Source organism: Polyergus mexicanus, unplaced genomic scaffold (assembly GCF_030449975.1).
Source record: "Polyergus mexicanus isolate NDT 795.1 unplaced genomic scaffold, iyPolMexi1.0 SCAF_5, whole genome shotgun sequence".
NCBI classification, from domain to species: Eukaryota; Metazoa; Arthropoda; class Insecta; order Hymenoptera; family Formicidae; genus Polyergus; species Polyergus mexicanus.
Genome location: NW_027223325.1, coordinates 6,539,782 through 6,611,870, shown reverse-complemented (window position 1 = coordinate 6,611,870; position 72,089 = coordinate 6,539,782). Strand labels below are relative to the sequence as shown.

At 41.9% G+C, this 72,089-nt stretch overlaps 7 protein-coding genes across 7 annotated transcripts; 3 read left to right on the top strand and 4 right to left on the bottom strand.

Annotated features, from left to right (window-relative positions):
* Positions 1-11,746: 11,746 nt before the first annotated feature.
* LOC138933585 (uncharacterized protein F54H12.2-like) lies at positions 11,747-13,087 on the bottom strand. The gene has a single exon (XM_070296406.1). The coding sequence runs from the start codon at positions 13,085-13,087 to the stop codon at positions 11,747-11,749; it is 1,341 nt and encodes a 446-aa protein (XP_070152507.1).
* Positions 13,088-43,867: 30,780 nt separating this feature from the next.
* Positions 43,868-44,410, top strand: LOC138933584 (uncharacterized). Its single transcript, XM_070296405.1, has one exon. It carries the CDS (start codon positions 43,868-43,870, stop codon positions 44,408-44,410), a length of 543 nt encoding a protein of 180 aa, XP_070152506.1.
* Positions 44,411-44,503: 93 nt separating this feature from the next.
* Positions 44,504-45,364, top strand: LOC138933583 (uncharacterized). Its single transcript, XM_070296403.1, has 2 exons — positions 44,504-44,731; positions 44,828-45,364. Exons 1-2 carry the CDS (start codon positions 44,504-44,506, stop codon positions 45,362-45,364), a joined length of 765 nt encoding a protein of 254 aa, XP_070152504.1.
* Positions 45,365-48,687: 3,323 nt separating this feature from the next.
* Positions 48,688-51,256, bottom strand: LOC138933582 (stromelysin-2-like). Its single transcript, XM_070296402.1, has 3 exons — positions 49,902-51,256; positions 48,907-49,291; positions 48,688-48,711 (listed from the first exon to the last, which is right to left on the bottom strand). The coding sequence occupies exons 1-3, from the start codon at positions 51,254-51,256 to the stop codon at positions 48,688-48,690; spliced, it is 1,764 nt and encodes a 587-aa protein (XP_070152503.1).
* An 8,438-nt stretch (positions 51,257-59,694) lies between these two features.
* Positions 59,695-60,630, top strand: LOC138933581 (tropomyosin-like). Its single transcript, XM_070296401.1, has one exon. It carries the CDS (start codon positions 59,695-59,697, stop codon positions 60,628-60,630), a length of 936 nt encoding a protein of 311 aa, XP_070152502.1.
* A 2,194-nt stretch (positions 60,631-62,824) lies between these two features.
* On the bottom strand, positions 62,825-65,014 carry LOC138933579 (uncharacterized). Its single transcript, XM_070296400.1, has 2 exons — positions 63,798-65,014; positions 62,825-63,482 (listed from the first exon to the last, which is right to left on the bottom strand). Exons 1-2 carry the CDS (start codon positions 65,012-65,014, stop codon positions 62,825-62,827), a joined length of 1,875 nt encoding a protein of 624 aa, XP_070152501.1.
* A 158-nt stretch (positions 65,015-65,172) lies between these two features.
* Positions 65,173-66,575, bottom strand: LOC138933578 (uncharacterized). Its single transcript, XM_070296398.1, has one exon. It carries the CDS (start codon positions 66,573-66,575, stop codon positions 65,469-65,471), a length of 1,107 nt encoding a protein of 368 aa, XP_070152499.1. The 3' UTR covers positions 65,173-65,468.
* Positions 66,576-72,089: the final 5,514 nt, after the last annotated feature.

Below are 72,089 nucleotides of genomic sequence, written 5' to 3'. Positions count from 1 at the left end.
GTGGCCTTCCGCAGGGGCCTGACTTCCAGCCACTTCGTGAACCTATCTTGCATTGTGAGGAGCCACATGTGCCCTTGGTTGGAGCGGGGCAGTGGTCCCACTAGGTCAATCGAGACTTGTTGCCACGGTGCGTCGACCGGAGCGGTGTGCATCATGCCGGCGGGTCGCTGTTGTGATGCCTTATGGGCCAGGCAGGTTCCGCAGGAGCGTACGTATCGGGCGATTTCCCGGAGCATCCCGGCCAATAATATTGCTGGGCGATGCGTGTCATGGTCTTGGCGGTCCCTAGGTGTCCGGCTGCGGGATCGTCGTGCCAACGTCGGAGCAGGGCGGCGCGTTCGGGTGTCGGGACGCATAGCTTCCACTGTGCGTCGGCGGGTACTTCCCGGAAATCCAAGTCGTGGAGTATATGCCGGTATAGGAGCCCGTCGCGTATCTGATAGTCGGTCGATCGGTCGGTCGGGTCTGGACGTCTTTCTTGACCCGGCGATACCATGCGCATGGCGGTGTTCGCCGTGTTGCGGCGACCTCGGGTTGACGGGAGAGCGCATCGGCCACCTGGTTCTGGGTGCCTCGTCGATACCTTATCTCGAAGTCATATTGTTGAAGCTCGATCATCCAACGCGCCAGTCGGCCTGACGGGGCCTCTAGGCGTTGGAGCCATCGCAGGGACTGGTGGTCGGTAAGTACGGTGAATCGGTATCCCTCCAGATAGTCCCGCATCCTCCGGATCCCCCAGACGACGGCGAGGCACTCTAGTTCGGTCGCGCTGTAATTCCGCTCGGCCTGATTCAACGTCCGGCTGGCGTATGCGATGACCCGCTCCCCTTCGGCTAGCTGTTGCGTCAGGACGGCGCCCAGTCCGTGCGTACTGGCGTCGGTCTGCAGGGTAAACGGCGCTTTGAAGTCTGGGCACGCGAGTACTGGGGCGGATGTCAGGGCACCTTTGAGGCGTTGGAAGGCCTCGTGCTCGGTGGCGGTCCAAGTCCAGCGGGCGTTCTTACGCGTCAGACGCGTTAACGGGGCGGCCAGCGCGGAGAAGTCCGCGATAAAGCGTCGGTACCATGACGCCAATCCCAGAAATTGCCGGACCTGCCGGAGACTGGTTGGTGTTGGCCAGTCGGCGATTAGCGCTCACCTTGGCGGGATCGGTGCGGATACCGTGGCGGTCGATGACGTGGCCCAAATATCGTAGGCTGTCTCGACAGAAGTGGCACTTGTCCACATTAAGCTGGAGCTGAGCGGAGCGTAGGCGGCGGAAGACCTCGGCCAGGTGTTCCAGGTGCTTCTCGAAAGTTGGGCTGGCCACGACGATGTCGTCCAGGTACACTAGTACGTTGGGTTCTAGCTCTGGCCCCAGGAGGGAGTCTAGGAGGCGCTGGAACGTGGCGGGGGCCGAGTGTAGCCCGAACGGCATGGTTCGGAACTGCATGAGTCCCTTCCCCGGTACGGTGAACGCGGTGATTGGCCGGCTCTCAGGGGCCAGCGGGACCTGCCAGTACCCGTTCTTCAAGTCCAGGGTGCTAAGGTATTTGGCGCCTCGTAGCTTATCAAGCGTGGCCGTGATGTGCGGCAGTGGGTAGGCGTCCTTTTGCGTCACTTCGTTAACTTTGCGAAAGTCGACGCAGAACCGATAGGTGCCGTCTTTTTTTCGTACCAGCACCACTGGGGAACTCCAGGCGCTTCGCGAAGGTTCGATTACGCCTGCTTCTTCCATGTTACGTACCTCGCGGTCGATCACGGCCTGCATGGCTGGATTACGCGGCCGATAGCGCTGTTTGATTGGCTGATCGGTTGTCAAGTGTATCCGATGGACAATACGGTCGGTCGGTCCGCGCACGGTGTTGAAAGCTGACAGTTCCTGGTTCAGGAATTCCCGTAGTCGGCGGTCCTCGTTGGTGGTTCGTGGCGTTAGCCCGGCCGAGACTTCTCCTACGGTGGGCACTGCCGGGATATTGGCGCTCGGAGGTACTGGTAGGGCTACTCCTAGTTTGGCCCACAGGTCAATGCCGATCAGGATTGGTCCGCTGAGGTTCGGCATGACCTGAAATCGGTGCGTCACGATTCGGTCGTTCGTGGTGATGGGTAGTTCCACGGTTTGCTCGATTGGTACTTCGGTGCCGTCGGCCAAGTGAATTTGCTGGGTTACTCTCCGAGGCGGGTGGCCGCAGTATCGGGCTCGTTTCGCGGTGGCAGGACTCACAAACGAGACCTCGGAGCGGAATCGAGTAGGGCCCATAGGTGCCGGTTGAGCAGCTGGATCTTTAAGTGCGGCCTCGGTGTGAACCTTATGGGGTTCGGTCGGGTCGGGCGGTGGCCGCTGGTTCCCCGCCCCGGGGCCGTTTCCCGCCGGTGGATGACAATCGCGGGCAAGTACCCCGTCCCGGCCGCAGCGGGAGCAGAACTTGCGTGGCGGCCGCTTGCAATCGAGCCGCGTGTGGCCTCGTTGTTTGCAGCGCCAGCAGCATTCTTCTCGGCTGTAGGCGGCGGCGGCGATCGGTGGGCTTGGCATGCTAAGGGTCGGTGGTTGTTCCTCTTTTTGCGGCGCAGGACCTTCTCGTGCTCGGTCGCCCGGGCGCTTAGCTCGGCGATACTGGTGGCTTCTGCCGGCCGAATGTATAGCTGGTAGCTGGAGTGTAAGTTGTTATATACCAAGCGGGCCTTCTCCCGTGGCGTGTAGCCCCCAGCTCGTCTCATCATTGTTAGCAGGTCCGTGGCGTATTGGTCGAAAGACTCCCCCGATCTTTGCCTCCGGGCCTGTGCGTCTTGCCGTAGCTGGTCCTGGTAGTCCGGTGGGAGATACTTTAGCTTAAAGGCGGTGCAAAAGGCGTTCCACGTGGTCCAGTCCTCGTAGTTGTTTCGGTACCACAACAACGGGTTTCCTCGCAACATTTCTGGTAGCCCCAAGAGAAACAATTCGTCGTCGTAGCGGTAGGATCGTTTCAGTTCCTCTAACCGCTCGAGGAACGCGAACGGGTCTTTCCCGTCAAAGCAGAGGCCCCATTTGCGGATTCGGTCTAGCACCGCGGTGGGGTCGGTTAGTGTCGGTTCGGTACGGTCAGGGATCGGTTCGGCTCGGCCTGGCGAGGCCTCTCCTCCGTTCGGCATGTCGGCGGTATCGTGTTCGGGGAACAGGTCTGGGTTCTGGGTTACGAATTGTCGTAGTCGGTGTCGTAGAATATCGATATTACCGGTACTATCGCGGCCGTGATTGACTAGAAGAGTCACGAGTTGGGCTTTCGTAAGCGCGTATATCCAGGAGATCTTCATCGGAGTGTGTACGCAAGCTGGAGTCTCTACTGGGCAGGTCCCTGTTCGGGCGCCATTGTAACGCGGTCACCTCGCTCGACGCTCGGATCGGCTCGCAGTGGTATCAACGCAGAGTACTCTTACGACCAACAATAGAAGTAGAAAAGATAGTTTATTTAAATAACGATATGTACAAAGTAGCGTGCAGGGCCAGGCGATGTTGGTCAGCGTGCGGTCGGCAGAAAGCTGGTGTCAGGTGCGGGGGTGCAAGGCGGTACGCTGACGAGAAACGGCAAGGCGGTACGCGGCAAGAAACGCGGCTTAATCGCGATGGTGCGGCTTTATTTACAGACGAACTTAAGATTACGGCGCGGTTATAACTAGCAGGCTCTTAGGTCTAGCAGGCTTATTTCTAGCGGACTTATTATTAACAGGCTTTTACTATGATGCGGTTAGAAACTAACGGACTTATGGCTAACGGTCTTAGGGCTACGACGCGATACTTACAGGTGGCTTATTACTACGGTTAGGCTAGGTAGGTGGGTATTGCCGACAGGCCCGAGTGTCACGTCGGGGTCCGGCCTTGGCAACGGAAACCGGCGAAACCCGGTAGGGCTGAGCGAAACCTCAGCCCGGGTAGGTGCTAGGAGCCGGCGAAACCCGACAGGGCTAAGAAGAAACCTTAGCCCGAGAGCGGTGACAGGAGCCGGCGAAACCCGACAGGGCTAAGAGAAACCTTAGCCCGAGGAGCGGTGACAGGAGCCGGCGAAACCCGACAGGGCTAAGAGAAACCTTAGCCGAGGAGCGTGTGACAGGAGCCGGCGAAACCCGACAGGGCTAAGAGAAACCTTAGCCCGAGGAGGTAGTAGGTACTGGTCAGGTCGGTGTCGGGAGCTGGATGTCGGGATAGGATCTGTCCCGATGCCTCGGCGGCCGGGCTTATATACCCGGCGGGGCCTCCCACTATACCGTCGGCCCGGGAGTTGGGGTCGATCCCGCGTGGGGAACCGTGAGCGAGATACGGCGTGTCGAGAGCGAGGAGCGCATGCCCGGCGAGATAGCGCGCCTAGTGTGAGGGGGATAGGTACGTGTGGCATGCGTGCGAGCGAGAGAGCGTGCGCAGTGGTGGTGCGAGCGGGATAGGTAGAGTAGGGTAGAGTAAGCGAGGCAGATATGTTCTGGTATGTACATAGGTATATTTCGCCGTTAGTAACGGCCTTGCCGTTACAAATTAAAAATTTTTGTAACATTTGATTCAAAGTTATATAAATCCAATGATTGCCAAAGCATGTAAGAAGGCTTTGAATAAATATTACAAAAATTTTTAAATTATTGCAGATAGCACTGAGTTAAAAAAATATATTATTAGAATATACATAGCTCGCATATATATGTGCATGTACATTGTTTTAGAAAAAGATTATTATTTATATTGTAAAGCATGATTATTGCAAATATATTTGTTGTAATAATCAAAACATGTTTATTCTTAATAATTTAAGGAATATATGTAAAAAAACATGTTTTCTCGGAATTTAATTTATATTTTGTCTTAACTAATTGTTTATTATTGCATTGACATCATTGCAGAGGATATTCAGAGAAGCAAATTGGGAACCCCGCCGTAGAGGCTGCGTGACGATGGACTGTATCAATATTTTATCACGCGTTGCCATATTGGATGAAGAGTTACTGGAAGCAACAGTAGTTAAATGTTTACTCAGCATACCGAAGGCAGCGTACAATGGTGTCTCGTAAAACTGTCTATTATACTGGTTAGTAACAAATGTGTATATGTGCACACGTAACGCAAGCGACGCACACGTGCACGTGCACACGCACACACTCACATATACATACATATGTACATATGTACATATATGTGTGTATGTGTATATGTATATATATATATATATATATATATATATATATGTAACAATTAAATAAAAAATTATTAAGAAAAAGCTCAAATGATAAAAATCAATAAGTATAAGGGAAAAAGGCCAATTTGAGCCTAGACGCGGTTTGATGCGTAATAAAAATCAATATTTATTTTTATTAAAATTCGATGTTGCTAAGTATGATAACAAACGTTCGGCCCACTTATCAATGCAAATCTCAAACATAAAATCACGTAAGGCGGAACAACAAAACGCGAATGCACGGTCGACTTAAAGTTAACGATACGCCTTACAAAATCATCCGATGGATCTCCGATGTTGAGGTGATATTTCTACATGGATCGAACTCATTCCATAGCCCCTTGATTTTGTTATTGGACAAAATGGTGGAGGCAGGCATGAGCGGTCGACGCCAAAGACCACATATCCATCGTACCGTATTTCATTGATAATAATTGCAATCGCAAAAAGCGGAGGATGTATGTTCGATGTAAGCATATGGTGCTGGAGAAGTAAAAATGCAGGGTAGATAGAGCAATGAATTAAAATAGTATTGCGGCTGCACGGATAAAAAACATGAATATGAAAACGGCACGACAATGAAAAAAGGACAAAAAAGAAAATGATATATTCAGACAAAAAAGAATAAAGTTAATACAACCAGAAAAACTTACAATTAAGTAAAATTGTTGTCCATATGGAGTAAAAAGCGAGAAGTTGAAATAATCAAAAATTTAAAAAAATCCATGCGGTTGATACCAAAAAACAAACTAGTTTGTCGAGCGGTATGATGTCTAATGAATAAACAAACAACAAGGGAGAAAGACAAGACTAAGTGAAAACACAAGAGACAAAAAATTTAGTCGAAAAAAATTAAGAGATATGCGAAAAAAGTTGAAAACAAAAACATGAAAAAGAACGAAGGAAAAAACATTAGGAACATTTTTTAATAATAGGGAGATAAGAGTGGTCCAAAAATCTCGTGTTGTCTTGAAGGTTTATGCTGTTATTTTGTTGTTTGATGTGTAGCATTTCGGAAATAAGCCTTTTAATGTAGGAAGGTTCCTCGTCTAATATGAATGTCATCCCAGTTAAATTCATGTCCGGTGAGTCGACGCTCTGTGATCACGGAGTGACAAAACGAGTCTCGGTTCATGTTGAGATGGCCATCGCTCGGTCACGTTTTCTTATCCTAGAGCAATCCTATCTAATTGCTAGAGGTACGTTCCGAAACATCACTCATATGCATACGAGCGTCGTTCTATTTTTGTCCAATTTTTAGTAAATATTAAAGATAAAACGATGCTTGTGTGTATACGAGTGATGTTTTCGAACGCAGCCCAGGAGCGAAGGAGTCACCGATTCCATTCTTACCGCTTTAGAATTCCCCTACCATCGCAATTTTCTGCAGCTCACAATCTCGATATGCAGCCTATGTTGCCAGAACGAGGTCCCGGTTCACACACACACAATCAGAGAACCCCATACATGTATTGCGCAGAACGCTCTGCGGGACTTCGATCTGGCATCGCAGTTCGTGACCCGCAAAGGACAGTTAGACCGGCCTGTGGATGCCGTGAAAAATGCGTATCAACCGACTCTTCTGAAATAACCTCCGCGTGGTTGCCTTAAAGTTAGCGTTCCCTCCATGTTGATGATCGATGTGTTTCTTATGTATTTCACGAGTTCCACCGACTAATCTTTCGCAAGGCAGGAGTGCTAAGCGGAATACAACTGTATCCACGCGTCTCTGTGCGTTTATGTGCGTCTTGATCGCTATTGCTTTAAGTCGTTTGGTCCGTGTACTTCGGAGGCTCGTCTTCCACTCTGTATTCTTATCCCTCTGTGTATCCTTGTGCACTCTCGTGACAAAGTGGTTTGCGTTGCCCGATCGAAACGGCGAGCCAGTGAGACTGGGAGCTACGACAACAGTGGAGGTACTGCAAACAAGTATGACAAAGAGAGACGTACCGGCGATGGGTGACGTCGCAAGAATTAAAAAGGTTCCTTCGAAATTGCATGAGCCTTGGCGGTGATAGCTCCAACGGGCAGAATCTCCACTGCAAGCTGAAGCTTACTCGCTTTAAAAGTGACGGTCCGGCCTCCAATGGCTATTGACGCCTGGCTGATGTGAGTGGCAATAGAAGATTTAGCTTGCTTGGCAGTGAATAACTACACTTGTATAAAAGCCGCTGGCGTTGACCGGATCTCTGTTTTTTGGAGGTATTTTCCCTAGAATACTTCCCGTATGACCAGTGATGCCAAAACAAAGACGGCTTACCCACTCCGACAGTGAAGGGGATAACACATACAAGTGCGAATATGTATACTCTATGCTTTCGCTAGCTTCGGAGAGTAAAGAAAAATAGACCTATATGTATATATATATATATATATAAAACGGAAAACGTGTATATATATACACGTTTTCCGTTTTTTTCTCACTTCTACCGAGTTGATAACGAAGGTGACGTTGATCGCTTATTATTACGCATGACAATAATAGTATAGGGGCCACTATAGCGAGACACAACAAACCCCCATTCCTCGGCCACTGGCGCCGACCCCCTGCTGTGACGGTCTGGGGCCCTCCCCCAGGGGACTCGTGGACGTCTACGAGACAATTTTTATTATTTAAAAAAAGGGGGAGGGGATGCGTGGACGTCTACGAGACAATTTTTATTTTTTTATTTTAAATTTTTTTATTTTAAATTTTTTATTTTTTTTATTTTTTTCCGGACTAGTGGAAATTCTCGGGGTTCGAACCTGGGTCCTCCACATTTCCAGACAGGGTCCTAGTATGCTGGGCTAGCTGAAATCTTATTAGAATAAGGATTAGATGTAGTATTTGTAGAGAGTAGTCCTCCGGCATAGGGGACCCTACGCCCTGATTGGCTTCCCTATAGTTGCCGGCAGTTTGATTGGATGAGGAGCATGTTTCTGAGTGAGAGGGAAAAACGCGGCAAAATAACACGTGTGTAAGAATCGGCAAGATGGCGGCCACCGAGAATGGAGACGTCACGAGAATAGAAGGGGTCGTAAAAAGCAAGTCTGTGCAGGTAGCGATTACGATGGTTTTAGAGCTTTATGACGTCACTTAGACGAGGAGAGAAAGGATAGGAAAATAGTAAATGTTTTTATATAAGCGATTCAAAATAAAAAATTTTTATTAAATATTATACTTATGTTTAAATGTAAATAATAATTTCGCAATGTATAAAATTTCTTATGTGACGGAAAATATGCAAATTCGCTGCTATATACATCGATAAAAACGAGAGCCGAGAAAAATTAACGTTCTATTATGTATCCGTATGGTAACGAACAATGACTATCAATAAACCTACGTTTTAGTAATACAGGCTCACATACTTTAGTTTCGTGACCGGGTAGCTGAGACTGTTTGATACGGTGTCTTAGGACAGAGTCTATGACGTCACGGAGACGCAGGGAAGAAAGGAAGGGAAGAAAAATATTTTCGTCTGGTTCTTTAAAATAAAAAACATCTTTATTTATATAGCAAGGGAATATGATATAATATACAGGGAAAAATATTTACATAGTGCTTAATATTTATTTACAGATTATTTTACCGCTACGGAAAGTACACGAAATTATATTACATAATACAACGATAAAAGAGAGAAAATTAAAAAATTAATGAGAAAATAGTATGTGATTAATTTTGGTAGGAAGAGTCGGCTTCCAGGTCTGGGAGTTCATCGCTGAAATCCTGAATAGCCTTCTCGAAATTATCATCCTCGGAAGACTGTGGAGAAAGCGAACGGGGGTGGGAAAACGGTGGATCGGGAGAAGGACGCTCAGGAGAATATACAGAAGAGTAGCTGGGTTCAAATGAGTCGTCTTCATCGTCCGAGTCTATAAACAAAAAATAAAATTATATATATATATATATATATATATATATATATATATATGTATGTATGTATAAAATTTTCGCGTGTCGCCAAAAAAGTAATATTTACCCGATAACGTAATGACTTCGACGGAGTGCCTAGGGTGTCTTCGCGAAGATCCTGCTACAGGCTCTTCTGCAGGAAGCATTGATTCGGCTCCTATATTCGAAATGGCGAGCATACCTATTTTTAACAAAAATAAAAATTTTATTAAAATAAAAATTAAAAATTTACTACATTTTTTGTAATTGTTATTATTATAAGTGAAATATATTTACCTAACGCACGTTGTTGATGGTAATGCATTAGAAGATGGGTTATATAGCCGCCGATATCTTTATCCTCCTTTTTTTCCGTAGCTAGTCGGTATGTTATAATTCCACCTGCTATATTTAATAGGCGGACATCACCACCAAAATGTCCCAAGCAAAACACTATCGCCAATGCATCACTCGAACAGCTGTTGGCGGCCTTTTTAAATAAGCGATAATTGTTTTCGCTGTCTTTCTCCGATATGCGGTCGAGATATTTTTTGATATCAAATCGCGGTAGAGCAACAGCACACAATAATGCGATTTTTCTTAAAATATCAGCGACACACATTTTCGCACACTAGGACTTCACTTAACTTAACGCACAAAAAATTTCAAGAGGTGAAAAACTAATGTTGGATTTTTCATGGGAAATCAGAATTTATACATAATCCCCCCAGTGTTTTCCAAAAGTACAATAAAGTGGGGGAAAAAGTTTCCTTATTCTAACACTGCCCATTTTTAGTTATTTTCATTTTATGGTTGACTAATTCCTTTAGTTTCTATAGGGTTTCGCATTTGCCGCGCCGAAAGAAATTACGTTACCAATGAAAGAATAATAAAAAACAGGCGCTAAAAAGTTCAAGCGTTTGGAGCATTATACTGTAAAAGGAAAGAGGGGAGATGAAAAAAATTTAACAATTTAAGTAAAAAAACATCCTACGTTTATTGATATTAATTTTACATAAATCAATATTCTTATTATATATAATTAAGATATTACAGAGGAGTACATCGTCTATATCGTATTACAGTTCGAATTACATGATTAAACAAGGCAGCGCATAGCGTACAATGTTTCACTTTCTTTTTTCGCGAAGAAAAATTTTACGAAATAAGTGTACGATTAAGCGATCGTTATGTTCACAATCTTCGGTAAAAAGACTAAGAAACCGATTAAGATCATAACCGTTGTACATATAATATAAAAATACGCAACTATATTGTCCACATGTTTGAGAAAAAATTCCTTGTAATTGTTGAATATTCCAACGATGAATAACGGAGTTTCGACGAAGTCGGAGGAGAAATCCGGGGTGCAAGGGTGGTATTCCGTAGCTGTCGAAGTATGTGCCAGTACCATGCTCGTCGAGGAAGAAGGCGACCCAATGTTCTCCAGGTCGATTGTGGTCATCCGTATTAGCGATGATGGCTGTCGACCTCGTCCACACCCTCGGGACTCTGTCGGCTGGATAAACTCCCGCATGCCTGGCATTGATGTGACGTAATGCTTGTAGAATTTCGCGAGAGTTCATTATTTTGACAAGGAGGCGAACGAACGAGCGGTATTATATATTCAATAATTTCAGTATTTACCTCTTTCGGTATTGTGTTTTTGGCCGTGTTGGTCTGTAACGTTGAGATTTTATTGTCAGCTTGTACGGAATTAGTAGTTGCTTTAAACTCGTCACTAGCCATCAACGCCGATAATTTAGATTTTTCAAATTTCTCTTCTTCTTTTTCTATTGATCGTTCGGATTTTTGCAGATTTTTTTTCTCTATTTCATTTCTATCGCGCGAAATCTCATACGCGCTACTGATTTCCTCGTCATCGTCCTCGTCGTCGTCATCGTCGTCGTCACAGGCGTTTAAACTCCAATTATCCGGAGAACCACAAGTAGCTTGAGTACTAACGTTCGTATTGCCGTAGACGATATTATTTCGCTCGATCAACCAATATTTTAATTTATATACGTTGCGTAATGCGCAATGAAAGATTCCAAATTTTCGAAATCCGTGGTAACCACAATATCGTCCGCGCACTTCTCCCTCTGACAGATTTTTGAATGCGGGAGAAATATCTTCCAAATTATATATATTTCTGGAGAGTAGATTCCGCAAGTAGGTTTCTTTTTCGGCACCTCTGACGTAAATGTATCGTGCCTGTCTTGTTATTTCACGTAGTTGCGATGTAAAATATTTCGGATTAGCTTCACCGTCGAACCATTCAATACCGTGATAATTTCGTGTAAGCCAGTTATTTTCATGTCTTACATTTCTTGGTAAATCGCCAAATGAATGCGGGGGCATCATAATCCAATGTCCGACGAATGGAGCATCAAGCGCGATAATAGCAACTTCCTTGGGGATAAACTTCGCATTGGCATCGCGGAAACCTTGTATGTCGATGACTATATCCATTTTGTGAAGACTGGAGCGCACTCGACAGCGCGGTTATAATAGTTTGAACTGCTCGCGAAGCGTCGACGTTCGTGTCTCGAATGAAACTGAATTCTTTTCTGTTATATTGTATATTTTTTGATATTTTATGCTGCTGGCAGTTTGATCGAATGTGGAGGGGAGAAAAAGGAGGGAAATTTTCCGAGAATTACGTTGTAACGGTCAAATACCTGAGCGCGATAAATATCTAACCGTCAAAATCGACGATGATTTGACGAGACGAATCGATTTCAATTACATTATCGAATTCGGCGTAAATAATACAATTAACGGTCTCAGTGAAAGCTTTCTCGAATCGCACTTCTAATCGCAAACTACCATGTCTTACGAGATTCCAATGCCCTGCGTAATTAGCAGACAGATCGGGCGTGAGATCAAAAGCGAATAACGTATATCCCTTGAAATAATCGTCTCTACTTATAGAATTTCCTTCGTTCAAAAAATGGATGCCCGTTCCCGCGAAGAGAGTTTGATAAGCTTCGACGTAAAGCGGTTCCTCAGGTGAGAAAACCGGTTGTAACGGTCTACTAGGAATTTGCATACCGTCGACGTATAGCGAGAAGAAATTTATTCCGTAATTTTTGAAATTAAACAGATTTAATTTTCTATCCCCATTAAACGCTTTATTATTAACAAAGCCGACTATTATCCTTTTCGGAAGTTGACCCAGTATTACATTATCTAACGATTCACCCACAACACCACTGTGAATCGTAAATGTTTCAACTTCGACTCTCGTGAGCGGATATTTGGCCATAACTTTACTCAACATTCTAGCATGCGCGAGTAATAATCCTGTGCTTATTTTCGCCCTTCTCACGAGTAAGCTCGCATCCAGTATATGAATTTTCGACGATGAACCGTTACTGTCCATAAGATAGAACGAATCTTTCGAACGAACGAGCCTCAAGCGTACTTCTACACCGTTAATTAAAAATTTGTCTTGATTGAAAACGTCGCAATGGAGATGTCCTACAAGATCTAGCGCGCGCCCGCCGCGAATGTAACGCGCGCGTCTCACGAGAGCGGAATTTGGCGATTTTGATTCCATCGGTTCGTCCATTTGACCGGGTGTATCCGCGTCCCATAGACAGGAGGTTAGATGGGAAGTTTTTGCGGGTGAAGAATAATTTAATAACGCCTCGATGTACGCGCGGTACGCGTAAGCGTTGTTTGGAGGCGACACGAGCTTTTGGTTGAAATACACGTCGATCTGATTGAACATGGAATGAAGTAAATGATTTACGGGGCCTATAGTGGCCGCGGCGGTTGCGCCCGCAGTATGTCCCGTGGAATCGCCCGGTGTTTCTACGCGTACGCGGAGACTTAACATGGTGTGCGTGAGATCTAAATATTCTTCTCCGTGACCCGGAATGACGAATTCTATCGGAGAATCGTCCGAGAGCGAAGTCACGGGTTTGTAATGAATCCATTGCGAACTCTCGATACTAGTTTGTGTGGGTGGTAAAGAAAAGAGATCGAGTTCGCTCTTTAAACACTCGCTCGAATGCGTGTGAAGAAAGGACATGCTTATTTACCGCAAATTTTTTGTCGTCGCTGTAATTCTCACTGTTAGATGTGTTTAGAATATATACCGTTTAAGAAAATATGTCGATACGGTGCGCTTTCTAGCAGTTTTACGCCGTTTCGTGGATGTTTTAAGTCTTTTCACCGTTGTGCGCTTTTTTCTTTTCTTATTTTTTGATGTTTTTGTATTTGCTCTTTTTTTCCCTCGCGTCTGGCGCTTTGACGAACTTTTCTTACGCGCCTGGCGCCGTCTACGTAATGTCGCGGATTTAGCGATGCGCGTGTTGAGCCCGCCGAAAGGAAACTGAGCTACATGCATTTTTGCATCCGACTTATAACCCGAACCCTTCATCAGACTACTTATTTTTTCTTTAGCTTTTCTCTTAAAATTGTCACGCGATTCTTCAAATCGGTGTTTGGCCGCTACTTTAAACGGCATATTGTTTTCAACATCTTCGATTATATTAGCACCGGCACGTAAAGCTTCTTTCCCCACAGCCCGTACGCCTCTAGTTAAATAAGGTAGTACACGTCTGAACAATCCTCCGAGAAAACTGCCAATACTGTGACCTCGTTGATTGGGCGATCCGACGAAAACTCGCGGAATTCCACCGCCGTTTTGTAACTCGTCGTAATACGTCGAATAATAATCCATTAACGTTTAATTTTTTAGCGTGGTCTCTAATTATTATTATGTTATCTACTCGATACGCCTGAAGTGCAATGTCACTGTCAGCGTTCCAAATTCGAATGGTATACTCTGTCCTAGTTGATCTCTTATATCTATCTCGATTGTGTGAAAAGACGTTTGACGCAGGGCAATGTATTGAGTGTGTGAGAAATGCTTTATTTGAGTAGACGCGAACGCGTAATCATTTCCAACATCAAGTGCGACTATTCACAAAAGAGGAGATTGCACATCGCCGGTAATATAGGGTTCGCAAATATCGCAATAGACAAAGAGCTTGTCGGGAATACCTCGCAACAAACTAGCTGGTTCGGCGGCTATTATTACTCGTTCGCGCGGAAATACATAAAATGGTGATGTATAAATTTCAACATAAATCCAGGCAGGTAAAACGCCCGATGTACCGGTATTATTTTCAATTTTATTATGTTTCTCATCGCCATTCTGTATATCGAAGTTGGTTTCGCTAAAAAGCCATAACGGTAAACGATCCACAGCATTAACATTGAACTTATTGTGCGTATCGAAGCCGAGTATTCGACAAAGTTTTTCCTAAAAGTTTACATAATGAATCATATCGCATTTCGCAATATCGCAGGAAAGTTTCATAATAATTTTGCGTCCGATAATAGCGCTAAATTGCCAAAGGATATGCGAACCCGCGGATTTTGCTGAATAATTCACAGCTTCTATAAGATCGGGTATATTCAAGTAAATGCCCGAAGGTATTTCAGATTTCCTAGCGTTGATTTTCTTTTTTTGGGAACCTATCGTGTATTCTTGAATATTTATAAATCTTATGATTCCTTCTCCAGGGCGTATATGAAGAAAGCTAGTTGGAAATTGAATCTCCGTGAGCGCTACTTCCCAACGTCCTTGCAAGTCTATACGTTGAGGCAATTCAGTAGTGAAACATGTGGTTTTATTCTCCGGAAAAAAACGAATACTGCTATTACTAGGGAGAATCATGTAAAATCCTTCCTCTCTCATTTTTGATTCAAAGATTTTAAACTCGAAGCGGGTATCCAAGAATCGAATTTTGAAGGATATCCTTGCCAACTAACTAATAATTGTTTATTGTTACCACGCCCCCTACTTTTTATCACACGTTCGACGATAAATTCTTCTTCTCGCAAGTTTTTAACAACAGATGCTAATTCTTGTTCATAAAAAATTCCGTCTATAACTTCGCCCGCTAAATCGCTTAATTCGTATACGTGCGGTTTTCTCCATTCGAGAACACGGTGAATTCGAAATATTTCTTCGCTCCACTTTGCCTCGTATCCTTTCTCAAAGGCTACTTTTGCTCTACTGACACCCACGAAATCGCCCACGTTATATTTAGCCTTTTGCCCGCGATTCTTTTTCTTCGCCCCATCGCCGTTGTCGTTCCAACGACGATTCATATTTTCACGCGCGCTTCGCGCATTTTCCCTCGTGACGACTGCAGGTTGCATTTTGATGGTGGAATGTCGAGTATGATTGTAAGCGCGAACGATATCCTGCAAAACATCGATGTAGCGTCGCATATTTTTGTGCGTAAAATATCGCCACATCCGTTCCTTGAGCGTTCTATTAAAGCGTTCCACTATAGCTGCTTTAATATCAGGATTACGTGCTACACGAAATCGAATATCTTTTTCTTTTAAGAAATTTTGTACTTGCTGAGCAATAAATTCTTTACCTTTGTCGGTCTGCAGGTATACGGGTAGGCGCTCTTTGTTTCTCGAGAATATGCGTTGAAAGGCTTTTACCACGCAGGCAGCTGTTTTGTCGCTTAAAGGCTCTACCCAAACGAATTTACTAAGTACATCGATAACCGTTAATAGATATGAATAACCGTCATTATGACTCTTGAGATTACGAATATCGATCAAATCGAGTGGCCTTCACTTGGACACAGTACAATTGGACACGGTGCAAATGGACACGTTACAAATGGACACGAGATTGTGCACACGGTTCAATTGGACACAGTGCATTTGGACACAGTAATTTTGGATACAGTAGCTTTTGGACACATAAGAAAATACGCATCGTTTACTTGGACACCGCTCAATTGGACACTGTTCATTTGGACACCGTTCGTTTGGACACAGAAAGATGCGCACCGTTCATTTGGACACCGTTCGTTTGGACACCGTTATTTGCCCACCGTTCGTTTGGACACCGTTCATTTGCCCACCGTTCGTTTGGACACCGTTCATTTGCCCACTGTTCGTTTGGACACCCTTCATTTGCCCACCGTTCGTTTGGACACCGTTCATTTGCCCACCGTTCGTTTGGACACCGTTCATTTGTACACAGAAACATGCGCACTGTTTGTTTGAATATGTAACAGATGGAGAGAAATAAAAATCATTTTGGGAAAATATAATCAGTATTCTTATAACACTTTATACTGGTAAATCTATGTAAAATATGAAATCGTGAAAAGGAGATACATTTGAAGGTTATAATATCTGTCAAAATAAAATATATTCATACTTATATATCTCTGATACTGATGTCATTAATTTTACATTGCTTTTAGCACTTTGTTTAGCCTTTCGCATATTTGGATGTCATGCATGGATACAGTGGGTTCCGCCCCCCCTGCGGGGGGGCTCCACTTCCGGAAGATATAACCTAACCCAAACCTATTTCTTATTTAAAACAAAAATTTGGTGTGGATTACGTCGTATAACTTAAATCAAATTTTGGTGTCCAAACGAACAGTGGGCAAATGAACGGTGTCCAAACGAACGGTGGGCAAATGAACGGTGTCCAAACGAACAGTGGGCAAATGAACGGTGTCCAAACGAACGGTGGGCAAATGAACGGTGTCCAAACGAACGGTGGGCAAATAACGGTGTCCAAACGAACGGTGTCCAAATGAACGGTGCGCATCTTTCTGTGTCCAAACGAACGGTGTCCAAATGAACAGTGTCCAATTGAGCGGTGTCCAAGTAAACGATGCGTATTTTCTTATGTGTCCAAAAGCTACTGTATCCAAAATTACTGTGTCCAAATGCACTGTGTCCAATTGAACCGTGTGCAAAATCTCGTGTCCATTTGTAACGTGTCCATTTGCACCGTGTCCAATTATACTGTGTCCAAGTGCACCACTCCCGATCAAATCAGCCTCCCATAAGTCATCGATATTTGTCACGTTATAATGTAAGCGTGGAAATTTTCGACGTACCGGACGATGTAACGTGTATGCGTCTTGCGATTTAAGCCAATCGATGACCTCGTTACGTGTGAAATTCGGTTTAGCGGCTCGCGATAAATTGGCCGTCGCCGAATAGCCGGCATAGTGCGAGGGATTGTAATACAATTTTTCGAGTTCCATCATTCGAGTTTGCTCCAGTCGAGCAATCCTTTTCTTTTCTTTGTCGGAGAATCTGCGTAGCTCGTTAATGTTTTGTCGCCTTCGTCCTCGTCGGCGGATACAAATAGCGTATCTCCTTCGGTTTCGCTCGTTTCGTCTACCTTACGGCTGTACGACTTTGAACGCTTGGTCGAAGTTTTCGGAGTGGAACTTCCGCGCGGAACCGCGTTTCTAATACGATGAGATCGGGCGAACGTATATAATAAATGATTATTTCCTATGAGATTGGAAGGAGTGCCTATGTCGTGCAGTAATCGAGCAAACTGAATTCTTCCGGTTGCTTTAAATGTTTTTCTCTCGCGTATCGCGTCGTTTATAAGTTCCGCGATATTCGAACCCGTTACGACGGCGCCGTTTATAGTTACGAGTCCTCGTCTATCCCAGCTAATCTTAGATGTCGGAATATCAATCAAGTATTTTAATATCGCACGCGCTTTGTCACGATAAGATTTCGGTACACTACTGAGTATTTTTTTGATCATTTCAGCCGATTGCGCGCGTTTTTTCCCGAAACTACTACTACTACTACTAGCGCTCCCGTCACCGCGGTCGCTGCTAATTAAAGCTGACGTTTCCATAAATTCGTTATCGTCGACATCCAAATTCGTGTCTTCGTTCTGCTCGTCATTAATGTCCTCGTCGTTATCCTGCTCATCCTCGCGTAAGCGTTTTTTAGCTTCCCGAGCAAAGTGAAGATAGCGTTGGAGTACTTCCTTATACAATTTCCATCTTTTGTCCTCGTCGACAGGAGTCGTGAGGTTGAGAATACGCCACATCTCCGCATCGAGTCGCGATAAAGCTGTTCCCGGTGTTCGTACTGAATTATTATTATTATTTACATTTTCCGCATTTGATATTCCAGTATTTTTCTTCGACGAGTTATCAGTCATCGCAATAGATGTCATTTCCGGTTGCTGTTGCATTCGCTGCATTCTCTCAAGATTTTCGGTAGATATCAAAACCATTTTCTTAGCTCTCTCCATTGTTCAAAATACAGCTGATAACACTTTCCTTTTTTATTATCTTTCCTAGAATGTATGGGCTGTATAGGATTGTATTTTTCTTTTTCATTCACTGATAATCCGAGATAATATAGCCCCTAGTATAGGTCCGATAAGATAGGGTAAAAATCCACCTCGTTGTACTAACAATTTTCTTTTAGTCTTCCAATTATCTTGTTTTGCCGCAACACGCCGTAGGGCCGTTTCATGTTTGGCTAATCGCTTTTTATCGCTACAACGAAGCGGTACGTTACCTTTTAACGTATTGAAAATGCACTCTTGAATGCACTTTATGAGTTTATTGTCGGCGGCGCGTAAGAATGCTGTTCTTTGATTTTTTTTCAAATGACACAAAGTTTTTAAAAGACATATGTTTCTCTCTCCGATAGACCGTCTAGCATGCTTTATTGCACTATTCGATGACGTCAGCTTTTTATCGGGATCTTCTTTTTTCACCATTACGCTGTAATTACACGACTGACAAGGTGCGAACAAGAATTTTACCCTTTATACGCCCCCACTTCTATTGTTCGATCTGCGCGGAATGTAAGCGTAATGCAGCGTATCGTTGGGAAAGATACACGTACGAAAGCGATATTCGTCTGGAATCGATTGTTTCAAATCGAGCAATAAATACCCGTGAGGTCTCGATGTAGCGTCATAGTAGGCTTCTTCCATAAATTTTGGATCGTCGGAATATACCTGGCGCGCTAGATGACGTATTTGAGTGCGATCGCGTGGATTTTTGAAAACTACTATGTAATTCGCGTTGAGAGATATGTCACGCTGTCCGCGACCTTGATGAAAGAGATTTTGCGAGATGAGTATAACACTGAGATTTTTATGATGACTTCCTTTGGTAAACAGATCTACGATAGCGTCGCACGACGAAGATTCCCTCATAAGATCGTCGATTATTATTAATTTTGGCGAAAGCGCATCGTTGGAATAATCTTCCGGACGCGGTAACCCCTCGCGAAATTCGATGATATTTTTCTTCGATTTTATCATAGCATTATTATCGTAACCGGTTTTTTGTGTTCTTTTTTCTTCTTCTTCTTCTTTTTCACTCGCGTCGCATTGTAAACGTTGATACGCATCTTGCCACTCGGCGTAATAAAATAAAATTCTCTCGAATCGAACATCCGACATGACGGATAAATGACGAAGAAACGTTTTCACGAAAATTGTTTTTCCACATCCCGTAGGCCCGCAGACGATCGACGTCCAAGGATGTTTCCACCGTACATCCATTTTGCGAAATGAACGATTTGGCGTTTACGCGCGCTCTCATAAATAAAAAAGTAATCAAGAATATTTAATAACAATAACAAAAATACGTGCATCGAATATGTTTAATATGTAGATATATGTTGAGAGTAATAAGCTTATCCGCGCTCCGGAAGGCCCACCGCGGCGGCCGCATGCTCGCGCTAGCGTTTTCCCGAGCGCGTATAAGCGAAAAGCACCGCGGGCGATTAGCTGATAAGTAGCCGCGGGAACGATACTAATAAGCGTATTCGCGGGGACGCGCTCGCGTCAGCGTTTTTTGAGCACCGTTGCTTACGAGCTTATAAGCGGTGCTCTGTGGACACTTATGTTAGAAATAAGTTGCTCGTTTAGCGTTCAACTAACATTTGATATTATTTTTAATAGAATGTTCTATGCGCAAAGTAAAGAAGTAAAGGAAATATTAGAGAGGGGTAAAGGAAAAATATAGTCTGTGATTTTTAAGGTGGGAAAAATTTCATATTTATTGATAATAATTTTTTATTTTTTATTTTTATAAAATTAACAATTACGATTTAAAATTATACGTACAATTTCATTAAAGCCGAGCGAAAGTAATTCTTCAAATACAATATTGAAATATACATCTAAAAAGATTAAATCTCTTATTTGCGTTTGTACATTGCGTTCAATTTCTTGAAAATTATCACTAATCATCAGTTTTATAATTTCACGATTTATGTAAGCCGATGGGAGTTTTAATTCTATCTCGTTCATTAAGTAATTGGCGCAGGTGTTGACGGCGTCGGTGATGGAAACTACCTGTGACAATCGAGCATCCACACATCTTGTAATATTTTCCATGCCGAGAAAAGTTGCTTTCTGCATCACAATAGCGACACTGTGCGTTTTTCGTTTCTTCAAGGGTGGCTGCGCTTGCTCCTCCGTCTCTCCATTACTCGCGGATTGTTCCACATTTTCCTTGTAAGTCACTATCACAGCCCTCGTCCCGTAAGCGGTGGTGAAGCCGATGGAAATATTGTTGATGATAATCGGACTTGGTTTGGTTTTTTGATTCTCACTCAAGTACAGTCCTATCTGTTCCATGTTGAGTTGAAATTGTTGCCAGGTGACGGTATCGAGACAAATTCCGTCCGCATAATTACCCGTTAATTTAACAATTGGTGCGAAATAACTTTCGTTTGTTGCTTGCAATCCCACATGTAGCTTTTTAGTACACGATAAATTAAGGTCATACGTTGTCGATAGTAATAAGTATCGCTGTTCGTTTCTTCTATCGTTGTCGAACTAGTTGTCCGATTTGCTAATATCACAAACGTGTGTAGATTTAACAAAATCGGTTAGATTTTTTTGATCACTGGAAACTTCTTTCGTGGCAGCCATTGTTATCACTTTTTGAATAAAACTGAGAGAACACCAGGCACAACAATGCCGAATTCTTGTACCGTAGCCGAAATGAAGACGTCGCACGGACAAACTCGAATGAAGGATTTACATCTTCTCGCGCTGCTTATATATCGAAATATAAAGAAAAGTGGGAGGAAAAGTTTGTATAGACAACTAAATAACAGGAAAAATCGTGATTTTTCATGTTTAATCTTGTTCAACTGGCTAAAAATTACGCGAAAAAACATCTAGAATCATCTAGAAATTAGATTCGTTACAAGAGAAAAATTTTTCTCTAAACTTTTTTTTCTCTAAATACATTTACAATATGTTATAAAGCGTAAATAAAAGCTTAGCAGACATATAATAAATTTTTATAGCTTATATTGTAAAGAGAAAAATGTTATAAAGGACGAATTTCTAATTGACATAATCCTAACCCTTCTACGAAAATTTTAAAAGATTTTCACAACAAAGTCTTTACTTTGAAACCTCTATAATAAAAACACCTAAGCAATAAAACTAAGTAAATAATGTAATAACGTAATAAAAAATAAAATATTTTTTTGTCTACTTTTTTCTTAAAAGAAATAAAAAAAACCGGGGATTTTTTTTGTCGGCGTTCTTTTGTTTTCTTTAAACTAATCTAACTACCTAGAAAGGAAAAATTTTTAATCTTTCAACGACGTTCCTTTTTGGAAAAAAGTGGGGATATGCATTTAAATAAATTCTCCGCGTCGAAGTAAAAAAGGTAATTTCGAGTTCGACATCATCCGAAGTAACGCGAGTCGTTCCACGGAAAATAGCGATATCGTGTATTTCGTGAGTAAGTGACAAAAATGGCTGGACTTAAAGTGGTATTAGGAAAGTGCATAATTATAGGCTCAAATTTGTCGCCTACGTTAAATAGTGAACGTTATTTATCAGCGTTATTGGACGAATCATCGGAAATAAATTACTCAGTTTTTCGGGCATTTGCGTGTGCTAGTTCGAATACTATACTCGCTGTGCTATATAGGCTAGGTTATTTCGGCAATTATGCCGAGTTGTTACATATCGCGGGTGAGATAATAGAAATGCGCGAGGCATTTGACCATGAGGAGGAGGATGCAGACGGTCTTATAGCCTTCCTGCTACCAAACCATCGAGGAAACCGCTTAAACGGTAAGGAAAATGTTTATATTTATATTGTAGAAATGTAATGTAATCGAATACGCTAGACAGTGTTTAATCAAAATTTTCAAAATCATAATTTGTAGATCGAAACACGACTGCGACTGATGAGCGAGAGACTCCCTCTCAGCTTCGAAAACGTCTGGCTGAAGAAGAGCTCGAAACAGGGCCTTCGAGTAAGTTTCGCATAAAAATAAAATAAAAATATTAATCTTTATACAAATTCTATATTCAATATTGATAAAATATTAAATTTTAGGAAGAGCACGTTCCGATGAAAACGACAGCGAAGCTGATATCATGGCATCACCAGGTGAGATACAAAATTTTGAAAAGAATAAAAATAACGTAGATGTAATTTTTATTTTATTTATAATTAAATTTTTTTTTGTTTCGACAGTGCAGAGAGGCGGTGGTGGCCAAAATGAAGAAGTGACTCCTGAAGAACGAGTAACACAACTCTGTAATAACGAGGAAGTAACTGATGAGAATGAGAATGAAGAGGAAGTCGTCAGCGAAGAACGCTGTAATCCCTCGTCGGAGACAGAAGATGGTGAAGAGGAGCCGGGGGTGGAAGAGGAGCAACAACGTTATGGGGTCGGCAATATTAATTTTAATTACGTAGATTTATTGACGGAAAATATGCGGCAATTTAGGAGGTTCGGCATAATCGGGAGAGAAGCGAGTTTCGCGATACGACCGATACGCGAAGGTTCGAATATTTATCACGCATTAGAAAATGCGTTTCGTGAAATTCACGCGTATGCGTTAAATTTATGCGAACCGGGAGATTATGTGGGAATGTCTTTCCGTTCGGCGAATTTATCTCAGGGCCCTGCTGGATTATCCTTTCGTCCGGCTAGAGACATGTCGTATGAGGATATCTGGAAACTCGTGAGTTCAGTAGCGCAGAGTGCTAGGGGGCTCGATATCGCGGAACACTTTAACATTCGTGTTTTTAATGTCCTTCGGGTCACGGACGTGTTAAATTAACAAACGAAGACGTTGTGAAGCGCTCAATAGTAACAATAAATAATTCCGACAATTTATGTTTTCCGCGCGCTCTCGTAGTAGCGCGAATTTATTGCGAACGCGGTAACTTACGTACGGGTGAGTTACATGAAAAATGGAATAATATAAGACACATGCATTCCCCGCTTCAACGTGAGTTCGCATTACAATTAAATAGGAACGCTGGTGTTACGATAACTGAAGAGGGATGTGGAATTCCGGAAATCGAGCGCTTTCAACGATATCTCGCAGTTGATAATATCGCAATTGTAGTTTATAATTTCAGTACTTTCGGGCGCGGTAAGAAACCGATGTACGACGGTATCGCGCTACTTGCTTCTCTCGACCGTGAACCCTCGTTACGCTTCAATATAATGTATTATGAGCGTTTACGACATTATAACCCTATTGTAAATTTAAATGCCGCCGCGGGTTGTAGGAATTATTGCGAGCCGTGTAATATAGTGTTATAGCCCGAACAGGCTATACACGAATTATTAAATATATTATTCTAAATACATATTATTTTATATGATTGCTCAACGTGTAACGCGAATACAGATCACGTTACGAGCGTTGACCGAACAAGCGCTGACAACGCGAGCCACGCGCTAAGCCCGAGCGACCGTGCAATCATTTCATTGCGAAAACGCGGAAATCAAGGCAAGCGGAAGAAGGACATTGCGAAAATGCAACGTAGAAGTCCTACTTAAAAGCGAAATAAAAAGGAACAAAGAAATTGCGAAAGTGCAAGCAAAGAAGTCCTACTTAGAACTTCTTAGCTTGCATCCGGATATTGCCAAAATCAAGCGACACGACACACAGCCTTGTCGCTAAACGACCCCCTCCCGGGAAGCCAAGGGGAGTTAATAAAAAGGCCCACCGCTAACGAACGGCGGGCAGTCTTGATCATTAATTAATATTACGCGGGTAGTCACAATAACTACTAAACGGGCAATCTTTATTCCTTTACGCGAGTAATATCTCTAACAACCGCGAGTGTCAAAACGAATATCAATAATTATTATAATATTAAATAGCCACGCAGTCGGCAGAAATATACACGAAGAAGCGAGAGGCGAGTCTCGAGACCGAAACTCGACTCTAGACACGCGCACGTTAAGATAACCATTATCGTGATACGCGAAGTGAGCGAAAGTGCGGGAACATTGTAAATAAACCAAACCACAAATAAATCTGATATTAATCTATTTATTTAATGTGGAAAGTGTCCGAATTATTTAAATAAAGTTCTCAGGCGGAGCCCGAATTCCCAAATTCCTTCCGGCAAACGATCCCAACTACCGTGCCTCTCCGGAGGCACAACAATAGCTTATCGGAACGATAAAACGGGCCATCGCTGTCCAAATAAATGCCCACGATGTTTCACTGTGCCGTCGTGTAAGCAGTCCGAAAGTATAAAATGCAACACGTGTAATCGGGCATTTTTCGGTAAGAAGTGTTTCGAGCGTCATCGCAGCGTAAAATCGTACGACGGTAAATCATCTGAAAGTATCTGCAATGTCGTGCGATTTTGCGACGGATGCGGTCGCATCGTTAAATTTGGTGCGAGACACGAATGCGGTGTTTCTTACTGCAAATTATGCCGTTCACCAAAGCCTGAGAATCATTTGTGCTACATGCAACCTCTTCGACGTGATAATGGTTCCTCTACCGCACCGTCGTCTTCATCATCGGCAATGGCTCCAGCGATGACAGTTATGCGAAGCACAGAAGAGAGCACAGAATTTGACGGTAAAGTGGCAAACGATCGTGCATGTACGAGCAAAAAAGAGCGTGTTGCATTCGTATTTTACGATTTTGAAACGCGACAAGACGAGTCACTCGAAGGTACGTCGAACGTAAAGAAACACGTTCCCACTCTTTGCGTGGCGCAACAAATTTGCGAAGCAAACAGGTTTGAAAACTGTTTTGAAAACAGGTGCTTTCCCGATCGGTCATCCTGATATTTATGTCGGCGAGGAATGTTCCGCATTAATCGGGAGGGCACCAAATTATAATTTTAATACGATCGAAGGTCTCATACGGTGCAAAGTACTTCCACCGCGTGATTTATTTCATCCTGTACTCCCATATCGCGCGCAGGGAAAATTGCTTTTTGCATTATGTCGCAGTTGCTGTGAAACATTGTCACAATCGGACTGTACGCACAACAATGTTAAGGAACGCGAATTCGAGGGTACGTGGGTGTCCTGCGAATTACGCAAGGCCGTCGAAAAGGGCTACCACGTGACGGCTGTAAGTGACATTTGGCAATATAAAGTTAGTCAATTCGATCATACGACCCGTCAAGGTGGATTGTTCGCCGAGTATATAAATACATTTTTGCAACTTAAACAAGAAGCCAGCGGGTGGCCGAGCGAATGCGGGGAAAACGACGACGATGCTAAAGAAAGATATCTGCGGGAGTATGAGAAAACCGAAGGTATCGTTCTTGATAAACGTAACGTCGCGCGGAATCCCGGTTTATGTTCTGTCGCGAAACTGTGCTTAAATTCTTTTTGGGGCAAATTTGGTCAGCGCTCCAATTTACCTAATACCGAGGTCGTGAGAACGCCGCAACGTTTTATAGCCTTGCTGACAAGTGCCGAGCATGAAATAACCGACATATTACCCGTAAACGATGAGGTAATATATGTTTCATGGCGATTGCGACAAGAAGCTGTTGTTTCCTCCCCGCTGACTAATGTCGTGATAGCGGCGTATACGACGGCACAAGCTCGTTTAACGTTATATTCTTATTTAGAGCGATTAGATCGTCACGTTTTGTATTATGATACGGATTCATGTATTTACGAGAGCAGCGGTGACCCGAACGAGTATAAACCGCGTACGGGAAATTTTCTAGGCGATATGACCGATGAACTCGAGAGCTACGGGAGCGGCAGCTATATCGAGGCGTTCGTGTCCGGTGGTCCGAAATTTTATGCATATGTTGTACGCGCACCAGACGGTCGAACGCACGAGTCATGTAAAGTTAAAGGCATAACCCTAAATTACGAAAATTCGCGGTTAGTCAATTTTAATAGTATTAGGAATTTATTGCTAAATAAAGAGAGAGTACGAGAAAATGAAGAGAACGAAAAAGAATTGGCTGGAACTTCGATAAATCTACGTTTTAGAGCAATTTGTCGCACCGCGTTTCATGAGATCGTAACACGGGACGAAACTAAAGTATGTGAGCCTGTATTACTAAAACGTAGATTTATTGATAGTCATTGTTCGTTACCATACGGATATATAATAGAACGTTAATTTTTCTCGGCTCTCGTTTTTATCGATGTATATAGCAGCGAATTTGCATATTTTCCGTCACATAAGAAATTTTGTACATTGCGAAATTATTATTTACTGTGGGGTGTGTAGAGGCGTGTTCGCCTTCAGAAGATGGCGCGAGGGATAGGTCGAGCGTACAGAGGTGAAGTCAATCACGAGACTTCTTTTCTAATTGTCAATGATAAAATGTATTTATAGTATATTTACAGTTATTTGGTTTGTGGTGGCCCTGAAAAGGGCCGTTTACGGGTTAACGCGGTGTGCGTTCCCGCCAAGTGATACGCGGCTCGGCTTTGGTTACGTGGAGGGAACCGATGCGCAGTAGCTCGGGCGAGGATGGAAGAGTTGGTGTAGTCCTGGGGTGCGTATAGCCAGGCTCTTGCCGGTCCGTCCCTGTCTGCGTAGCCGCCTCCTGGGTGTTGGTCTCCCAGTCACTGTCCGCTACTTCCCGTGAGGGGTACTGAGTACCGCGATGGATTCGTATTGCCGGTTGCGACTGTGTCCAACTGTCTCGATGGTGAAGTGGAGAGGCCGCTAGCGGTGATAGTAGCGGTGGCGGCAGGCCCCACGGCGTCGATGGTGATGTGTATCGCCGTACCCTGATGTCCCACTGACTCAGGAAAAAGCGTGGCGGTCGGGTGAATTCCACAGGCGCCAGCTCTATCGGGTGTAGCGTCCACTCCCTGAAGCTCGTACACGTATGGTTGCCTGTAAGTCCTGGTGTCTTTTCTCCTCCACTGAAGGGCTGCCGACTAGTCCCGGGTGAAGTGGGAGGCAGCTGTGGTCGAGGAAGACTCAGGTCCTGTGGTAATACAGGAGGCAGCGTAGGCTGTCGATAATTCAAAAGAATTCGTGAGCTCGAACTGACTAACGGGCAGGAGGTCCTCTCCGCAGTCAGAGCGGGCTGCGAATTGAAGGCTTCTCGCCGTGCGCCGTCTTATAAGCCCCACTCACTGGATTTCACTTGCTGGCGCCGACTCCCGCTCGTGGCCGCCTCACGGTAAGCCTTCGTGGCTCGCGCGGTGCTCGCGCGCGGGTTTCACGTGCTCCGCGCGTGAGAATTCGTCCGCGCGTCTACCGGGTAGTTCGTGCGTAATTGTGGTGGTTTCTCGAGCCGCCACATTTACATTTAAACATAAGTATAATATTTAATAAAAATTTTTTATTTTAAATCGCTTATATAAAAACATTTACTATTTTCCTATCCTTTCTCTCCTCGTCTAAGTGACGTCATAAAGCTCTAAAACCATCGCAATCGCTACCTGCACAGACTTGCTTTTTACGACCCCTTCTATTCTCGTGACGTCTCCATTCTCGGTGGCCACCATCTTGCCGATTCTTACACACGTGTTATTTTACCGCGTTTTTCCCTCTCACTCAGAAACATGCTCCTCATCCAATCAAACTGCCGGCAACTATAGGGAAGCCAATCAGGGCGTAGGGTCCCCTATGCCAGAGGACTACTCTCTACAAATACTACATCTAATCCTTATTCTAATAAGATTTCAGCTAGCCCAGCATACTAGGACCCTGTCTGGAAATGTGGAGGATCCAGGTTCGAACCCCGAGAATTTCCACTCGTCCGGAAAAAAATAAAAAAAATAAAAAATTTAAAAGGAAAAAATTTAAAATAAAAAAATAAAAAATTGTCTCGTAGACGTCCACGCATCGGCTCCCCCTTTTTTTTAAATAATAAAAATTGTCTCGTAGACGTCCACGAGTCACCTCTTTTTTTCCATAGACACCCTTAGGGGGGAGGGCCCCAGATCGTCACAGCAGGGGGTCGGCGCCAATGGCCGAGGAGTGAGGGTTTGTTGTGTCTCGTTATAGTGGCCCCTATACTACTGACAATATTAAATACTTTTCGGACTTATAGCCTTTTATACATTATACCTATATATACTATACACATATATGTATCTAACAATGTGAATGTTACAGGATGAAATTTATGCAAATGATATATATTTAAAAAGTAAATCATATTTATATTGATAAAATATTTTAATATTTAAATAATATAGTATGTACTAGGATTTTTTTATTTATGACTTTTACCATCCGTTAATACAAATATATAAATAAACATATAATTATATTAGGTGTACAACTTTGCTTCCGCCGTTTTCCTATAGATGGCTTTAGCGGTAAGTAGTGATCGAAATAAATAGATCATAGACGTCATGCAATAAACTTGGGCATCTGTCAACATAACTTCATAGAAACATTAGTCGATTTGTGTCTGCATCATAAAGTTCTTCTCGATTGAAAATGTCAGTTTATGAGCCAAATTCTCGTCATTTGCGGGAGGTTTTAATTTTCTGCTTCAATATGAAGAAATCTGCGGCTGAGGCTCATCGAATGCTCTCAAATACTTATGGTGAAGCCGCTATTAGTGAAAGAACGTGTCGTGAGTGGTTTCAACGCTTCATGAACGGTGATTTTCACGTCGAAGACCGGCATAGCGATGGAAGAGAGAAGGTTTTCGAAGATGCAGAATTGGAGGCATTACTTAATGAAGACTCGAGTCAAAGTCAAAAAGAATTGGCACGATCATTGGGAGTGGACAATACTTTCAATCATAAATGTATAACCAGTTTTTTACAATAAAGCCTCGAATTTTGGAAAAAAAACCGGCGGAAGCAAAGTTGTACATCTAATAGATTATATATCGTAAATAACTTTCGTTATAATAAAAAATTGTATTTTGCAATATATAAAAAAAAATACTACGTATACATATATACAAGGTGGAGCATTTATATTGGGACACCTAAATATCTAAAAAATAAAGCAAGATAAAAAGAAATGTTTCAGACAAAAGTTCGGTTCTAAGAGGAGTCATAAGATGGTGCCATTAGTTTGACCTTGGGTGGAAGCGTTTCGGAAATTTTAATGTCAATTTTGTTTTTTTGAATGGAAACACCCCAATTTTTTATATAAATCAATTCTTTGCAATATTCTGCATAAAAAAATTATAGGGGTACAATACCCAACAGTTTAATAGTTTACGAGATATTTTATACTTTATTTTGTTACTTCACTTCGACATAATTTTACATAAACTATAAAAAATCTCATTAAATTATTTATTTTGCAATAATGTTATCTTAATATTTTAAGCTCATAAAATGAGAGACATCAATTGATGTGAAAAAAATAAAACAAGATTGATATTAAAATCTCCGAAGCGTCTCCACCCAAGATCAAACTAATGGCACCATCTTATGCCCCCTTTAGAACCGAACAACTTTTGTCTGAAATATTTCCTTCTGTGGCGGAAATCCACCACTGAGTATAAGCGCATGCCGTATAAGGTGCGCGAAATACTCACGAGAGATAAAGATCCACGCGCTAATCACGTGCCGCGCGCACAACAAGGACCACGCGCTAAGCACGGGCCGCGCGCAGGACGAAGGACCACGCGTTAATCACGTGCCACGCGCAGGAAGAAGAACACGCGATAAGCACGTGCACAACAGCTCAGGTAGTCAAATACTTAACCGCAAGGCGGCGACTTGAGAAGACCAAAATCTCGCTATTAGAATACCATCAACAACGGTATATAAGGTAGCGAAACGACAAGGCAGGCAGTCTGCTCACGCTTTCGAGAACGCAAGCATCAGATACGTGAGCACGACTCTTTTGACATCCGGCTACAGCGGCTGAAACAAAAAGGATACATCAACGATATCCTTAATCGATTTGGCATGTTCGAGTGCAAGCCCGTTTCAACGCTGTTGGAGTCGGAACTCAGATTGGTCAAGCAAGAAACCGGAACCAATGATTGTCAACATAAGGCTCTCTATCGTGAGCTGATTGGGGCACTAATGTACTTGTCGGTGGGGATGAAGGACATAACTCACGCGGTCAGTTATCTGAGTCAATTCAACGACTGCTATACGGAAGTTCACTGAAGGGCTGCCAAACGGTATTACGGTATCTCAAAAAAACTGGTAATGCCGGTCTTGTATATTCATGAGAATTCATTCCAGCGATCCTCCAACTATGTTCACGGACACCGATTGGGCTAATTGTAGTCTGGACTGTAAATCCTATATTGGATACACCTTCATAATGAGTAATGGAGCCGTCAGCTGGGAGTCTAAGAAGCAACAAACGGGAACCCTATCATCAGAGGCGGAATACATGGCCTTATCGAAGACGACTAAGGAGGCCATGCATATGGGAAGATTGCTTGGAGAACTCGGGGTGGAGGTGAATGGAATCGTCTTTAAGAATGACAACATCGGTGCCCAGAAGCTGGCGACGAATCCCATTTATCACGCTCGCTCGAAAGACATCATTATTAGGCATCATTTCGTGCGTTGGCCGTTAAGGAGAAGTTAGTGCTCATCCAGCACGTGCCCTCCGATGAAATGGCGGATATTCTTACTAAGGGATTACCGAGCGGAAAACAAAAGAATTACGTTCGATTTTTTGGACTCAAATCCATCCGTTAAATGAGACTCACTCCTCATTGCGTTTCGAGGGGGAATGTTAGCGTTGTTTACCGCAGACCGTGCGACCCGCGATGAACGTTCACTTACGCCCTATTGATAGCGCTGTGATACACGAGATGGCGCGACCTACATCCCAAAGCTTTCAGGGCACGATCATCTATACCTTTCTTTTACTTCTCGTCCGAACCGGCGTATATGCTGCACGAGACTTCCGTTTGTTCTCTTGGCGAGTCAACATCGTGGCTTAGTGCTAATCGCTAATTTTGCTATTTATGTGTCCGACGGGCCGTTTTGCTGGCTCGAGTGTGATACATCTTGTCGATCGCGATCCGTTTTTGTATGTGAGACGCGCGTTGCATTGTGCATTGGACCTTCCTGGATCTGAAACATCTTGAGTCGCCACGTAAGTGTGGCTACGGCCATATTGGCCGTTGGACGAAAACTGCGTACTGCGTATTATATACTCATGCACATAAGTATAACACACAAGAACTATAACACATAGAAATAATGGAGGCAGAAATTGGGGAAAACCTTGGAAACGCTAGTCAAATCTCTTCTCAGTTTATTGGAACGAGCAATGAAGATGTTGCTGAGAAAGTTTGCGATATTATATACCGCAATCGCAAGAGGAGCCAGTCTTCTGCATTCAGAAGCCCTCTCCCTCCTAAAAAATCCCTTTTAGATTCTTTTAACGTTCGAGATCCTCGCTTACAAAATAGGTATGATCTCAATGTCAAACCACCGTTCATCCATATTGAAAAAACTCCTCTAGAATCTCCTCCCTTTTTACAGGCACAGAATTCCGAGGCAATAGAAACAAATAACAACATAAAATCAGGTAAAGATAACCTTGATAATGTCATATCCAATAATAACCAGCGACCCAGCATTGCTTCTTATGGTATAATTGCTTTTGATAAACGTATAAATAAATATATTGACAATTTCTTGTCCGCACATTCGATTTAAAAACAGTTGGTAAAAATAAATTCTCAGTAACGGTCACTGATGGAAAAACTGCTAATAAATTCTGCGACATTTTCAATGATAAATCTAATTCCATCTTCCCTAAAGAGGCATGGACAGTGTGACCAGAAACAGGTCCCGCGGCTCACGGCTCAGCAATGGAGGGGATAACGCACACAAGCGCGAACCGCGTACATGTGCGCTGTTGTGCCTCCGGAGACGCACGGTAGTTGGGATCGTTTGCCGGAAGGAATTTGGGAATTCGGGCTCCGCCTGAGAACTTTATTTAAATAATTCGGACACTTTCCACATTAAATAAATAGATTAATATCAGATTTATTTGTGGTTTGGTTTATTTACAATGTTCCCGCACTTTCGCTCATGTCGCGTATCACGATAACGGTTATCTTAACGTGCGCGTGTCTAGAGTCGAGTTTCGGTCTCGAGACTCGCTTCTCGCTTCTTCGTGTATATTTCTGCCGACTGCGTGGCTATTCAATATTATAATAATTATTGATATTCGTTTTGACACTCGCGTTTGTTAGAGATATTACTCGCGTAAAGGAATAAAGATTGCCCGTTTGGTAGTTATTGTGACTACCCGCGTAATATTAATTAATGATCAAGACTGCCCGCCGTTCGTTAGCGGTGGGCCTTTTTATTAACTCCCTTTGGCTACCCGGGAGGGGGTCGTTTAGCGACAAGGCTGTGTGTCGTGTCGCTTGATTTTGGCAATATCCGGATGCAAGCTAAGAAGTTCTAAGTAGGACTTCTTTGCCCTGATTTCCGCGTTTTCGCAATGAACTGATTGCACGGTCGCTCGGGCTTAGCGCGTGGCTCGCGTTGTCAGCGCTTTGTTCGGTCAACGCTCGTAACGTGAACTGTATTCGCGTTACACGTTGAGCAATCATATAAAATAATATGTATTTAGAATAGTATATTTAATAATTCGTGTATAGCCTGTTCGGGCTATAACAGCGCTCTGCGCTTCGGTTAGTTTCGGAGAGTAGAGAAGAACAGACATATGTTTTCCGTCTTCTTCTCACTTTCTACCGAGCTGGCAACGAAGGCAATGTTGATCGCTTGGCTTATTACATACGACAGCGTTAAATGCTTTTCCGACTCGTGAACTTTTTATTATGTATATATATGTATATATATACATAGTTATATAAAACATTTTTTCGTTATGCTATATTAAGTTTTATTATTTATTATGATATGGTAAAAGTGATATATTTACGTGTAAGGACATATGCGATTTCTTATTTCTTTACTTTAATAATTACTTTATTAATTATTTACATAAATATATATTTGTGTAAAATTATAAATATTACAATAATATAAGAACAAAGAGTGAATGGACTTAAACACCACCTATGAGGTTCCACTAATGGCGCGTTAGATTTTTTTATTATGTGGATCTTCGCCTGGAGCCCTATTGTACCACATTTTATTGATATCTCTTGTAGACATAATATTTTTTTACATATTTACTTTATTATGTCTTTTGCAAACATAATGTCTATTACAGACATGAAAATTTTTAGACGCGCCTTTTACAAATATGGTGTCTTTTGGAGACATAATATCTATTACCGACATGATATTTTTACAAGAAAATAAGTAAAGCAACTATTTTTATTATATTATATTATATGAATAATAATGGCCATAAAATATAAGTCATTATCTTCTGAACATTATTATTGCATATCGGTAGATGTTGAGGGACCAGCAATATCACAACATCTGCAGCTTATAATGTAAGACTGCTTTTTTGTTTTTTAGGAGGAGTGTTATATAATTTGTCCGACGACATGAAAGATAAATGCTTCTCATCAATCTCCATGTTTAGAATGGTTTCTTTTTTTGCTTTCAATGCTGATTTTAAAACACAAATAGCATTTATAGAGGATGCCGAAAGTTTATTTCGTTTTTTTTGTTTTTAAATCTGTTAAAACAGAAAACATTCTTTCTGGATCGGCATTCGAATTTGGAAGTGATCTAACAGCATTCAAAAGACGTTTGAGATTGGGATATTTATCAATATTAGTGGAATACTGACTTTGTAAAATTTGTTTCCACATATCATCAAAGCTTAATTTTAATAGCTTTTCCTTTTCTGTTATTGTAAAATCTAGATGTGAAGTAAGCCATTCTTTCTTCAAACCGTTTTCGTCAAACCCGCCAAGAGTTTCAGCGATAAAAGAAACATCATTGAATGATGTTTCTCTATCAATATCTAATAATACTAGGTTATGTTCGAAAACTTTTAATTTTGATAAAAATTTATCATTAATTGGTAATCTTTTATAAATTTCCTCGGCGGCAGTTACATAAAATTGCAAAACAATTCTTTCGAACATTTGCAACTATATCTGCATGTCCTTCCTTCATTAATTCATCGAGGTAGTCTTCACATTCAGATCCTAAAGAAACTTCTTCTAACAATTTTTGATTCTCCTTTTCATCAAATTTAATATTATCACATAAATTATTCAAATGCTCTGACTTTAAAAAATGTTTGCAAACTGTGGTTAAAAGTTCTACTGACTTTGGCTGCAATAAATGTATTCTATTTTCCACAGCTTGGAAAAATGCATTAAATGAATTAAAAAAATTTAAAATATGCTGTAAAAATAAGAAATAGGCTTTTATATCTAGATTTTGCATCATAGATAATAAATATGTTCCAGACTTTGTTCTTTCGCTTATAGTAATTTCATTCAGAAATAACTTGATAGTATCCCAAGACTCAAGAAGTCTTTCAACACATGAATGATGAGAAAGCCACCGTGTATCAGACAACTTTAAAATTTTTAGGTTTGTTTGCTGAAAACATTCACAGAACTCTTGATAAATTGCCGAACGTTTTGGACTACCGTTAATAAAATTCACGATTTTTTTTTTAAATTCCTCGCAATAATCCGGTACTTTAGCGCATGCGGCATGCGCAACTAATGCAGTGGAATGACAAGGACATGGAAGTGTAATTAAATTTTTACACATCTCTTTCAGCTTTTTTTTTAAATGAAAGATGTTTTCCCGTCATTACGGATGCATTGTCACATGATAAAGCAACAATATTTAAAAATGGAATATTCAATTTCCACATTTCAGCTTTAAAAGCATTAAACAATTTTTCTGCGCTGCAGTCTCTCGCATCAATATTAATTAATTTTACTAATTGCGAGCGAATGTTTAATGTTTTCGAATCAACATGCCGAACAAGAAACGTCATCCATTTTTCATTTGAAATATCAGATGTTTCATCAATAAAAATTGAAAATTTAGTGTTTTGAATGCTGTTAACTATATGATCCGTCTCAATCGGACATAACACATTTGAAATTATACTTGTACATTTTGTTTGGCCCATACTCATATTTTTCAAAACATTAAAATCTTTTCCTATTTCTTGAAAAAGAGTAAGAATATCTTTTGCCGTTCGATGCAAAATATTTTTATCAGCAATTAACGCGGCATATCGAATTTCTGCTTATTTCTTTCGCTCTTCAAATGACAAAAGTGATTCGTTCACATTCATATCTTCACTGGATTTGTTTGTTTCATTTTCTTTACATTTTATAATATGTTGCTTGGATTCTGCGTGACGATAGATTTGAGACAAACCACCAATAACAGATATATTACAAAACGCGCAGAAAAATGAATTAACGTCATCTGATACTTCGCGTAGCCATGGCTTAAACAAATCGATCTCTAACCATTGTTGTTTAAAACGTTTTCGTATTATTGTATTTGAACTTATATTGTTATTATTTAATAATGATGCATTTTCTTTATGACACGCAGAATCCGCATGTCTTATAACGTGCGATAAACCGCACGAAAAATTTTTATTACATATAATACAATGGAAAAGGCTATCGTCAAATGATACTTTGCGTATCCAAAATTTAAATCGATCATCACTAAGCCAAGCTTCTGAAAAGCTTCGCTTAGGTTTCTTTTTTAATGTATCACACATTTCTATATAGAATTGTCAACAACAAAGACTCTAAGAATGAAATATATATATATATAGATATAATGAATAAATATAATGAATAAATACAATGAATAAATATAATGAATAAATATAATGAATAAATACAATGAAGAATGTAATATAAATATATAAATATAACAGATAAAAATATAAATAAATTTGAGACTTACAATTGGAATAGTTCCATAAATTTTATCATCCGCGAATCTTGTCCGTAAAAAATATCACATAAGGTATAAGATAAAGTAGATATGTAAAATATATTATGTCTATAAAGGACATGAATAAACTTTCTGAACATTAAGATTTCATATAAGAGCACTGTTTTGAGAAAATTATTAAAACGAAAGGTAGCAGCGTAAAGAATTCCAGATAAGTTTGAATTGATATAATCTATTGAAATGAAATTTGAATTGATATAATTTATTGATTCTGTGCCCGCGTACTACTTATCTAGTCAACGTTTCGGCGAGAAAAGAGACGAGAGCCTATTCTACATGTTTAAAAACAACGAAATTGTTCCGAGACAATAACAAGAAAAAAATACTTTGTCAGCTGATTTGGGCATATCGAGACGAGCGGACACGACAGGCTGTGCGTTTATTTGTAAACACAAGCAAAAATCTGCTCGAGAAAAACAATGAACATATTGGACAATATTTCAGGTAAATATCATTAATAATAATATCGGTAGTCTAAAGGAAAAATTTATTTTAATTGATGAAAGATTTATTTTTTGAATTTTATCATCCATGTATTTTGTCCGTAAAAGATATCACATAAGATATAAGATAAAGTAGATATGTAAAATATATTATTTCTATATAAGACATGAATAAAATGTGGTACAATAGGGCTCCAGGCAAAGATCCATGTAATAAAAAAATCTAACGCGCCATTAGTGGAACCTCATGGGTGGTATGGAAGTCCATTCACTCTTTGTTCTTATATTATTGTAATATTTATAATCTTACACAAACACATATTTGTGTAAATAATTAATAAAGTAATTATTAAAGTAATATAAAGTAATTAAAAAATTGCATATGTCCTTATATGTAAATATATTACTTTTACTATATCACAATAAAACTTATAAACTATAGCCAATGCTATACTAATATAGCAAATAAAAAAACAAAAAAAAATATTTTATATATATATACATATATGCATAATAAAAAGTTCACGAGTCAGAAAAACATTTAACGCTATCGTATGTAATAAGCCAAGCAATCAACATTGCTTTTGGCTACGTTCCAATATTCAGTGCCAGTACTGAAAATCTATAGTCCACGTCATGTGCACTATAGATTTTCAGTACTGGCAGTGAATATCGGAACGCAACCATCGTTGCCAGTTCGGTAGAAAGTGAGAAGAAGACGGAAATATATGTCTGTTCTTCTTTACTCTCCGAAACTAACCGAAGCGCAGAGCGCACATGTACGCGGTTCGCGCTTGTGTGCGTTATCCCCTCCATTGCTGAGCCGTGAGCCGCGGGACCTGTTTCTGGTCACACTGGTGTAACCTAATATGTATATTTACCAAAACTTTTTTGGGGTTGAACTTTAAGATAGCAGAAAATCGAATTTCAGTAAATATTCGGATTAACTTATACCTCACGAATCATTTTAATTTTTACGTATATTGTAAAAAATATATTTCTAAGTAATAGATGGTTTGAATTTTGTGGCGGTCTTGTCTGATTTCAGAAATATGCGATTTTGAAGTATTGTAAAAATAATATTCTAAGAAAATGGGATTTAGCCTCAATGATCTTGATATAGTTCAACTTTATTATAAAATAAATGCGTGGGCGGGAGAAAAGCTCTGCCTCTCCCCTTGCAACCCCACCTTAAAAAAGTATAACTTAATCCAACTTATATCCGTGAAGTGATTATTATTTTAGGTAAATATGCATAAAAGATTACACCTCACTGATTTTATCGCCACTTAAATATTGTAGGGAAGGTTCTTCTGAATAATTCACCGCAAGAAAAAGTGGAGGAAAGTATTTGTTTAAAAGATATGACAAATTAAAGTTTGTGTATGGTGTAATAATTTGTTATTTTTTTTATTGAAAAAGGTTTACAACTTTAACGCGTGGGCGGAGGAAGGGCGGAAACCCTCCCCCTGCATCCCCATCCCGAAAAAATCTAATCTAATCCAACCCATGTCCCAGGGATGAATTATTTTTTAAAATAAGGTAAATATGCATAAAAGGTTACATCTCACCGATTTTGATAACCGAACCGTTTCGATCTCTCCGTCATGCGAATGAACGATGCTAGTTTGCCGAACAGAAGATGTGGGAACATCGTTGCCGAACAAAAAGATAACCCGTAGGATAACGTGCCGGGTAGGAATTGTAGGATTTTAAGAAATCCGCATGTGCTGTGATGGAAATCTGTATATAACACTGTAACTACAGAGCCGTTACTAAAACCTCGCGGACATGCACCACCGTCCGTAACGAGGCTGGCACTTAGCGCCATCTTAATTCATGCCCCAAACGCAATTTCCCCCGTGCCGCCGTTGCAATGGCATTCTCACTACGCGATGCGGGAGAGCGTGGAAAAACCCCCGGCCGGATATATAAACCGGCTCGGCACAGCACACAATACCAATCCTAGTCCCGATCAGTGATCCAAGTTTTGCGTTTTGTGCCCGCTGTCAACGCGTGTGGAGGGGATACGTACACAAACGTAAACCGTATACATGTAATGAGCAGAGAGTTCTGCGCATTGCATATAGACGGTAGCATCTCCCGAACCCTGATACCGACGAGCCGATCCGTGGCATCGGAAAAGGCGTACCGTTACAAAGGCGTTACCGTTACGGAAATCGAAAATTGGGCGCCAAATAAAATCTCTCTCAATTCGCGAAGTGTGATAAGATTATTCCGAACACGAAATATATCGAATCCCGCCAAGGGCTGGCTATTCGCCTAATGATAGAGGGGCAGAACAAGTGTTGTATTAACGCGATTAGTAAACAAGAGGCGACAAACACAGGAGCAACAAATACAAACTGAAACTAAAGACGTGAAATGGAGTAAAGAAAATAAGTTTATTATAATGGACGGAGCCGAGGCTCTTCAAGAGTAATAATAATAATGATGACCGCGCAGTTATTTGGCTGCGGTAAAGATGCGAGTGCGAGACTGGGTATTAGACACAAGATGCGAAACCCCGAAAGACGTATACTAATGTCGACTCGTTATGTCGGCCGCACTCTTCTCTTGGCGTTAAATACGCCTCGCACCGCGGAGATTATACGTTTCAACTTTAATTCGGGCGATTCGGGCGATTGCCCATTCCGAATCTCGATATCAGCCATTTAAAGGCGGCCATTATCATGGCTCTCCTATACCACTTATACTGAACGGAAAGAGAGAATCCGCGTTTCGATTAGTTGTGTGGCGGTTCGAGAAACCACCACAATAACGCGCGAACTACCCGGTAGACGCGCGAACGAATTCTCACGCGCGGAGCACGTGAAACCCGCGCGCGAGCACCGCGCGAGCCACGAAGACTTGCCGTGAGGCGGCCACGAGCGGGAGTCGGCGCCAGCAAGTGAAATCCAGTGAGTGGGGTTTATAAGACGGCGTACGGCGAGAAGATTTTGATTCGCGGCTCGCTCTGACTGCGGAAAGGACCTCCTGCCCGATAGTCAGTCCGAACTTACGAAGTCTTTTGGGTATAGCGACAGCCTACGCTGCCTCCGGTATTACCGCAGGACCTGAGCCTTCCTCGACCGCAGCTGCCTCCCACTTCACCCGGGACTAGACGGCAGCCAACCTGTGAGGAAGAAAGGACTCTAGGATCTACAGGCGACCGAGTGTGCACGGACTACCGAGAGTGGAGACTACATCGGATAGAGCTGACGCCGGTGCAATACACCCGACCTCCACGTTTCTTCCTAAGCCAGTGGGACGTCCGGGTACGACGCTACACGTCACCCTCAACGCCGTGGGGCCTGCCGCCATTGCTCTTATCACCGCTTGCAGCCTCGCCGATCCTACATCGAGATTGCGGAACTCAATCGCAGCCGGCCACACGAGTGCACAGGGGTACGCAGTACCAGCCCCTGACGCAGGCTGACAACTCCTCACAATCGGACAGCGAATCGGGAAGCCAGCATACGTGACACGGCCACGCAGACGGAGGCAGCTTGCGAGGAACGCTGCTACACGCCACCCGGGATTCCACCAGCGCTTCGGCACGCTCTCGTGCCCGCGCTCTCATACATTGGTTCCCTCCAAATAACCCGAACTGAGCCACGTATCACTTGGCAGGAACGCCCTCAGCGTTAGCTCGTAAACGGCCCTTTTCAGGGCCATCTAAACTTAGTAACTTAAGAACTGTAAATATACTGTAAATATATTTTTATCGTTGACACTTAGAAAAGAAGTCCCGTGATTGACTGCACCTCTGTACGCTCGACCTATCCCTCGCGCCATCTTCCAAAGACGAACACGCCTCTATATACCCACAGTTGTATTTAAGAGTGAAATATGCATACATTAATGTTTGCGTACATTAGGGTAAGTTGAAGTAAGCCGGCCAAGGTATCCTATTAGCGGCACGTAGACGGTATCATTACGTAGTCAGTTATAAGCTTCATGTGTCCTGTCTTTATATAAGTCCGTGCCCACTATTATTACTTAACTATTATTACGCAATTTATTACTAACATGCAGTTCGCGAAACACGCACATTTGAAAGACATATACAACGCTCAACGCACGGAATCCGTACGATAATCGCGAGAGAAGCTCTTACCGAACGCGCACACAATTTCTAGACGCGACGATTAACAAACAAAGAAAAAAAGACATACTTTACGCGATCGACACTCACACTAAACCGACAGACATACGATACGAACGAGACTTACGCTCTAAACGAGAACCGACGCATGTGCAATATACGGAATACGGATCTCCAGAAAAACAATATACGGTTTATTAAACACGATGTCAACATCTCAATCTGCAGAAACCGTTACTCTGAAGATTCCGGAGCTCGAATCACTTCACGTGGCCGTAACGCAAAAATTACATCAAAGACTAGGGCATAGCCGGTGCACAAAAATACTATTTCACGGCGACGACGAAAAAACGATACAATCCCGGAGCGTAGTAATCTGCTTGAAGATAACTTCACTGGTACCTAAGCAGTGATGCCAGAATTGAGACACGAGCAACATGCAACCGAGATGGAAGGGATAACACACATAAGCGCAAACAGCGTATGTGTGAGCTCGGCGCTTCGGCTAACTTCGGATAACAGAAGAGGATAGATATACTGTTTTCTGTCTCTCTCCTTCCTACCGAGCCGGTAACGGTACGAACAATGAGCGACGTCCGTCATCGGTTAATGATATGTAATAATAATGTTGAAAAAATAAAATAAAAAGTATCTTGTCTTTAAAAGACATCACACTTGTAAAAAACAAGTATGTAAAATATATCTTGTCTGTAAAAGACATCACATTTTTAAAATACAAGTGTGTAAAAAATATCTTGTCTGTAAAAAACATCATACTTGTAAATGAAAAATACAATATAATATATAACATACAGTGATATAATAGGGCTCCAGGCGAAGGTCCACTTTAAAAAACCGAACGCATTATTGGTGATATCCCATAGATGGTGCGGAAAAGCACCATTCATTATCTAAAGCCATCCTAAATACATAATATTAATCAATATATAATATCTAATCAAATATGTATTTTAGAAAATTAGATTTTTTGTTATATAAAAATCAATTAATTTCATTTAAATACATGAGCGATTTACTAATTTCTTTGTTAGATGATGTATTTTCTCGCATTTTTACGAATAATTCAAATATTCAAACGAATATAAAGTCTGCAAGGTTTGGCTAGTAATATGAGATTTAAAGCGTAGTAATGTTCAATCAGTTTAATTTCTGATTATATCTGATATAAGCCCAACACAAGATTCAGAATATTAAACTGATTGAATTCAGCACGATAAATATTCGTAAACTGTTTGTTTGAAGCACAAAAAGTAGGAGCTTAATTCTCATATAAATTATATATCTCGAGTTGTATAAATGAAATTTGTAACTATTTCCAAAATTTATTATTTATTTTATTAAGTTAAACCCCAATGGTTTGCAAATAAATTTCCAATTGCAAATATTATTTCTTCAATTTAAAAATATATTTACAGCCTTTTGATATTATATATTTATACCAGAGTTATAAGAAAATACATTATTACATTAAAACAATACTGCTTTAATTATTATATATTTTTTTATTTAAATACATAAAAGTGCTCACATCCCACTGAGAAATACCGATCGGAAAAACGTGTATTAGATGTCTATTAGATGTCTATAAACATCTATAGATATCTAATAGCCGTCTTTTCGACCTATAATTTCTTACTGGGATAATATATATATATTTTTATTCTTTCAGTATATTATTAACAAAAATTATTTGATTTGTTCTAACAATATTTATTTTTTATCTTTGTATAATTTCTTTTCATTTAAATATTTTTTAATAATTTAGATATTGTTTTTGATAAGAAAAATATATTTAATATTTATTATATTTACTAAATCAGTGCTGGGATTTACTTGTAACTTTCGGCCGGATTTCTTGACTCACGCTTACTGCTCCCCTCTTACTCCTCGGGTCTTAGCAACGCAGCGCCGAACGCATGTAACTAAGGAGCGCGTTACTTAATCTCAGGAACGTGTGTATCATAAATGTAATAGTGCAATACTCTAGTAGCAAAAGTTCTTATTAAAATTTGATATTTTACGCGGAAGGAAGGGCTTATTGAAAGCTTAGCGCCGTAATCATTGCGCGATTATAATTTGTTTGATATGTTTATTGAAACTTTCGGTCCAAGGGTTTGAACCTTCTTCAGCATCTATTACAAATATGATTAACAATATATATGTTATACATGTATCAATTCTTACAATTATAAATGCAAACAATTTTAACGTACGTGGTGTGCGTATGTCGCTGGCGCCCAGTAATCCTGTCGACTCACTTAATTTGGTCTTTTTTACGGTCCCTGCCATGTATGACTTATTTCAAAGGGTTTATGTTGTTCGTAACCATGCTGCATTGGTCGTACAGATCACCGCGAGCCACGAGATTCAAGACGTAACTGTTATTTTGTTGACATCGATGATTTACATTGTCTATATTGTTGACTTGTTGTGTTGTTTGTTTGTAAGTCGACTAATGTTTATTAAAATTCAAATCTATCTGACGGATATTTCTTATATTAGTGTATCGTTATGCCTAATTATATAAACGAGAGTATTTTAACAAACAATTAAAACCACGCACAACTAATTAGAGTTCTGATATTAAATAAATTAATTTAAGTCGAGTGACGTAAAATAAATAAATTAGTTTAGAATTATGTTTGTAATTAAATAAAGTTAAAGTCGTATGAAATAAAATAAAATCAAATTAATTTAGAGTTATGATTTTAAATAAATTAAGTTGAGTCATATGAGGTAAAATAAATAAAATAATTTAAAATTATGTTTTAAATAAATAAGTTAAAGTCGTATGAAGTGAAATATATGAGTTAATTTAGACTTGAGATATTTAAATAAATTAAGTCGTGTGAAATAAAATTAATGACTTGGGTGGAGTATAATATTGGAAAGGTATCCATCAAAACGATTTAAATTTTTGGTAGATTCTCCACCAGCGTGAGGTATGCGTAATGTAGATTCTCCGTATCGTTTTGTAAATTAAGACTATCAGTTTGTCTTGTAATGAATATCATCTCCGACATCAAGCGCTTGCCATATATGCGTTCTTCATCTAACACCTCCACTTCATCCCATACGAACTCATGTTTATCGAGCCTGTGATCCGTGATGACCGAATGTTGTGCAGTGTTTTTTCTAATGTGGTTCTTATGTTCGGCGATTCTAGTTTTCAGGAGTCTATTTGTTTGTCCAACGTACGAGGCAGTCCTTGCATGTTATTTTGTAGACGACGTTGTTACGCATTTCGTTGTGTAATATGTCCTTCTGTACACGGATGAATTTTTTCAGTTTGTTTAAGCGCGTATAAGATATTTTGGTTTGCAAGTCACGGACCACGAGTGAGTTTATCACAAACAAGATGTACAAAAAACTCAATTGCACAGATGGTGTATTATCGAGAACCTACGGTGTGCCAAAAATTCACAAAACGGGCCATCCACTCCGAGTGATTGTGTCGTCGACTAATACCCCGTTGTACGAGCTGGCTGCATTCTTACACAATACGATAAACAGCTCCATACCGACAACCAGCAGCCACATAAACAATAGCTTCCAACTAGTTGAGAAATTAAAGAACAAATACATACACGAAAACATTGAATTAATTTCCTTAGATGTGGTTTTATTGTTCACGAACGTCCCAATAGATCTTGCCATGGACAGCATTAACAACAGATGTAATCACATCAATGATAATTGCAATATCCCTCGCGACGAATTTCTCAATGCAATCAGATTCGTTCTGGACTTAACATTCTTCACGTTCAGTGACGTCATTTACCGTCAAACTTTTGGCATACCAATGGGCTCTCCTCTCTCTCCGATTATAGCCGACATTACGCTACAATCTGGAGATGAGGGCGATCGAGATTCTACCTATTTCATTACCATTTTACTATAGATATGTAGACGACGTCATGTTGGCTGCTCCCCCCTCCACGTTCAGCGCCATATGCAAACGTTTAACTCATTTCATTCTAGACTGCAGTTCACTATGGAGGAGGGAGCAGACAACAGACTGAACCTTTTGGACACAACCATTATTTTAGAAAACAATATTATCAACTTTGACTGGTATCACAAACCTACATATTCAGACAGATACTTAAACTTTGAGTCTCGACACCCTCTCTGCCAGAAAAAAGGCACTGCCATAAACCTCATCGATAGATCCTTCCGGCTTTCCCACTCGCGCTTCCACCAAAATAACGTCGAACTCGTAGTGAATATCTTACTCAAAAACGGGTATCCATTGTCTTTTATTTTTTCCACATTACAAGAACACATAAAAACACTAATTATAACAAACAACAAATAGATTGACACAACTCAAACTACGATTCCAATAGATAGTACAAGCAACAATCGCACACATTATTTTAACATCCCGTACATTCCATTATTCTCTGAACAATTCCAGCCTGTGATCCGTGACTTGCAAACCAAAATATCTTATACAGGCTTAAACAAACTGAAAAAATTCATCCGTGTACAGAACGACATATTACACAACGAAATGCGTAACAACGTCGTCTACAAAATAACATGCAAGGACTGCAACGCCTCGTATGTTGGACAAACAAATAGACTCCTGAAAACTAGAATCGCCGAACATAAGAACCACATTAGAAAAAACACTGCACAACATTCGGTCATCACGGATCACAGGCTCGATAAACATGAGTTCGCATGGGATGAAGTGGAGGTGTTAGATGAAGAACGCATATATGGCAAGCGCTTGATGTCGGAGATGATATTCATTACAAGACAAACTAATAGTCTTAATTTACAAAACGATACGGAGAATCTACATTACGCATACCTCACGCTGGTGGAGAATCTACCAAAAATTTAAATCGTTTTGATGGATATCTTTCCAATATTATACTCCACCCAATTCATTAATTTTATTTCACACGACTTAATTTATTTAAATATCTCAAGTCTAAATTAACTCATATATTTCACTTTATACGACTTTAACTTATTTATTTAAAACATAATTCTAAATTATTTTATTTATTTTACCTCATATGACTCAACTTAATTTATTTAAAATCATAACTCTAAATTAATTTGATTTTATTTTATTTCATACGACTTTAACTTTATTTAATTAGAAACATAATTCTAAACTAATTTATTTATTTTACGTCACTCGACTTAAATTAATTTATTTAATATCAGAACTCTAATTAAGTTGTGCGTGGTTTCAATTGTTTGTTAAAATACTCTCGTTTACATAATTAGGCATAACGGTACACTAATATAAGAAATATCCGTCAGATAGGTTTGAATTTTAATAAATATTAGTCGACTTACAAACAAACAACACGCGAAATCAATATAGACAATGTAAATCATCGATGTCAACAAAATAACAGTTACGTCTTGAATCTCGTGGCTCGCGGTGATCTGTACGACCAATGCAGCACGGTTACGAACAACATAAACCCTTTGAAATAAGTCATACATAGCAGGGACCGTAAAAAAGACCAAATTAAGTGAGTCGACAGGATTACTGGGCGCCAGCGACATACGCACACCACGTACGTTAAAATTGTTTGCATTTATAATTGTAAGAATTAATACATGTATAACATATATTGTTAATCATATTTGTAATAGATGCTGAAGAAGGTTCAAACCCTTGGACCGAAATGTTCAATAAACATATCAAACAAATTATAATCGCGCAATGATTACGGCGCTAAGCTATCAATAAGCCCTTCGTTCTGCGTTATACTTGGATATCAGAGCTTCATTTCACTAATTTTGATATTTTACTTTGTATTAATAATAAAAATAATTATTATTCTATTATTAATACAAAATAAAATATTAAATAGAAAATTTTAGTGAGAACTTTTGCTACTAGAGTATTGGGCTATTACATTGATGCGCACGTTCCTGAGACTAAGTGAAGCGCTCCTTAGTTACGAGCGTCCGGCGCTGCGTTGCTAAGACCCGAATAGTAAGAAGGGAGCAGTAGGCGTGAGTCAAGAAATCCGGCCGAAAGTTGCAAGTAAATCCCAACACTGTACTAAATAAATGTATTTTATTTAAGAAATTTAAAGATTTAAATATAAATAAAAATGTTATTAAAATTCACCGAATAAATAGTTTTCTGAAATAAAATAAAATTTTTTCTATCAAATTTTTTTTCTCGGTATGTGAAATTTTTTTTCTCAGAATATGAAATATTTAATATAATGTTTAATCTTCAAGTATTTTACTCAAATACTTTTATATACATACATTTAAAAAAAATTAAAGCAGAGTATTGTCTTAATATATAATGCATTTTCTCTTATAATTTTTATATAAATATATAATATCAAAAACGTGAAAAATCATTTAATTTATAACATATTAAAGAAGAAGATTGTAAGAAAACATTTAATACATAACACATTAATTGACTGCAAAAAAACATTTAACGCTGTCATGCATCAAGTTGCTCGCGTCTCAATTCTGGCATCACTGCGCCTGAGTCCTCGTTGGGGTGGTCTAAAGAGCCACTCACTAACGTAATCACAATCGCTTTTTCGCTAATTCATCTATTCTCGCTGAATGCTCGCGCCAATCTGCTTGGATTCTCGCGATCTAGAATCGATATCGCAGGGCCAGCCGTAGCTGCGCATACGAAGTGCGTATTATTGCAACCAATTATACACTACCACGCGCTGTAGGATGACACCCATTTAGACACGGAATGATTGGACACCGATCGAATGGACATCGCATTATGGGTCATTGCACGATTGGACACAGCATGACTGGACACGCGCACTGCACGATTAGACACCACACGATTGGACACCGCACAATTGGGCACCGCACGATTGAACACCGCACGATTGGACACCGCACAGGAGTGAGTTTCGATTGTGCCAAACGGACACAAATTCGATCGGACACAGACTCGATTGGACACTATCGAATATAGTCTCGAACAAACATAAATCTTATGGGAAATATTTTATTTCAGTGGAATACATATTGAGTTAAACTTTTGGTAATTGCGTGCGGTTTTAGCAAAAAAATCGATTTTACTAATTCAATCAGAAACGGAGTAATTATCTGGAATAAGGTCATTTCTGAATTTTGAAAAATATGATCGGATGTCCCGGTAAAACTTTTTGTTGTCACTCCAACAGTGATAATTAGTCGATGGAAACCATCCCCATCAATCCACCCCCCAAAAAAACCAAAAAATTCCAAAAATTACTAAAGCAAAGCGAGGTCCACCCTACAATTGTTGTGTGGATGGAAAAGTGTATGCGTGGATGCAGTGGGTTCCGCCCCCATTATGAGAGGCTCCATTTTTGGAAGATATAACTTAAACCAAACTTATTTCTGATTTAAAACTAAAATTTGGTTTGGGTTAGGTTATTTGTTCCGGAAGTGAAGCTTCTCCGTAGGGGAAGTGGAACCTATTGTGTCCACGCATATACTTTACAAAGCAAAGCGAGGTCCACCCCACAATCGTTGTGTAGATGGGAAAGTGTATGCGTGGACGCAGTGGGTTCCGCCCCCATTATGAGGGGCTCCATTTTCGGAAGATAACTTAAGCCAAACTTATTTCTGATTTAAAACTAAAATTTGGTTTGGATTAGAGTAGGATAGTAAGGCCGGTTTTGGATCAGTTTTACGTGAGTGTGAGAGAGAGGGTATCGTTGGGGAGTAAGAGAGAGAGATAGTTTCGGAGCAGTTTGTGGGTGCCCGAGGGATGGAGAGCGGGCTGGGCGGGTGCATGGGGGGGGTAAGTAGGGTGAGAGGGGAAGCGCGGTCGGGGGGAAGCGGTGGGTACGAGTCGCCGAGAGCGCTCGAGAGATGGCGTTCGGGGGTGGCGGTTCCTCCCGATTCGCGACCTCGACGCGACTCGCGCCCCTAGCGCGCGGTCCGCCGTCGCGATTCTTTAGGGGGGCGCTTCTAGCGCGCGATCCGCGAGCGGGCGGCGGGCGCCCGGCGTCGAGGGGGCGGGGGATCGTCGGTGGGCAGTCGAGCGGACGGAGGGGCGTCCCTCGTCGCTTTAGCGATGGCGAATCTTCGAAGGGTGGTGAAATAAAGAGACGTCGTCGTTCTAGCGAGAGAGGAGAGGTGTTTTTATTGTTTTCTTTTACAAATTTTTTAATGTATTAATAATACGACGATACGAGTACGCGAGCGAGCGTATCACGATTCTCCGAAGAGCAGAGCCTGCAGTTCGCAATCGATTATATCGTTGCGGTCGAAGTTATCGCTCTCGCGTATCATCGCGGGAATAAGCGCCTTATCGCGAGCGCCCGCCGCGATGTCGAGGAAACGAATTAGCTTGTTGTCCACGCGCGTGGTTAAACCGCTTAAAGATGCAACGATGCGGTTGACGCAAAGTTCCAGATTTAATATATTTACGACAGTGTTCTTCGATACGGCTAGGCGAATTTTAGGCGTTTCGAGACGAAGTATTCGGAGATTGTTGAGTTTGCCGAATCGTAGCGTCAATTGTCCGATGTGTATTGGCGTCGGGCGCGCCTCGTCGCGCTCGTCGGAGCGAAAGTGCGACAGGAGCGTGGGTCGTAGATCGAGCAGTTCCTTCCACGTATCCGGCGTTAGCGAGATCTCTTTGCCGTGGCAATCTCCGAGGACGATTTCTACGAAGGAGGGTCGGTTGACGTTAACGCTAATTTCCAGATGTTTATATGCGGTTTTGGTCAATGGATAGCGTCTTCCTAAGATTCTGAGCGGTCGCGCGATCGAGACGTCCGCGTCGTGTCTTGGCGTTCGATCGCGATCTCGTCTAAAAAATAGATATGAGCGATGAGAGAAACGGTGTTAGCGAATTATTAATTCGAATAAATGTTCGATAGTCTTACCCATTGTCCATTTTAGCTTTCTTAGCGTATTCCGCGCTATCTTCGCGGTCTCGTTCGGTTAGTCTCGATCGATCGTCGAATGAGTGTTGCTGTTGCGGTTGTCCTCCCATTGTCGCGTACATCGTCGCTCGTTTTTTCTCGTTCTTTCTCGTTTGTTCTTTTTCGCGCGTTAGCTTCGGTGTTCTTCGTTAATAATGAAGCGCTTAATGGATGAGTCTTTATATACTCGCGTAGAGATCGCTTCTTCCCCTTTCGCGCGTTTTCTCTTTATTCTATTTTTAAAAAATAACGGTAGGGTCGCTCTAGTCGGTCTCGTCGTCGATTCTCTCTTTCTCGATCGTGTCGCTGAGACGATAGACGCGACTAAGGATATCGCGCAATTGCCTTAGCAATCCATCCGTAGGACACTCGATGCCGAGCGCGTGTAGATCGAAAGGACCCGCCGAGGTTACGGTATTTGTAAATTCGTTGAAGGCGTAGAACTGACGTTTGGCGAAGAAATATAGATTGCCATCGATGTATCGGAAGGCCGACGTTATCGCGGACGGAATTCCGGGAAATATATCTTTTAATGGAGCGTGTCTAATGACTATCATGCGACACTCGTCGATTTCCGCGACTTTATCATCGTCGTATACAGCGTAGGTTCGTCCCGTGTGCGTATTTATCGCCGCGTTGATTTTAACGTTTCGGGGAAGTCCGATATCGTGGAGATATCTCGGCCAGCCCGATTTTAGTTTAAGACTGGGATATTCCGCGAGGTAGATCGAATCGTTCGCGAATAGCGCGAGATCGCCCGAGGGTCTTCTATACGCGGCGGATAGACGCGTGAAATTCGCCGGTAGAAACGTCGCGTAATCCGTGAGCGTCATGGGTCTACCGTAACGCTTCTCGGTTATGTCGACCGACCATACATTGCGGCGATTAGCTATATATAATCGATGATTCATTATTAGCGCGGCGTCCACGCGTCGCAATGCGCAGAGATCCGCTCGCGCTGGATCGGTCGGCGCGACGCTCGTCGTCGCGGGCGTCGCGGTGGTCGCGGGAGTCGCCGTTGGATAATTTCCGTCGTCGTGAGATCCGTACAGATTTTGTATAGCGAGAATGTCTTCTATGCTCAGCTTAACTGGAAATTGATTCTCGATGTCGGGTATATATGGGAACATTATAGAGTCATTGCGCATACTATGCTGTAAACCCAATGCGTGGCCGATCTCGTGCGTTAGCGTTTGTAGCAGGTGATGCGTGTCGGGAGGATTTTTGTTTAGATACACGTGCCACGGTTCGGAATCGTCGACGTGTATCTCCGATGTGAAATCGGTTGTTCCAGAGGGAAAAAACGCGTGAGCTAGGGCTCCTCCCGGACCGTCGAAAGCTGCCGGGCAAATACCGACGTTTCGACGATTCGCGTAAGTGTGCGCGCCCGTTCGATACGATATTAATATATCGGGGTGTAACGGGTCGCGTGCGAAAGTTAGCGATGAGTTCGCCGCCCATAACGCGAACGCCGTTTCGGCCGTTCGCGAGATTTCCTCGCTAGCCATCTGAAAATTCCACGCGAGACGCGTCTTCGGCCATTTTCGCGCGATCGGGCTATACGCGCGATCGGGAATATCTGCGAGACCGCATCGCGGTTTACGCATAAGGTGAAGCGTAACGGCGTTTAACGCGCCGTTTCCCGATAATTGATAATATTCTTGAAACAGCGATAGCGCGCGACGCAGAGACGTCGCGTTATCGGACGACAGCGATTCTCCATCGTCTTTTAGAAAACCGTATACGCGCAGAAAACGAAGCGCCTCGATTTTTTCCGAGTCGAAGGGCGCGGCGACCGTCGTAGCGACGAGTATTGTCGCTAGAGTGAGAACCGTCCTCGTATTAGTCATCGCGCGAAGCGGGGAAGACGCGATAAACTGTTGAGAGACACCGAGCGCGATTGATTCGCGCGTTCCGAGAGACGCCTATTTTTATCGGCGACGAATAATGCGGGTGGGTGGGGAGAGGGAGAGGGAAATGCGTTTCTTTCGACGTCGAGCGTTTGGAATACGCGTTATCTAGCGGACGCGCTCGAGTTCCTCTTTTGTTTTTTCTATTTTATTGTTCATTTGTCCTCTAAGAAGGACATTCGATGAGCGATTAAAGATATCCCTTCCAACGATACGCGTTATCTAACGGATGTTTTCTGTTATTTCCATTTTATTATTCGTTTGTCCTCTAAGAAGGACATTCGATGAGCGATTAAAAATATCTCTTTCAACGATGCGCGTTATCTAACGGATGTTTTTTGCGTTTGTCTCCTAAAAAGGACACTCGATGAGCGATTAGAGATATCTCTTTCCGGTAATGATAAATTAGAGATATCTCTTTCCGGTAACGATAAATTAGAAATACCTTTTTAGATATCCCTAGATACTTTTTTCCGGCGATGATGATCTTATTGTTCGCAGAGTATTCGGAATGCGCATTATCTAACGGATGTTTTTTGTTATTTCTATTTTTATTATTCATTTGTCCTCTAAAAAGGACACTCGATGAGCGAGTAGAGATATCTCCTTTCCGGCAACGAAACGGTCGCGGAAGGAAGACGCGGCGCGATCGATAAATTGTACCGCAACATTCCGCGCGTCGATCTTTATAAAACGCGAGATCGTTTCGAGAAGCGTTAAAGTATTCTCGTTCGCGAGATAACGAAGCTCGAAACGACGGAACGTGAAGTGACGAGAATTAAAATCGGTCGTGATCTGTTCGATATGGAACGAATCGAACAGATCATTAACGCGGCTGATTATATTAACGTAAACGGGGACTTAATCGCGATAAAATCCTATGTTCTGGGAGATCTCTCTACGGATTTGCGTGTGGAAGCGCAAGGTGTTATCGATAATAGTCCGGATTCGTTTAGACTCGCTTTCCAGTTAAACGAAGACGTAGATATCGCACGTTTAATGTAAGTATCTAATTAAAATTATAATAAATTATAATAAATTATAATAAATTATAATAAGTTATAAAAAGTATAATAAATTTTATTAATTTTTACTTTTATTAATTTTTACTTTTATTAATTTTTACTTTTATTAATTTTTACTTTTATTAATTTTTACTTTTATTAATTTTTACTTTTATTAATTTTTACTTTTATTAATTTTTACTTTTGTATTTTAGACAAGAAATAGAGAGCTGTGTAAAAACAGCGCGAGAATCGCTCTATGATTTAATAAATAAAACGAGAACTATGCTCGCACAAGCGCAAAGCGTTCACAGCGCATTGCGCGACGCTCGTCGACGCGGCGAGAGCGATTTCGCCGTTCCCGAAATTAGGCGAGTCGTCGCATCACAGATCGATGAGGAGCCCGAATCGCGACCGATCGGCGAACTCGAATTACGATCAATGGAGAACGAGGCCGAACCGGCGACGGTTAACGAGAGTAAATCGCAGACGAATGTACGATGGGCGAACTATGAGCCCGAATCGCAACCGTTCGACGCGGAATAATTTTACGCGTTAATAAAGCGCATTTGTAAGATATAATTTTTATGAATAAATGTTATGTATTAAGCGAAACGTTGATTTTTTACGCTTTTCTTTTCTTCTTCCGTATCCTCTCGTAATCATCTGTGTCCGCATTAAGTATATTTAAATAGATTTAAATAGATTTAAAATCTCTTTACTTTAAGTTTATTATGCAACCGCGATAATCTATGGATAATTATAAATTAAGGTTTTATTAGATTTAATTTTTGAGATTTGATATATAAAAATGTAGTTTAAATATAGAATGAAATACTTAATAATTAATTCAATACATTATAATTATATATAAAATTTAAAATATTCTATAATTAAGTTTATTATGCGATCGCGATAAAATAATATCTATGGACAGTTATTATAATTAAATTTGTTACGCGACCGCGATAAAGGATGCGACCGCGATAAAGAAAAAACGCGGTTCGTTCGTATAACGTATATTTTGCAACAATATATAACATATTCGTGATTAAATTTATAGATTATAATTTAAAATATATAATTAATTTGATACATTATAACTTAAATTTATATAACTTAAATTTATATAACTTAAATTTATATAATATAAAATCAATCGCTCATATTGCGCAAACGGTCGCGTCGCTCAAACCACCAATCGTGCAATTTACACGCGTTTTCTAACGCGCAATTTTTCGCGTGGTATCCGCAATGAAAGGCCCGCGAAGCGTTCAGAGTCTCCAGACGTTCGATGTCTTCGTAATCGGCGTCGATAGTCTCGACAGAAACGGCTATATCGCGATCGTCAGCGACGTTTCCTAAGATCTCGATTAACCACTTCTTCTTCTCGTGACCTTTGACATAGATCTGCACCGTCGAATCAGGGTTAGATCCTCGACATATGGCATCTCGAACGAGTTTTTTCATCGACCCATAATTTGTGTGTCCATCATTCCACTTTAGCTGATGATGATTCGATATCAACCAACACGCTCGCGATTGTTCCGCTCTCGTGAGCAAATCCCACGACATCGGCGAGCGAAAGATGTGATGCGTCAATTCTACACCATTTCTTAATACGGCTACTTCTTTCACGACGAATTTTTCGTTAACTACGAAACCTTGAAGATCGACAAAAATCGGTGTGTCCATCGTCGTTGTTAGCGATACTCGAAGTGTTTCTTTCTAGATTTTTCTAAGCGTTTTATTCTGTCTCCATATTTTTTCGAGTATCGTTGCGCTTACACGATTCTGCGCACGATGTTAGTGAGCGGATTGTATTCTACCACTCGATCGTGAATAATAAGACAGTAAGCTGTGGTATTAGAGGGGATGTTTTCCTTGCAGTCGAACTCTATGCAAACGTCCACAGTGGCGCTTTTAATTGACTCATTCTGTCGAGAACAGTCGATGACTACGAGTGGGCCGTGAATTAAAAATTTATCTAAATTTAAGAGCGTTTCGTCGTTTTCGCATCCGTAGTACGTTTTTCGAAATTTCGAATACATATCGTATAATACGGCGATTTTATGTTTATCGAAATCTAAATTCATGTCATCGTAAGGATAAAAATCGGAATTAAGATACAGTTTGACATTAGTTAGTTTACAATTATCGAATAAAGAAGGCTCCTCGGACAGAACGTTCTTCTTTCCAGATTGTAGCGCGAAGATAACGTATCGCGGTTTCTCGAGTTGTGTTGCCGCTTTGACGGCCCACGAGTGTTTGGTCGTGTTCTGTAGAAGCGGAAACTCGTAAAGATCCCATGAGCGAAAAGCGACGCTCAAATATCGTCCACTATCTAACGTGCGCAATAATCTTAATTTATTAACATCATTCAATACTATATGAGGCATTCGCCATTGTATTTTTAACCTAACGATTTTAGGTTCTTGCGTTTCGCGCGATATAACGCAATTGTTATCGTTGCGCGCTCGTATTAAAATAAGCTCGTGTCGCGCGTTGATCACAACGCGCTTGTAATCTTCGCAAAAACCTAATAGTACGTTAAGAGGTACGCAAAAATTAAAATCACCGATTGACGAATGAGTTGTTGCTAATAAGTCCCATCCAGCGTTTTTTAATATTTTACTTCTTTCGACTGTCAGCGACGCGTAATTTTTAATCGTACTCGTTATTCCAACGTTTCTGTTTCGATCGATCTCTACGCCATCGAGCTCGTAGCGAATTTCCTCGAACATAAACGCCGCGCAATTGTTTACTAATCTCGTTATCGATGCGATTTCCTCTTGCGCGCTCGATGTTTCCTTCGACTCGAGTCTGCCCTCAATGTAGATAAAACTGTCGCAAGGTAACGTATACAAATCTTGCTGTTGTATAGGAATTCGTATCTCATCGCTATTTCCGAACGTAGTATTGGCGTAAGGGTTGTACGTGTGAGTTTCGATCTTGACGATGCGATCGTCGAAGATTGGCTCCCCACCGATACTTAGAATGTCGCACATTCCGCTTTTTACGAAGAAGCGGTTCTCGGCACGACAAAACCCAAAGAGCGCAGAAAAGTCTCGTTGGCAGCGGTTAGTCTTCCTCCCTTTTTTCTTCTCTTTTCTGCGTTTAGAGGTGACGCGACAGCGATAATAGGTGCGTTTCTCGCATTCGATCCATTCACTACGAGCATCGCGCGCTTCTCTACCGTTTTCGTCGCACGTGTAGACGAATCGTAATTTCTTCGCCGCGAAAATCGATCAATTTTCCGTTTTGGTCCACAACACGCACGTTTATATCGGTAATGGTCCGTGCGATGATCGGAAGGTAAATGATCTGCGTTGGAATTTCCGACACTTTATATCCGGGTGGAACGTTAGGCGCGAATTCGTGTATAGTATGCGCGGATTTGTCGTTATGATACGCTCCTGTTGTAACGTTGCACTCTATTCGAATAAGGTTAATGGCCATAATATTTATTGGCTTATCGGATGCATACCATTTATTCGGTTGTAATACACGAGACGAGAAACCCAGGAGCGAACCGATATTATCGGGTTTTGTAAAATTTACTCGATATGCGCATTTAATTTCGCTTTTCATAGTGTTATCGTTACCGCGAAGCGTTATAGAATTTTCACTTTTATCGCCATTCTCATCGTCTTCGAAATAATCGTCATCAACATCATATATGTAATCATCATCGTTCGTTTCCGGTTTTTCATTTTCGCGTTCTCGTTCCTCCTCTCTCGCTCGTCGTTTATGACGAATCGCCGCTCTTAGATACGCGTTTATAGCGCTTAATTCGTAAGATCCTATTGGAATTGCGATAATCTCGTCATTATTATCGAAGTAAAATTTATTATTCGTAGAATTTATATTCGGTATCGTATTATAAGTTTCAAAATTGGTTAAACCTAATTCGTAATCGTCGTCGTTTAAATCGAGAGGCGGAAAATAACTCGCCGCGAGAATACTGCTTCGTCCGGAAAGAGTGAGAGTTAGCGACATGATCGGCGAGAGCGATCGAACTGCGTTCGATTGACGAATAACGGTTGATATTATAGTCGACGATTCCTCCAATCGACTTCTCGGAGAAATCGAAGACTCAATTGTCCGCAAATATTCTGATCGCGCGTCTGCTCGGAGCGACGATTGTATCGAATGTTCGCGTCGCGCCCGAGATAACGCGCGAGTTCGCGTGGAGGACGAAGATCGCCGAAACCGTCGTAGTAAATTGCGTCGCCCCCTTTTTTCGCGTACGCTACCCAATGAGTACCCGGTCCGGATGCGTCGTCTAAATTCACAATGCCGCTCTCATCGCGGCGCGCTTGCGACGGAAGCGCGTTGCGCATAAACACACCTCTAAAATGAGGTACGCGCGAGAGTATCGCCGCGCGATTTAATTGTTCGTTCGTTGTTGCTCCGACGGATGGGAGAATCTTTAGCGTCTGTTTACGCGAAGTTTTTTTTTAGCTCTTCTTCTCGTTGAGGACACGCCACTTCCACGTTTGTACGGCGCGAGATATAAACCGCGACCTTCCATCGCGCGATCATGACGCTGCAACTCTTCCAGTTGTCGTCGCGCTGCTTTGCGATCGTTCACCGCTTTCGCGATTCCCGCCGCTCCCCCGGCCAAAGAACCGAGAGCTCCTAATAACGGTAGCAGGGGTAAAAAGCCGCCGCGTTTCGCTATCGGAAGCGTTCTTTTTCTCGTAGCGATTATTATTCTTTTGTTCTTTTTTCTCTTGATTTTCGTTGTACCTATTCCAAGTTTTGTCTTCGATTTCATAGCCATCCATACAGCCGCCGCGGCGGCTCTCTCGCCGAGAGTCGAGTCTTTAGCCGCGACACGTTCGCGCGCTTTTTTGGCAAGCGCGTGGTCAGCGACGTGTCGATCAGCGAGCTCGCCGCTCCGCGAGTACGCGATATCGTGCTCGCGGCAGGCCGCGTCCAGAGGATTGACACCTCGATCACCTCGCGCGAGTCGTTTCGCAAGACGAGTACCCGGCCCGCAAAATTGATATCCAGGTATATGTAGTTCGAAAGGGAGTGCGTTTATCGCTCTATTCAACAAGCCAGCGCCATGACTCACACCGTACTGCTGTTTCGCGAATTACATTCGCCGCAATCTTTAACAAGCGGCGCCGGACCGTCGATGTGTGTTCGTTGCCAAGGGCGATTATAATGCTCTAGACATCGACGGTAGCGCCGCACCTCCGGATCCACTTTTATATATTCAGGCAGTTTCTCCCACAATCGTTCTACGTAGCGACCGAAATGCTTTAGTAAAATTATTTTCGGAATATACCGCAATTGATCGGTGGTGAAATCGAGAATATCGTCGCCATCTATTAGTAAAATAAACATTTCGATTCACCGCGCGCAATTCACTACTGCGCGATTGATGGCAATCTATTCGTATATAAATTAAAAAGTCTCGCCTTGCCTTACGCGAGTGTACCGCGCACGCGCGCAGCAAGAGGAATGCGTTTCGTGCGGCAACCGATCGCGATAAAGGTGACGAACCTCGATAATAAAACGCGACCGTCGAAAGAAACGCGTAGACACGGTCGTCTATTACCGAGCGCTATTCGTTGCGTTATTTGCGGGCCTTCTAGTTGCGGCAAAACAAACGCATTAATAAGTTTGTTGGAGAGTCCGCATGGTGTACGCTTCGAGAACGTTTATGTTTACTCAAAGTCATTGCAGCAGCCTAAATATCAATATTTAGAAAATTTATTAACACCGATGGAAGATATAGGTTATTTCACATTTTCTAATAACTTTGACGTTATTTCACCCAGCAAAGCTCTCCCGAATTCGATATTCGTGTTCGACGATGTAGCGTGCGACAAACAAAATACTATCAGAGAATATTTCGCTATGGGTCGACACTCGAACGTCGATTGCTTCTATCTGTGCCAAACGTATGCTAAAATACCGAAGCATTTGATTCGAGATAACGCTAATCTGTTAATTCTTTTTAAACAAGATGGTACTAATTTACGTCACGCATACAACGATCACGTGAACACGGATATGTCGTACGAGAATTTTCACGCGCTATGTCGCGCGTGTTGGCGATATAAATATGGTTTCTTAGTAATCGACAAAGATAGCGCGCTCCGCGCTGGTAGATATAGACGAGGATTTAATGATTTCATTGTACCGTAGAACGATCAGTTGTCGCGAATACGTCGAACGCGTCAATCGCTCTCTCGCGAGTTAGAAGAAGTTGCAATGGCCTCGACGGATATCGGCGAACGCGAAAAAACAGCAAAAGAGATAGCTAAAACGCGCGCATCGATTCGTAAAAAACACAGAGCATTAAAAACTGGAAAAATGGAAAGCGAGATCGCGATAGAGAGTCGTTTCAAACCAATCGTCGAACCGCTGCGACGCATCGCTGATCGCGCTGAGCGAGACGAGATAGAGCGAAATGAAATTAAGCGCGAAATGATAAAACAAGACGCAACCGACATTTCACCCTCGACGAGCGTCGAGGAAAAATGGAAAGATGAAGCACTAACTCCCGTTTGGAAAAAACCTAAAGCGAAACGAATACGCGCTCGACGACGATTGAACGCCGTTTCTACTCCATTAAACGAATCTTTCGTCGAAAGAGACCCATTCGCGCGAAACGAAACCGAAGAATATGAAACGTTCGAATCCGAGAGTCTCGAATCGCCCTCGATATCCGAAATACCCGTTAAACAAATTTCGCGAATTGCTCAAGATCGCGAAATATCGCACGGTCGACTAGGACCGTTAGGGCGAAAATATATGGGGACTCTTCTCGGCGGAGAAGCGCCGAACGAGATTGATCACGTTTACGGAGTTTACATCGGCGAGAAAGGTGCGATGCTCGGCGATAAGCGATTTGACGTAGACGCGAATGATTCCATATTTATAGATGAGATTAAATATGTCGGTACTCCCGGTTTGTATGAATTAATTTTTATGAAAATTCCTAATAGTCTCATATATACAGAAAAAGATAAATTAACATACAGAAGTATATTGTTAACAACGAACGCTCATAGACGTGATCATGACGCTAAAAAATCTGTCTTAGGAAATAAAGGATATAAATACAAATTTATTATCGCTCCGCTTATTCACAACAGCGGCGCGAAAAAAACAGGCGCGGGTCGCGTATCGTCGACTATGCGTGTCACGGACAATAAAATCGATTACGTCCATTGGGACGATCCAAACGAATTAGTGGATCGTCTGCGATTATTAGACGCTTCGCGTCGAGCCGACAACAACGCTCACGAAAACGAGATTCTATCGATAATCGAGGAGCTTCGCGAAACAGGAGCGATCGTATAAATCGAACTGTCGCGTGGATGACTGTCGCAGTCGTACGCGGAATTCGCGATGTCCGTGAGCAAATTTGGCTCACCTTTAAAAAATCGAGGCTACGACGCGAGAACCGGAAGACTACGTCCGGCTATCGAGTCTCTGCGAAATTACGTGCGCGATAACGCGCTGTGTCTAAGCTCTTCCATTGAATACGACGCGAGAGAGCGTAAAATAAAACGCTTGGCTCAACCTGAGGAGGACGCCGATGCGACAAGCAAAAGCTACGTCGAGGGAATCACATCGCAATTAAGAAAAGACGCGAACGAAGCGGGACAGGGCGTCATTCTACTATTCACGAGACTCGCTCACCTTGATAGCGCTTTAGGTAAACGAATAGACGTCGCGGAGAGTTTCGTTTCCGAGATAAAAACACGCGATGACGTTCTGAGTAAACGAATAGACGCTGTGGAAAATTCCATTTCGAGAATAGAAACGAGCGCTAACGCTCTAGATAAACGAATCGATGTTTTAGATAAACGAATCAAAGGTTTAAGCGATCAAATCGAAGTCGCGAAAAAAACTATATCGCTCAACGCGACGGAGTTCTCGACGAGAAACGCGAACGATCGTAAAATAATGTTCAATCAAGGTAAAACAATAAAAGAACTAAGTCAAAAATCGCGTATCGCGGCGAATTCCGCGGTGAAATCCGAGACGAAGATACGAGAATTGGAAAATTCAACGTCACGATTGAAGAGAGACGCAGACGAGCTATCGGGAAGAGTGAGAGAACTGGCAAAGATTAGCGGGAGCGGCGAACCGCTCGAAAGAAAGATTAGCGAGAGCGGCGAACCGCTCGAAAGAAAGATTAGCGGGAGCGGCGATCCGCTCGAAAAAGAGATTAGCGGTAACGACGATCCGCTCGAAAGAGAGATTAGCGGGAGCGGCGAACCGCTCGAAAAAGAGATCCAATTCAACGTTATTCTCGAGAGAAAGAAAAAAGAATTATGAGCGTTAAAAGCGTCGTCGCGTTGCGGTGCGCGGGTACGACGACCTATGGCAAGCGGATGTGGTCGAGATGCGTCCTTACGCGAGACTCAACAAAGGCCACAACTACATACTCACCGTTATCGACGTATTAAGCAAATACGCATGGGCTGTACCGCTTAAGAGCAAAAGCGCGAACGAGGTTACTCGAGCGTTATCTAAAATAATACGAGACTCTAAGAGGTGTCCGAAAAATCTACAGACCGATAAAGGAAAAGAATTTTACAATGCCGATATGCGAAATTTTACGAAGAAGCACGAAGTAAATCATTATTCGACATATTCGGTGATGAAAGCGTCGATAGTCGAACGATTCAATCGTACGCTCAAAAATTTTATGTGGAAGTATTTCACGCTAAACGGAACGTACAAGTGGATCGACGAGTTACCACGACGCGTCGAGGAATATAACACGCGAAAACATCGCACTATAAATATGAGACCTGTCGACGTAACTCCAAAAATTGCCGATAAACTTTTAAATACTGTATACAGCAATATAAAAATCGCGGCTCCGGCGAAATTTAAAGTAGCCGATCCGGTACGCATCAGTAAATTTAAAACGATTTTCGAGAAAGGCTTCACACCCAACTGGACTACAGAGATTTTTCGAATAACTAAGATACAACGGACTAATCCCGTAACGTATCTATTAAAGGATTCGCGCGGCGAGCCGATCGCAGGAGGATTCTACGAGCACGAATTGTTGCGCGTTGGCGATCCCGACGTGTATCTCGTAGAAAAGGTGCTGCGTCGAAAGGGTGACAAGATTTACGTGAAATGGTTAGGAATGGACGAATCGCACAATTCTTGGATAAATAAAACAGCTGTATTATGATAAAAATGTATTTTTATTAAATAAAACTACATAGTATACATATTATACATATTATATATTATACGAAATTGTAGACATGTTAAAACTAAAATAATCGTATAATTATAAAACAAGGAAAATCTTAGAAAAAATTGTAGACATGTTAAAACTAAAATAATCGTATAATTATAAAACAAAGAAAAAAATAATAACACAATACAATTAAAATTAAAACTTGTGAAAATCGATTAACCGTTTAAATAATCGATTATAGAGTAATTATCATTATTAATCTTTAAATCGTATGATTATAAAACAATCTTAATTTTGTACGAGTTCTCTCTTGCGCTCCATATAAACTCTTTCTCGCGCCGCTACGCGGCCGCCATATCCTGCGTTCTCTCTTTTGCGCTTTATGCGGACTCTTTTTTATATTTTATATATATTCTTCATCGCATTGTTAAGCGAACATCGTATCTCGCGGTAACTTTATTCTCGCGGTAGCTTTATTCTCGCGTTACTCTATATATAACACTTTCAAGAATATAATAAAGAGTCATGGAAATCATCGATCTGTCCAATTCGCGGCTAATCTCGACTCGATTTATGGCAAATTCTCGCATTCTATCTCGTTTGCATGTAGCATGTAGCATAATATATGTTCGATGCTAATGAAGTAGAATGCGAATTTGCCAAATCAAGTCGAGATTTGCCAAGACTTGGACAGAATGGTGGTTTCCACGACTTTTATATCGCAAAAACACAAAAAGTTCATTTTTTCGCGTTCTATACGAGTTCTCTCTCGCACCGCTACGCGGCCGCCGTATCCTGCGTTCTCTGTTTCAAACTTTATACGTACTCTTTCTCGCGCTTTGTATACATTCTTTATTACGTCACTATGATAACACTAAAACTCGCATTAACATCTTTTTCACATTATTCTATATAAAACACTTCCGAGAGCATAATAGAAAGATCGTGAAAATGTACGATCAGTCTTATTTATAATAGATTTTATATCTAATATCTATTACATATAAGACTGATCGAACATTTTCACGATTTTTTATTAAAATCTAATAAATAAAACCGATTAATTTTTATTATTTTATTAAAAATCTATTATAATAAATTATATTCAAATTATATTCAAATTATATTATTCGCGCAAATTTGTTCTTCGAAACGATTCGTAGAACGTCCATCGATGTTTTTTCGACGCAATCGTGAATTATATCGAAAATACAATGGTAATATATTATTTATAAAATATGTTTATACTAAATAAACTACTAACTAAAGTTTAAATGTTTTAAGAAACGTATAGTATTTTTTCGCTCCCTACAACGGTATTTTATAATGTCCCCACGGTAACGTATCCGTAGTTCCCGATATCGTGTATCGTTTGTCATCGTGCGGACTGAGCGCGATTTTCAATTCCGATACTGTATACATCTCGTGTAACTCGGATCTTATACAAAACTGCTCGCGCTTCATCTCGATCCCCTGTCGAAGACAGCGCGCGTAATCGTCAAACGTTATCGTTCTCGCGACAACGCCGCTCTTAACACCCTTGATTCTTTTCGTATCGCTTTTACCGGCGACTCGCAGCGCGTACATTTTCGCTCTAAGTCCAATAAATTCGGTCATAATCGCGCCAGCGTTCTCATCCTTCATCGCACCGGGTATTTTTTTATTAGCGAGAGGCATTCCATACGCATTGTCCATTGCGTAATCGCTCGTATCGAACTTGTCGATATCGCGCTTCATATTCTCGTATATGTCCTCGCACTCGACGCGATAAATGAGACTATCCGTATCGGTGTACATTATTTTACACTTATCTCGATACAATGGTAGCATGTACTCGTAGTGAAATTCGTATAAACGAATTTTAGATATATCGAGAATACACATACCTACATAAATTGGTTTATTGAACTTAATCTCGAGTTTACGCAATTCTACAGCTACGAGATCCTCCGCGAAAACGCTTCTACTGTGAAAATTCGGCTTCGCGATCATCGCCTCCGCGCCGTATCGCCCGTCCCATCGAGTCACGAGTCGAACATTCGAATGATTGCGCACGTTTTCCATAGTTTTGCCAAACACGGCATTATTCATTAATTTGTATAGATTTTTCTCAAACTCGTTTTTCGCGTTAATTCGTAATCGTGTATTCAGTTCGATGTATTCGCGCAACCATGAAGATTGCGCGAATCGCAATATTCTGTGTATTTTCGTAATGCGTAATCCGTGTCGAACGCATTGCTGCAAATTGCGATAATATATTACGTAACGGTTCTTATCGTACAGTGTGGCGAGAAGCTTCTCGTCTCGTTTTCCGGGCGGCTTATCGCGCGTCGGGTAGAATGGCAAGTCAGCGTGAGAATCGTGAAGGTCGGACGGATATGCAAGGTCGACCTCTAGAATATAACCGATAGGCGAGTCCGATGTCACGGACATTAAGTCAACGCTCGTAACGTTATCGATCCATCGAAAATTTTCGTAAGGCAACGATTGACACATCGCCCATCCGTACAAATTATTTATATCGAAGTACATGAGATACGACGATGGTTCCGAAGAATCGTATGACTGTAAATATTTGTTATTAGCGCGCGCGTATCTGTTGGAACATTGACTTAGCCCGCCGCGTATTCCACGCTCCACGAACATTACCATATCAATGTCGGTTAATAATTCGAATCGCACACTCGTATACTTCAAAATAGCGTCCCATGTGTATCCCGGTAACGTGTAATAATACGCGGGATCTAAATTATAACTTCTCATACACGCGTCACGAAAATTTTCGAAAACATCGGCCAATAGAAGAACGTCGGTCTTTAAATACAAATCACTATAATCGCCTAACGTTTCGACGCGAAATCGCTCCCAGACTCTTATCGCGCGCGCGTAATCGTTCTCAGATATCGCGTCACCGGTTAGCGAACTGTGAAAAGCCTCGCGCGGCGGTAGACGAGTCACCAGCAATTTATCTACGTCGTCGACATACTCGTACGGAAATACACCCTTTCGCGCGAGAAGCTCGAAATCGGCGTCGCTAAGATCGGAAAATTCCGAACGCGCGATCCTCAACTCGCTTTTGTCTAGATACGACGCCAATTTCTCGAGACTCGCGCTTAAAAATTTGAAAGAATCCACGAAACGCAACTTCAAGCGTTTTCCGAACCATCCCTCGTCCCACGCATCTTCGACGTTCTTCGTGAAAGAGATATACGTTTCTTTCGTTATCGGCAATATTTCCACGCTACCGGGAAAAGCGTTAGCTACATCTTTAATGATAAAATGCGCGTCGTAACCCGATAAATTGTGAAAGAATACGGGAATTACGTAAGTATCCTTATAATTTAGATTACAATTCGAATGCGCCGGACCTCTGTACCGTCCAGTCAAATGACAGTGATCGCGCACGCGAGCGTCTCCCAATTCGAACGGTTTCTCGCATATGCTGCAGCGCGTCGCGTTTACGAATCTCTCCCATTCATTCGATGTAAGATTCGTCATAGGAGCATCGATATCGAGAACAGTTTTCGCGCGAAGCGCTAGATCGTGCAGTTCTCTAACGAACCACAATACGCAATTTTCACTGCGATAAGCTCTGTAAGTAGAGCTAACGCCATCGAGCGCGCATCGCGCGTAATATCCGGCGCTATAAACTTCGTGATGCTGAACGATAGATGTATTCGACGTTCTCCTCTCCTCTTTCTTCTTCAGCACGCATTCGAGATCAGCGTACACCACGAATGGAAGTCGCTCCTTTCTACTATAGTTACGAAACTCTAACCATTTGTCGTCTTTGGTAGGAAGGACTATAGCGCACTCGTTCATCCTTCCGCAGTCCACGCTGTGAGCCGATAACTTATCGCTCGTTCGAAAATAGTGCATGCATCTGCGACATAACGCACATTTTAAATCTCGCGCATTATCAACATCGCGCGACGATTTTTTTAATTAGTACTCACCGATCGCATATATGCGATTTATGTCGTCTACCGCTGAGTTGCGAGCCGACGAGTCGCGACAAATTCTTAATCCACGCGAAATGCGTCGCGTCATCTCGTCGCGTCATATCGTCAAAATACAACAGATTAACGTGTCTGTTCTTTTTATCGTCAGTAAGACGCAAAGGAACAACGCGACAACCGTCTTTTCCCTCCTTTTTATCTCGAACGGTATACACATTAATAGATATGTCGTTAATACGCTCGAATCTAGTAATTTTGTTCAAACTCATAGGAAATTTAACGCCCTTCAGATTCAGCACCGTCGTGTAATGCGGGTACGAAGATTCCCGACCCACGTTTTTTTCAGCTGGATACAGAGCGGCGACCACCGCCCATGCGAAACACGCATTGTCATTAGATTGCACGTTTATCACCGCTTTCTTCAACGCGATCTCTCGCGGCAATTTAATGCGACATCCCGCGTGCATAGGATTGTATCTGTTCACGTTCACAGTTAAATTGAATATTGGCGATAACGCCCATCCACTATCGCGCTCCTGAAATTCTTCCAACGAGGTTAGAGTAGCGTCGACCACTCGCTTCTCGTACCACTCTCGCAAGTCGGAAAGAGGTAGAAGCGGATAATTCTTCGTGACAATAGTCTTAACATCGATCTTGTCGCCCGAAACGAACTCGCCAATAAATACGGTATTGACCTTAACACCGTTATATTCATTCATAACATCGCGTATTCGATCGAGCACGGTATCTCTAGCGTCCTCGAGAAATCGTCCAGGTTCGATATAATCGAAATTAATAACCGCGCCGGTTAAAACGCGTCTAGAGAAAGCCGTCTCGATTTCGGACCACGAGAATCCCTCGCGTTCCTCTACGCCGCCTCCCACGCGTTCGAAACGTCGACGCAGATCGTCTCTCGCGCCCGTTAATCGAACGATTCGAGCGATAAGAGAATTGATCGCTCCGGTCGATCTCCCTCGGCGCTCTCCTCGACATCTCTCCCGCAGAGACTCGAGACACTCGTCGCACCGTCGCGCCCACGCGCGATACGCGTTCCCCGTCGCGACGTCCCGCGCCCTATCGAGAAGATCGCGCGCCTCCATCTCGTCACTCGTCGTCTAACGAACGCCAAGATTTTTTACAAATAAACCACGTCTCCTCCTCGTCGTAATTCTCGATGTAGAACAAAGCTCTCGTCTCGCAGCCGGCGCACCAATTATTCGACACGTCGAAAACCTCGTCGACGAGATCGCAAGCGGGCACCATCTCGCTATACACCGTTTTCGTCACGTGCGTCGATACGCTCTTCGCGAAACTCGAGCTACGCGCGCAATACGCGCAATATCTCTCGTTCTCCTCGAAATACTCTCCGTTCTCGAATCGGCAACCGAACTTAAAGAAACAATGCACGACGTGATTCACCTCCCACGAAAATTTCGGAATTCCGTATCGCTGTCTCCAATTGCGATAGAGCAAATAGCCATCGGCTCCGACATTCGCGAAAGGTTCGTCGAATCGCGTCTCGCTCGCCTCTCGCACGAACTCTTCCGCGAAATCGATCTCTTCTATACAGTACAAACGATCCTCTATATAACGTTCGCGTAGTTCTTTCTTCAAACAATTCGGTATCTCCAAATTCCATATATCCTCGATACTTCCGATTCGAACATTCACCGCTCTTCCGGCTAATCTCGTTAAAGCGCTCGGCGCGCGCTTCATCGCGCCGCGAAATATCCTCGAACGTACTAACACCTCGAGATCATCGCGGCGTCCTTTTATAACGAGGAAAATAGCGAGGACGCGCCCCCGATTAACCGAACCGGATACTCGCTCTCGGACGCGCGACGTCGCCGGAAAATGAAAAAAAACTCGCCCCGAAACGCGACGAGCGCGCTCGCGCTAACGCGCGCCTCGAGAGGAGGAGAGCGACGAGGGACGCCCCTCCGTCCGCTCGACCGCCCACCGACGATCCCCCGCCCCCTCGACGCCGGGCGCCCGCCGCCCGCTCGCGGATCGCGCGCTAGAAGCGCCCCCCTAAAGAATCGCGACGGCGGACCGCGCGCTAGGGGCGCGAGTCGCGTCGAGGTCGCGAATCGGGAGGAACCGCCACCCCCGAACGCCATCTCTCGAGCGCTCTCGGCGACTCGTACCCACCGCTTCCCCCCGACCGCGCTTCCCCTCTCACCCTACTTACCCCCCCATGCACCCGCCCAGCCCGCTCTCCATCCCTCGGGCGCCCACAAACTGCTCCGAAACTATCTCTCTCTCTTACTCCCCAACGATACCCTCTCTCTCACACTCACGTAAAACTGATCCAAAACCGGCCTTACTATCCTACTGATTAGGTTATTTGTTCCGGAAGTGAAGCTTCTCCGTAGGGAAAATGTATGCGTGGATGCAGTGGGTCCCGCCCCCCATTTTGGGGGGGCCACTTCTGGAAGATATAACCTAACCCAAACCTATTTCTGATTTAGAACTAAAATTTGATTTCGGTTAGGTTATATGTTCTGGAGGTCGAGCCTCCCTATAGACGGGGGGGGGGGGGGCGAAATCCACTGCGTCCACGCATACCACTTTCCCATACACACAACAATTTTGGGGTGGACCTCGCTTTGCTTTGTAAAATATATGCTGAACGAGAAATCCGATCGTATTTGTCAAAATTCAGAAAAGACCTTATTCCAAATAATTACCTTGAAACTAAATATTTCCAACAAGGTTTATGTCCGATCGGGACTGTGTCCCGATTGAACATGTGTTCGATCGGGTCTGTGTCCGATCGGGAAATATTGTCGTGTCCAATCGTGCGGTATCCAATAATTCTATATCCAATCGGAATATGTCCAATACTGCGTGTTCAATCGAGCGGTGTCCAAACGTTCCGTGTACAAACGGGATACGCTCCGCGTGGCCGGCAGACGGCGCGCTTAAAATTGTATTGGATGCTCGCACCTTTAATATCGCTAATGATAATAATTGTTGGGGCCCGCTCAACAGAATCGTCGCAGGGTCCATGCAGTATGTCTTGACCGGTAATAGTCTTGTGACCCTCGCCGCTATCTTTTTCTGCAGGCCTCACTTTGCGGCAGTGACGCTCCTGCAGTGCCTCCAAAGAGGCGACTTCTACGGTCCAAAGTCCTTGCGCGAGGATGTATTTGTTGTCCCTTGCGTCGTGCATCACGCGTGCGAGTCCTAATCACGTCGTGACATCAAAAGACGTATCGTTGATTGTTTTTTTTTTCGACCGAAATGCTGGCTCATTCTTCCCCTGAAGGTCACTCGAGATCGTCGATAGCTGGTTCTTGTTGTCGCAAATCGGTCCCGCCTTCTCCTCCGATGAGGCTCGTAAAATAAATATTCATACGAAAAGAAATAACAAACGAAATTAATATAATGAACAGAGTCTTGATTAATAACGCTTCTCTGGAGACTGCGGTACAGGTTCTCGCTATTTTTTTCGACTGATGCGGTCCTTCAGCCCGCACTTTGCGACTGGAGAGGAATCCAGCGGATGCGCGCGAGGCGGCAATGTCACAATACATAAAAATGATAATGATCCGTGAGGTGTAAATTAATCCGAACATTTCCTAAATTTCTTTTGATTCTTTTCACGGGGAGTGCGAGATGAATTATCGATTCCGGCATATGAATAATTTTGTGCGCAGTTCCGGCGATATCATTTATCGTGACCTTTAAGGAGCGGATCTTGAGGCGCAACTCCTTATGGCATTCTTCAATGCTTATTATCAATTCGAAGCAGTCTTTGTATTCTGGAAGATCATCATCATACAAAAAAGGTATACAAAAAAGGAGATCGTGACATGTTAGTCAAATTGTGTTTTTTCGTCTGAAACATGTGATCCTTAAGTTTTTGTCGCAATCGTCGCCGATTATCAGGCTGATTGGGCGATCACGAATAAAAAACAGTCCAAGGCACAAGGAATTTCGCCAGGTCAAGGAATGCTCAGAGCACAATTTTGTCTTATACGAAATTCTTATTGACCCGAAGAATTCAGGCAGGCGGTCGTAGCATGTCTGAATCTTTTTAGCATGTTTGTATTTCTTCCGCATGGAGTGACCTACAATAATTGTTGAAAACAAAAAAATGGTCTGTATATACAGATGCTCATTATAATCCACGTTCACAATAATTCACACTACAATTCGCGAGGACAGTTCATAATATTGCACATATTTACTATAGGAACTGCGCTATAGTTAATAAATTGCAATACTGCGGGAACTATAATTGTTAAAGAAGAATTGCCGTCTGATATAACTCTATATGAATTTTGTCATGATGGATTTAGCACGGTGAACTGTGTATAAGATTCTGTATAAGACAGCGATAAATTGATTGAGAGAATTCCTCTCGCATATAATTCGATAGCACACGTTTATAAATATCGACCGATGTCGATAACCAGCACGATTCATCAATCAGAAGATCCTAGTATTCAACTGGCTAATTGGCAATATATGCTATCGAATTCCGCTAATTGATTTTCTCGAAAGATGTTTTTGCATATATTCTATGGATCTATGCTTCATTCTTTCTCTTAAATAATTAGAAAAGTCTAACAAAAATTTCTAATTACGTTTTCTTACGAATCGGGAGATGTTTTTCGAAGAAGAGAAATTTCTTAAAACTTTTGGTGTTAGAGAATTTAATATATTTTCAAAATAACTATATCTAAATTTACAAAAAGAATCAGTCTGCTTCGAGTACAACTTTTCCCTTGTGCTTACAAGAGATACTGCCTTAGCTGCCACATACAATATAATAAAAAAGAAAGAAAAGGATATATTTGGAGAACAATAATTTCACGCAATAATAATAATATAAATCGCAGAAAACTTTACTTCTAATTCTTAATAACAGAATAACTGGATAACCTATTTGGTCTTTTGACTAATATTTAATTTAATTTAAAGAGGCTTTGTATTTATCGTCCGCTAGGCTTATGATCCACACGCTTTCGCTGTCTGTATTAGAGAAAGAGAGAGAGTTACCGTTTCACATAAAGTCGCTAGATCTCGAAAGCTTCAGGGTGCTAACCTATGCAGCGTAATGAGCACACCGTGGAACAATGCACAACCAATCATGAGTCATTATTTCAAAAGGGTTAAAACCGCGTTGAAACTTATTTAACTTATTTAACATTTTTAATTAATATTTCCAATAAGAACGCATTCATTTCAAAATTTATGTACATGATAATAAAAAACGACCAATAAAAACAATATTTAAAAGTCATTTTAGAGCCTTTCTGCTCGTTTTTCTTGCGCTCATTCCGCTTCATGGGGATGTAGGGACTTGAAATCTACGTAACGAAAGTGGCGGAACTGTATGTATATGTACATACGAGGGCTGTATGATAAGTACCCGCGTTAGGGAAGAAAATGCATTTAAAAAAAAAATTGTTTAGTAGTATACAAAAGCATACATTCTGGACCGGATTTTTTTCCACCACCAAAATCAACTAAAAACATCAAAATCATATATAAAATCATTCATAAAAGCAATAAAATCATTAAGCATAAAGCAATAAAAGCAATAAATTTAAAAAAAAAAGATAACCATGTGCGTCCTTCAGATTTAGCATAAAGACTAAGCGTCCTACGGACTAAACCTTTCTGGCGCGTCGAAGCGCAAGCGTCCTACGGACTAAGCGTTCCTTGGACTTAGTCTTTGAGACGTCCTTTCAGGTGCCTTTCTGACACATCGAAGCGCTCGGATCACATATCACTCAGTAATTAGTCATGTTTAACTGTTATCTTCGTATGGCTCAGGGAGATAACACATGCCTAGTAATCTTGAGATTGCCGCTTCGTATTCAAGAACCGAATACGTTTGCCGGTTCGAATCCCAACAATTCAAGAGTGTTAAACTCTGAATCAAGATTTTATTTGCCAAGTGCGGCCGGCTTGGTAAATAATATGGCATGTAAAAAATAACTGAGTGGTGTTGTATGTGTGTGTCCTGGCGCCAGGAATAGGAATAGGCAAACCTTCAGTTCTTGAATGTGAAACATTCGACAAGAACTATACAATTCTCTCTGTCACATCTAGGAAACTAGATATGAATTAGAAAAGAATGTATACCTCCAGGGGTCCCTATAAGAGTGTTAAACTTTGAATAAAGAAATAAATTAAAGTTAAATAGAACTAAAAAGAAAAAAATCACCTGACGGTATGTACTCAAAATAAAAAAAAAAAAAAAACCAGCGCTGGCGAGCACATACCGTCAGGTGATTTTCCTCACAAAGGTTTTTGCATCTTTCAACAATGTCTTAGTAGGTCACTGGCACAGTGTTAATTCACTTGTAAACCTACTTAAGATATATTTTTTTCTTTCAATTAATATTTTTTTCCATACTGAAAACATTCTTTTTAATTCAGGTCAAGCGTTTGAAAGGTACCTGAAAGGCAGCTGAAAGGTTTAGTCTGTAGGACGTTTAGTCTGTAGGACGCCTTGTAATAGTTCATTAATAAATTTGTCTAATTTGATATGCCATTCTAGTTTAAAATGTCTAGTCATATATCGTTTTGGAACTTCTTTAAAGCATACACCACAAGTAATTTTTTCATTTTGAAGTTTTTTACATTCGTAACAG

Bases quoted from the DNA above. Each gene is read 5' to 3' on its own strand.
- LOC138933582 (XM_070296402.1), bottom strand. From the start codon at position 51,256: ATGACTAATACGAGGACGGTTCTCACTCTAGCGACAATACTCGTCGCT. The intron at 49,292-49,901 runs GTCGGCCTTCCG...TCTATTTTTTAG, and splicing joins GGAATTCCGTCCGCGATAAC to ACGAGATCGCGATCGAACGC. The intron at 48,712-48,906 runs GTAAATATATTA...TGCGAACTGCAG, and splicing joins CCGTATCGAAGAACACTGTC to GCTCTGCTCTTCGGAGAATC.
- LOC138933579 (XM_070296400.1), bottom strand. From the start codon at position 65,014: ATGACGAATCTTACATCGAATGAATGGGAGAGATTCGTAAACGCGACG. The intron at 63,483-63,797 runs GTACGATAAGAA...GAATTTTCACAG, and splicing joins GAGAAGCTTCTCGCCACACT to TAGAAGCGTTTTCGCGGAGG.
- LOC138933584 (XM_070296405.1), top strand. From the start codon at position 43,868: ATGTACAAAAAACTCAATTGCACAGATGGTGTATTATCGAGAACCTAC.
- LOC138933583 (XM_070296403.1), top strand. From the start codon at position 44,504: ATGGAGGAGGGAGCAGACAACAGACTGAACCTTTTGGACACAACCATT. The intron at 44,732-44,827 runs GTGAATATCTTA...AACAACAAATAG, and splicing joins AAAATAACGTCGAACTCGTA to ATTGACACAACTCAAACTAC.
- LOC138933581 (XM_070296401.1), top strand. From the start codon at position 59,695: ATGTCCGTGAGCAAATTTGGCTCACCTTTAAAAAATCGAGGCTACGAC.
- LOC138933578 (XM_070296398.1), bottom strand. From the start codon at position 66,575: ATGGAGGCGCGCGATCTTCTCGATAGGGCGCGGGACGTCGCGACGGGG.
- LOC138933585 (XM_070296406.1), bottom strand. From the start codon at position 13,087: ATGTCCTTTCTTCACACGCATTCGAGCGAGTGTTTAAAGAGCGAACTC.